We start from the raw sequence: 72,089 nt of genomic DNA, 5'->3' as shown, positions 1-72,089 counted from the left end.
GAGGGGGGAGGAAGGAGGACTTGACCAGAGGTAATAACCTACAAAAAACCTGCTGGAACTTTTTATTTTTGTTAGTAATGTAATTCTAATATTCTTATTGTTTATTTGTCTCCATTCAGTTTAACTATTAGTATTAGCCAAACGTTGTCCTAAGCAGGGCAAAAAATAGGGCAAAATCCCTCGAGACCCCCACCGGAAAGGTGGCAAGTTGACCGAAGCACAAAAGTTCACAAACAAACATTACACATCATTAGTCCACATGAAACAGGTGTTGGACTTCCATCATCATAGAGCCTATATCCCCTGCCGAGCTGAGACTGCAAGAAAGTCTCTCACTGCTGCCACAAAGCCTGATAGGCAATCAAAGGACTGAGGAGCCAAGGACCAACATGCGAAAACTCTCCATGGCGGATTGAGGATTGTAGGGGTATCATCTGTGCTGACGACTCCATTCCTGACAACAGAAGCGACAAAATCGATCCCTGGGGTGGCAGTAGGAGGGGATCTGGCCACATCGATGTCTGAAACAAAAGAAAACAGGGGCAGTATCGAAATCCAGGGTCCCTTGCCAGGCAATGAACCGTATGCGCAGGCTCAGCAGTGTAAAGAGCAAATGAGACACCAATCAAACCTAACTGCTGCACGAGTGAACCCAGTATGCCGACATGGCGGATGCTGGGGGAGCAAACAATGCCAACCCTTTTTGTAAACAGAGCCCCCCGACTGTTATGACAGCAGGGGCCACAAAGCACTCCCACTGACACAAGCAGTGCAGCGATGGCTCCTGAATCGAGAAATGTAGTATTCCCCGATATTGGCAACCCCACATAAACACTGACTGCACTTCACCAAGCCATTAGGAGACCACAACCCACGACCCAGGAATACCCAAGCCAGAGGCGTGTTCCGAAATTACAGAGGGCTGTGTATAAGATATGGTGTGCTTTGAAGAGCGTTGTATGTGGGGGTGGTGGACTCGGGTCAAACCTGTCTCCCTATGTAAGATATACATATATATATATTAGGGGTGTGCACCGGCCACTTTTTGTGTTTTGTGTTTTGGTTTTGGATCTGGATCTTTCTTCCTGTTTTGGATCTGGATTGGTTTTGCCAAAACCACCCTTCCGTGTTTTGGGTTCTGGGTTTTGTGTTTTGGATCTGTATTTTTTTTAAAAAAAACATAAAAACAGCTAAAATCACAGAATTTGTAGGTTTTTCTGCTCCTATGCTATTATTAACCTCAATAACCTTAATTTCCACTCATTTCCAGTCTATTCTGAACACCTCACACCTCACAATAGTGTTTTTATGTCCAAAAGGTTGCACCGAGGTAGCTGGATGACTATGCTAAGCGACACGAGTGGGCGGCACAAACACGTGAGCCATCTAGGCGTGATACTGCAGTGGCAGACAGGATGGCAGTTTGAAAAACTAGGCCCCAAACTGTGCATAATGCAAAGAAAAAAAAGAGGTGCAAGATGGAATTGTCCTTGGGCCCTCCCACCCACCCTTATGTTGTATAAACAGGACATGCACACTTTAACAAACCAATCATTTCAGCGCCAGGGTCTGCCACACAACTGTGGCTGAAATGATTGGTTCGTTTGGGCCCCCACAAAACAAGCTGGCAATTAATCTGTCCCTGCACAAACTGGCTCTACGGAGGCAAGATGTCATCCTCATCCTTCTCATCCACCGATTCCTCACCCTCTTCAGTGTGTACATCCTCATCCTCACAGAGTATTAACTCGTCCCCACTGGAATCCACCACCACAGGTCCCTCTGTACGTTCTGGAGGCTGGTCTCCCTGGAAGAGCTGATAATTCATTTTTATGAACATCATCTTCTCCACATTTTGTGGAAGCAACCACCTACGCCTTTCGCTGACAAGGTTCCCGGCTGCACTAAACACTCTTTCGGAGTACACACTGGAGGGGGGGCAACTCAGGTAAAATAGAGCCAGTTTGTACAGGGGCCTCCAAATTGCCTCTTTTTCCTGCCAGTACAGGTATGGACTGTCTGACATGCCTACTTGGATGCTGTCACCGATGTAATCCTCCACCATTCTGTCAATGGTGACAGTATCATATGCAGTGACAGTAGACATGTCAGAAATTGTTGCCAGGTCCTTCAGTCCGGACCAGATGTCCAAACTTGGTCCTGCCTACCCTGCATCACCGCCAGCGGGTTGCTTAGGATACCTAAGTTTTTTCCTGGCACCCCCAGTTGCGGGAGAAAATGAAGAAGGAGCTGTTGACGTTTCACGTTCCGCTTCAGCTGACAGTGTGTTCACCAGCAGGTCTTTGCACCTCTGCAGGCTTGTGTCGGCCGGAAAGAGAGACACCACATAGGCTTTAAACCTAGGATCAAGCACAGTGGCCAAAATGTAGTGGTCTGATTTCAACAGATTGACCACCCTGGAATCCTGGCAAAGCGAATGAAGGGCTTCATCCACAAGTCCCACATGCCGAGCGGAATCGCTCCGTCTTAGCTCCTCCTTCACTTTCTCCAGCTGCTTCTGCAAAAGCCTGATGAGGGGAATGACCTGACTCAAGCTGGCAGTGTCTGAACTGACTTCACGTGTGGCAAGTTCGAAGGGCTGGAGAACCTTGCACAACACGGAAATCATTCTCCACTGCGCTTGAGTCAGGTGCATACCCCCTCCTTTGCCTATGTCATAGGTGGATGTATAGGCTTGTATGGTCTTTTGCTGCTCCTCCATCCTCTGAAGCATATAGAGGGTTGAGTTCCACCGCGTCACAACCTCTTGCTTCAGGTGATGGCGGGGCAGGTTCAAGAGTGTTTGCTGGCGCTCCAGTCTTCGGCACGCAGTCGCTGAATGGCGAAAGTGGCCAGAAATTTTTCGGGCCACCCAAAGCGTCTCCTGCACGCCCCTGTCGCTTTTCAGAAAATTCTGCACCACCAAGTTTATTGTGTGAGCAAAACATGGGACGTGCTGGAATTTGCCCAGATGTAATGCCCGCACAATATTGGTGGCGTTGTCAGATATCACAAATCCCCAGGAGAGTCTAAGTGGGGTAAGCCACTGGGCGATGATTTCCTCAGTTCCTCTAAGAGGTTGTCGGCGGTATGCCTCTTACTGAAACCGGTGATACACAGCGTAGCCTGCCTTGGAACGAGCTGGCGTTTCTGAGATGCTGCTACTGGTGACGCTGCTGCTGTTGTTGCTGCGTAAGGTGATACATCTAGCCAGTGGGCTGTCACAGTCATATAGTCCTTAGTCTGCCCTGTTCCACTTGTCCACATGTCCGTGGTTAAGTGGACATTGTGTACAACGGCATTTTTCAGGACACTGAGGACACTTTTTCTGATGTTTCTGTACAGTCTCGGTATCGCCTGCCTAGTGAAGTGGAATCTAGACGGGATTTGGAACCGGGGACACACTACCTCCATCAATTGTCTAAATCCTACTGCACTAATGGCGGATACCGGATGCACGTCTAACACCAACATAGCAGTCAAGGCCTCAGTTATACGTTTTGCTTCAGGATGACTGCTGTCGTACTTCATCCTCCTCGCTAAGGACTGTTGGAGGGTCAATTGTTTAGTAAAAGTAGTGGTGTTCCTACTTCCTCTCTGGGATGATGAACGACTCCCAGCAGCAGCAACAGCAGCAGCAGTAGGCGTAGCAATGCAGGATCCTCCGGAGGAATCCCGGATAGGAGAGTCAGTCATGCCAGTGACATGGCCTGCAGGACTTCTTCCGATCCTGACTAAGGAGGAAATTGACGAGGAGGGAGTTGACGGTGTGGTTTGCAGGCGCTTGGATACAACAGGACAACAGGATTTAGGTGTCCCTGGACTGCTTACGGTCTTAGCCAAAGTTTCTGAACTTGACAGTAACTTTTTATGAACGCGCTGCAGGTGCCGTATAAGGGAGGATGTTCCTAGGTGGTTGACGTCCCTACCCCTACTTATTTCACCTTTACATATGGTACATGTGGCAAGACAGTTGTTGTCCGGATTTGTATAGAAATATTGCCAGACCAAAGAGGTAGAATGTTTGGTCTTCTGCCCAGGCATGACCGTGATGGATTTTTTCATCCCACGGACAACAACTGTCTCCCCCGGAGCCTGATTTAAACAAACCACATCACCATCAGAATCCTCCTCGCCAACTTCCTCCTCAGCGCCAGCTACACCAGTATCCTCATCCTGTTGTACTTCAACAGTGACATCTTCAATTTGCATATCTGCAAGTGGACTGTGGGTGCTCCTTTCAGCACTTGCAGGGGGTGTGCAAATGGTGGAAAGAGCCACCTCTTCCCGTCCAGTGCTGGGAAGGTCAGGCATCGCAACCACCGCCACACTTGGACTCTCCTTGGGGATTTGTGATATCTTCTTAGAAAGCACAGTTCTTCCCTGTGCTTTTGCCAGCTTAACTCTTTTGATTTTTTTAGTGGGAGGAGGGCTTCCATCGTCATGTGAAGCTGAACCACTAGTCATGAACATACTAGGGATCGACCTTAGCCGTTCCTTGCCACTCCGTGTCGTAAATGGCATATTGGCAAGTTTACGTTTCTCTTCAGCTGATTTAAATGTTTTTTTCAAGGTCATTTTCCTGAACTTTGTCATTTGGGATTGTATGTGCCCTCTATTATGACATTGGGCATCGGCCTTGGCAGACGACGTTGATGGCATGTTATCGTCTATGTCATGACTAGTGGCAGCAGCTTCAGCACTAGGAGGAAGTGGTTCTTGATCTTTCTCTATTTTATTTTTATCGGAGAAAGTTTGGTCCTCAATTTATGTTATATATCGATTTGATATATACGTGCGGCTAAACACAGAAAATATTTTTTTATTTTTGCTGGAGAGTAGTGCACTTTGTGGGTTACACCACCTTTTAAGAAATGAGTTAGCCGGCTCTTTACTTATGGGACACAGGCGCACGCTTGGCGCTGCTCCTTTGTTGATGCACGTGCCGCTACTGCGCACACAATTCACAAACACAGAAAATATATATTTTTTTGGTTTGGAGTGTACTTTGGGGGTTACAGCACCCTTTAACGGTCAAGCCAGCCGGCCCTTTACTTTTGACACAGGCGCACGCTTGGCACTACTTTGTTGATGCACGTGCGGCTACTGCGCACACAATTCACAAACACAGAAAATATTTTTTTTTTTGGTTTGGACTGGAGTGTACTTTGGGAGTTACAGCACCCTTTAACGGTCAAGCCAGCCGGCCCTTTACTTATGACACAGGCGCACGCTTGGCACTACTTTGTTGATGCACGTGCGGCTACTGCGCACACAATTCACAAACACAGAAAATATTTTTTTTTTTGGTTTGGAGTGTACTTTGGGGATTACAGCACCCTTTAACGGTCAAGCCAGCCGGCCCTTTACTTATGACACAGGCGCACGCTTGGCACTACTTTGTTGATGCACGTGCGGCTACTGCGCACACAATTCACAAACACAGAAAATATATATTTTTTTGGTTTGGAGTGTACTTTGGGGGTTAGAGCACCCTTTAACGGTTAAGCCAGCCGGCCCTTTACTTATGACACAGGCGCACGCTTGGCACTACTTTGTTGATGCACGTGCGGCTACTGCGCACACAATTCACAATCACAGAAAATAATATTTTTTTTGGTTTGGACTGGAGTGTACTTTGGGGGTTACAGCACCCTTTAACGGTCAAGCCAGCCGGCCCTTTACTTATGACACAGGCGCACGCTTGGCACTACTTTGTTGATGCACGTGCGGCTACTGCGCACACAATTCACAAACACAGAAAATAATTATTTTTTTTGTTTGGACTGTAGTGTACTTTGGGAGTTACAGTTCCCTTTAACGGTCAAGCCTGCCGGCCCTTTACTTATGACACAGGCGCACGCTTGGCACTACTTTGTTGATGCACGTGCGGCTACTGCGCACACAATTCACAAACACAGAAAATATATATTTTTTTGGTTTGGAGTGTACTTTGGGGGTTACAGCACCCTTTAACGGTCAAGCCAGGCGGCCCTTTACTTATGACACAGGCGCACGCTTGGCATTACTTTGTTGATGCACGTGCGGCTACTGCGCACACAATTCACATACACAGAAAAAATATTTTGTTATTTGGTTTGGAGTGTACTTTGGGGGTTACAGCACCCTCTAACGGTCAAGCCAGCCGGCCCTTTACTTATGACACAGGCGCACGCTTGGCACTACTTTGTTGATGCACGTGCGGCTACTGCGCACACAATTCACAAACACAGAAAAAATATAATTTTTTTAGCACTTGGGGGGAGCACCCCTGATGGACAGAGCACCCCCTGGACAACACTACAGCACCCCTTTAGGACTGGGACACTGCACAGGACTTTGGAGTGGACACAGCCCCTATGGAGAACTGACTGCACAACACAGTCCAGCCAGCCCCTATGGACTTTGAAGTAGTGGACACAGCCCCTATTAACAGCAGCACAGCACAACACAGCCAGCCCCTATGGACTTTGAAGTAGTGGACACAACCCCTATGGACAACAGCAGCACAGCGCAGCACAGCACAACACTGCTCTGCACTACACTACACTACACTACACAGCCCAGCCAGCCCTAACTCCCACCCTCCCTCTTCACTGTCCACTGCCGAGTGAGAAAATGGTGCCGACGCGGGTACCTTATATAGTATCCAAAACCCACGATACCCGGAAGGCGGGATGATGACGTTTTGCCTCGATTTCAGATCCGAGTCAGGCGGCAAAAGTCGAGCCTGCCTCGGATCGGCCTCGGATCGGGGGGGCTCGGGGGGGTTCGGATTTCAGAAATCCTCAAAGCAGCAGCGACAAGCGTGTGTCTGTCTGTTAAAGGGTGGTGTAACCCTCAAAGTGCGCTCCACAAACAATAAAAAAATTCTTTTTTTTTCTGTCTTTGTGAAATGTGTGGGCTGTAGCCGCACCTGCATCCTTAAAGCAGCAGCGACAAGCGTGCGTCTGTCTGTTAAAGGGTGGTGACACCCTCAAAATGTGCTCCACAAACAATAAAAAAATTCTTTTTTTTTCTGTCTTTGTGAAATGTGTGGGCTTTAGCTGCACCTGCATCCTTAAAGCAGCAGCGACAAGCGTGCGTCTGTCTGTTAAAGGATTACATCGGTGACAGCATCCAAGTAGGCATGTCAGACAGTCCGTACATGTACTGGCAGGAAAAAGAGGCAATTTGGAGGCCCCTGTACAAACTGGCTCTATTTTACCTGAGTTGCCCCCCCTCCAGTGTGTACTCCGAAAGAGTGTTTAGTGCAGCCGGGAACCTTTTCAGCAAAAGGCGTAGGAGGTTGCTTCCACAAAATGTGGAGAAGATGATGTTCATAAAAATGAATTATCAACTTTTCCAGGGAGACCAGCCTCCAGAACCTACAGAGGGACCTGTGGTGGTGGATTCCAGCGGGGACGAATTAATACTCTGTGAGGATGAGGATGTACACAACACTGAAGAGGGTGAGGAATCGGTGAATGAGGAGGATGAGGACGACATCTTGCCTCCGTAGAGCCAGTTTGTGCAGGGCCAGATTAATTGCCAGCTTGTTTTGTGGTGGCCCAAACGAACCAATCATTTCAGCCACAGTCGTGTGGCAGACCCTGGCGCTGAAATGATTGGTTTGTTAAAGTGTGCATGTCCTGTTTATACAACATAAGGGTGGGTGGGAGGGCCCAAGGACAATTCCATCTAGCACCTCTTTTTTTCTTTGCATTAAGTACTGTTTGGGGCCTAGTTTTTCAAACTGCCATCCTGTCTGCCACTGCAGTGTCACTCCTAGATGGGCCACGTGTTTGTGCCGCCCACTCGTGTCGCTTAGCATAGTCATCCATCTACCTCGGTGCAACCTTTTGGACATAAAAACACTATTGTGTGGTGTGAGGTGTTCAGAATAAACTGGAAATGAGTGGAAATTAAGGTTTTTGAGGTTAATAAAAGCATAGGAGCAGAAAAATCAACACATTCTGTGATTTTTGCTGTTTTTATGCTTTTTAAAAAAAAAATACAGATCCAAAACACAAAACCCTGAACCCAAAACACTGAAGGGTGGTTTTGGCAAAACCAATCCAGATCCAAAACACGAAGAAAGATCCAGATCCAAAACCAAAACACAAAACACGAAAAGTGGCCGGTGCACACCCCTAATATGAATGGGGATGAGAATGCAATGTAAGTTGTGTAGCTCCCTAAATTCTATGAACATATATTTGTAAAATAAAAGGGGAGTGTGTATGAGATATGTTTTTTTTTGAAGAGCGTTGCATGTGGGGGTGAACTCGGGTCAAACCTGTACCTGTGTGTAAGATAAATATATATGATTAGGTCTCAATTGGAATAGGAATGAGACTACAATGCAAAAATGTGTAGCTCGCCTAAATCCTATGAACAATATTTGGAATATAAAAATTGTCCATACCAAAATGTTAAATATAAAACAAATGTTCCCAAAGGCCAGATCCTGCGTCTGAGGAGGAACTGCACCACTGAGGGGATATCTGCAATCATGCCAGCAGTTATCGCATGAACGTACCTTATGTATGACCTCACAATGTATTAGACAGAGCTCTCAAATTAAACCGGTATGGAAAAAACACCCTCTCGTGGTTAAGAAGAACCAAACCGCGAGCGCCGGCTATAGGGAAAGTGCCAGAAAACCATACGGAATAAATGCAATACAACTACCGAAAGTATCCGGGAAAATTATACGGACAAAAGAAAATGACCCCAGTCCCTAAGTGGTCCAGCATGCACAAGCATCGGCTACAGGTAAAGAGCATAAAATACTGGGGATCAATACAATTCAGCTACAGAAAGTATAAGGGGAAATCATATGGACAAAAGAAAAATGACGCACCGAAACGTGGTGTTCCTATGCATGCAACGCTTATGACCAAAAAGGTGGTCCAAAAACTTTATAACAGAGAAAGTGAGTAAACAAGTGAAGAATAACAGAAGAGGAGGTGATAGTCTATAATCAAGTATTGGGAACCTATGAGCCTGTGATACCATTCACAAACCGACTCCAACTTGAGCGCATGGTGGGAGGGGGAGCGGTGCACTCTTCAAGTCCCTACGTGATCATAGGGTTCCAAGACACTCCCAAACTCTATTAAACTCGGGGATACCCATGTAATGTAAATTAGTACATTTAGGACATAGAAAGTATATATTAGTGTGATATTAGTAATATTGCGCAAGAACACATTTGTGATAGATTAACTTATGAATACTCCATGATACATATCTTTCTTATCCACGTTTCTCTGCCGCACTTATTTTCTTATCTATGGGCATGACTAAAACATGAATGTTTTGCTGTAATAAATGAGTTTGATGGACGATATGGTCTTATTCAGATTGAAATAATTAATTGCTTGTTTTAATATTAAATCAATATATCTTTATTGTGCGTACTGACTTATAATTTTCGAATGTCAACAATGTGCATGACTATAACATGAATGTTTGCTGTAATAAATGAATGTCATATGACAAAATCTGTAACGCAATAAATCTAAAATTTAAACTGTGCAGAAGAACCTCAGAACAAAGGGCCAAATGCACCACGGTTTCAGACATGTTGGATTATGATAATTTGTGCTACAACGCATTTAATGTGCATAAAATTCACTGCATTTATTTATGAAATAGGTGCTCTAGCAAAAGTATTGATTAATAAAACTGTTTTTTGGACTAGATTAATTAAAACTGGTTTGTTGACAATGACCATCCGACTGTGAATAGCCCAATAAAGGATGTGCAGAGGTGGGCTGGTAGGCTTCTGAGGAAACGGCACATGGCCGAGAAACGAGATACGCCACGGCCTTGTAGTTGTGGATTACGTATGAAATGAACCCTCACAATAATAAAAACGACAAGCGAGCATAAGGCCGCCGTCGCTTGACAGAGTAGCGAGGAAACCTCCCAGCACTGTACATTACATATTCGCCCAGCCCAGGAGCTGAAGCTCACATGAGCGCTGGCGAACTGCTTTTTGACTGTAACCAGATATGAATGCAACTGCCTCCCTACAGTCATTTTTTAATATATTAAACTGTTGGCTTATCGATACATTACTTACCACAGTCATAACCATATACCTAATTAATACCAGAAAGGACCAATTAATAGCGCCCTTACCACTATGCGTAGCATTCAGCCTGTTATTATTGAATGTGAATGCACTACTAATACTTTTTGCTTTGTATAAACGAAAAGGCGGAGGGAGAGGCCACACACATTTTTTTAACTGCTGAGCCGATGTGACGTATGCTGCAGGCACAGCCGAGGCTCTAAAGCCTACCCCCACACCCCCAGACTGCGAAGACTGTAGGGGTGTAAGAGCACCCCCACTGCCACAGCATTCCGGCAATAGTTCCAGTATCCAGGGCGGAAGCGCCAGCGCGACCGTCTGGAACTATATTACAATTGAAGACAAAGGAAAACCCATGCAGAAAGCATGTTTTGTTGTGCTGTGAGGGGTACAGGGCTGGTAATAGCTCACATAAAGATAGCTCACACAGAGATAGCTCACACAGAGATAGCTCAAAGAGATAGCTAACACAGTAATAGCACACATAAAGATAGGTCAAGCAGTTATAGCTCACACAGTGATAGCTTACGCAGAAATAACCCCACGGCAGCAGGCAGACCTTGCTGCGGCTGACTCCCCCCTTGGGACAGGAAAGGTGGCCACTGGCCCCTCCCCCCGCCCGAGGAAATGGCCGCTGGCTCCGTCTCCCGCAGTTATGGAGCGAGCCGGCGCCATTACAGGCACCCGGTTCACTCGCGCATTCCTGTGCTTTGTCCCCCGGCCGTGCAGATCCCCAGTATGGGTCTCAGCCGGAGACAGTAACAGGTGCCGGGTGAAGGCCATGTGCGACCGCAAGAGTGGCGTGCGCGGGGTTGCATGGTAGGCACAGCACTGGCTGCTCCTGCCTCCCCAGAGTATCAAGTGGACCGGCGAGGTCCTGGTGCGGCAACTAGGGGAGCGGAGGGGCGACATGGACAATGGGGGTTATGAAATCCAGATCGGCAGCATCAGCCAGGGACAAAAACGGACGCGCCTGGGGAATACAAACTGTTTTTCTGCAAGGTGTAATGTAGAGGGAATGGATAGGATAAACACATTTCAAAGCAGGAAAGAATAGATCAGAATAAGAAGAAGAAAAGATAACAGATGAAGGTAGGAAAGACAGTTATGAGAAGAAGAAACAACAAAGACCACTTTTGTACAACAGCTGTGTCTTTGGGAAAAGCCGTCTCCTGCCGGCATCTCAGATCCGATGCCTGCGACCAAAGATGCAGGATTGGATCTAAAATTACGACCACCGCTTGCAAGGTCAGTAAATCTGCGTCGGAAGACGCAGACACTGGCCTCAGCACTCCCAGCTAAGGGGGTTACATTCCTCCGTTTTGTGTAAACGCAGGCAGTGCCGCCCCATTCCCACCCCAAACAGCCGCAGAATGTCAGTCGTGTTGCAGCTTGGGGGCCATGCGTATGATGACGGAGGACCAGTTCTGAACATGTGCAACACGGATAATGCGCAGCTCCCCCCCCCATTGGAGATATACGCAAACCATCGGGTCTGCACACATCTCTGAAACAGGCACCTAGTTTTTATCCTTACTCTGAGAGAAGTGGAGCTTTTACCCCAAAGCAAAAAAGTAGTTTGAGGTGGAAATTATTCAAGCAAAAATCTCACTTACCTGCACTCTAGTCATCCACTGATTCAAAGTATCTCATGAACCTCTCATTGGGATGATTATACAATCAATTCTAATCATATAGATGTGAAAATTGTTGGATACTGCTAGCCAGCTGTATAAGTCTGGAAATAATATACAAATGTAATGTCAAATATGTAGGTACAGTATTAGTAAGTTGGGTAGAATTAGAAGCTGTAGCTTTAATAGTACAGGTTGAGTCTCCCATATCCAAAATGCTTGGGACCAGGGGTATTTTAGATAACGGAATATTCCGTATTTTGGAATAATTGCATACCATAATGAAATATCTTGGGAATAGGACCCCAATATACACACAGAATGCATTTATGTGGTATATACACCTTATACACATAGCCTGCAGGTAATTTTATACAATATTTTCAATAATTTTGTGGCTCAAGCAAAGTTTGTGTACATACATGAAATTAATTTATGTTACATATACACCCTATACACACAGCCTGAAGGTAATTTTATACAATATTTTTAATAATCTGTGTCTTAGACAAAGTTTGTGAACATTGAACCATCAAAAATCAAAGGTTTCATTATCTCAGTCATGCCTAAATTATTCTGTATTTTGGAATATTTGGATATGGGAGACTCAACCTGTATTACTATAGACAATTTTCACAATTAGATAAAGTTGTTGGTTCTGAAATTCGATCCAGATTCATCCAAAATTGACTAAACAATTTATATCCCCTGGAGAATCTGGCCAATCACAAAGAACAGAATAAAGAAACCTTTCAGCAAAGTTTAATTAAAACATGTTTAAGGCTGGGTACACATTTAACAATGTGTACCACTACCCACCCAGCCGACCTGTCATGCGACGGGACCCAGCGGGGGTCCCGGCATCAGCAAGTGCATACACACTTGCCGATGTCGGGAGCGACACGGCATTCCGCAGCCTGGCCTTCGCTGATGATGTCGCCATGTCGGACCTGCATGCATGTCTGACAGGCGATGTCGCTGATGATGCCTGGGAGCGTGCATCATCAGCGACATAGAGTGTACACACTAGACGAAGTTGCCAACATATCATCTAGTGTGTACCGGCCATTAGACATCAAAAACAGAGGCATAATAATGCTTGAGTGTGGGGCGGGGACTGTGTCCACCTACCTTTTGTCGGTGTCACCATCTTCCATGTCATTTTTTGGAAGATGGAGAATGCGCAGAAGCGAGAGAAGGTTCTGTCACAGGGGCCTATTCATTAAACCTAAAAATTCTCTGGAGATAATTAGCTTTAGAACTCTCATGGAGTTCTAGCTAATTATAGGTGGAATTCATCATTCCACCTCTCCATAAGTATCTATTCCGAAAAGCTGTCATTTTTGCGATGACAGCTTTTCGGGAAATAGATACTTTTCCCTGCCTACACTACCTTATCGCATCTGGAAACAGTGCTGCGCATGCGCTGTTACATCTGTAAAACCAGCGCATGCGCAGCACTGCCTACAGATGCGTTAAGTTTGTGATCTGTGATATCTCCTGTGCTAAGTGGCTACATGAATACCAAAATAACGTTATTTAAGGAAAATGTCCTTAAAAACGTTATTTTAGTGTTGATGAATAGGCCCCCAAGTGCCAGAGACTTTTTTTTACCTGTATCATCTTTCTGAAAATATTGCACTAAAGATGGTGCCGACAGCAACAGTTTGGGGGGTGGGGAGATACCCACTACAAGCAAATCGCCCTTCTGCAACACACCCTGATAATATATCCAAATAGTATCATTGCATTCTACTATAAAAAAGGCCCATAGCAATCATGAGGAAGAGAAGTCAAACAATGGCAACTCTACTTCATTGAGTTCTGAAAGCAGATTTACTTGAAGCATTATAAAACCAAGGTACCGTCCTATAACAAGATTATTTGTATTTATTAATAGCTTAATATTTATATTAGGCTAATACATATTTAATATAGAAACAATATGGTTAAAGTCCCTCTAAGTACTTTCTGCATAGAGGAGCCCATTATCCAGCTAAAACTCATTATACATCCATCTGTATTAGATTTTAAGCTTTGTGTCTAACACACTAATATTAGGAACTGCGTACAACAGTTAAAGTAGAATAAAGAAAAGTTCTCTATAACCATTAAGTATAATGAAATTGTTTCCATAACATCTCCAAAGAAAAGGCCCTTTTATGTGGCAGAACAGCATTTTTTTATGTGCACAATCTTTTATAAACTGTGAGACTCTATTGAGCTTCGGCAACTGCTTCAGCTTTTGATTAGTTGCCATTATAAGGAGTTATTATCCCACATTTTTAAGTGGGGCAGTCATCATTTCTATGTTCTGCGAGTTGTTGTGACCGTACATGGCTAGGATTTGTACTTTCTTATTTACATGGTTTAGCAAAATTGGAATAATAAGAAAGTGCTGCACTTGGGTACATTTTGAGAGTTCTCAGGAAAAGAAAAACAGTGACTGGCTCCATCCTGCTGGAGGTGTTTATGTGACTCACTGCTGTCAGAGGAAAAGGTGCACTTCAATGGTTTCCATATAGGTGTTTCTACCAGGCTCATATGTTCACTCTTAAAAATATGTTCATGGGCAGAGCTAACAAGGAGCAAGTTTCTGGTATGGCGTGTGATCGTTAAAATATGAACAGTTAATGGAATGCTATTTTTGCTGTTTAGAAAGGTGGATTGATGCCAATGACAGAACCACAAAGTACTTTATAGAACCCCCCCTCGCCTCCCCCCCCCCAAAAAAAAACCCAAGACACAAAACCACACGTTTCAATTTTTTACATTTTCATTTTTAAAACATGGCCATTTTGGGTAGGTTTTCTCTATTGTGACATTTGCAGCACAGGCGGTGTAATGGTTAGCATTACTACCTCACAGCACTGGGATCGTGGGTTCAATTTCCACTACGACCCTAACTGTGTGAGTTTGTATATTCTCCCTGTGTTTGCGTCAGTTTCCTCTGGGTAACCCGATTTCCAAAAATATACTGGTAGATTAAGTGACTCCCAAGTCCAACAACAACTAAAAATAACTCTAGTGTGTAAGTATGTGTGTGTACATGTGGCAAGGAACATAGGGCCTGATTCAGAGCCGGACGCTATTTGCGCTCGCTAGTTCAGAAAAAAGGGGTGGCTATTCAAATGAACCGTTCGCTCTTTGTGGTCTGTTCACGCCTCTAGGTCTGAACGAGCGAACAAAACTTGCAGTCATTTTTTGGAAAACTACGCCCCCTGGCCGCTCGCATCCTACGTCATGTCCGCTATTTATTAGATTAATCGAGTACATCGACCAGCGTATGAACTGCTGGCTATTCTTGTGGTTGGTTTTTCCTACCACAATCTTGCGAGCAGTTCTGACTATAAAATAACCCAGTGACGTGGTCAATGACGCTGCTCTATTAATTATGCACACCCATAAAACGCCCGTTTTGACCTTTAAGCACGCCTGCGTTCGGATCTCCACTCCCCGTTTTCAAGCACCTTCCCCTGTTACCACCCACATACGCCTCCTCCTGTCACTCAAAATAGCAGGCATTCGCTATTTAGCGAACAAACGATTTTCGGCCGCACTGACTGGTTCGCGCATGCGTATTACGATCCGTACGCATGCGCAGTTGTGCAAACATCGCTCGGAACGAACGAGCGGCCGCTTACGAGCGGCTCTGAATCAGGCCCATAGATTGCAAACTCCACTGGGGCAGGGACTGATGTGAATGGACAAATATTCTCTGTAAAAGCGCTGTGGAATATGTGTGTGCTATATAATTAACTGGTAATATATAAATACAATTTATTATAAGCAAACTAATGATAATTTTTGAATCTTCAAAGTCTCCTGGGAAGAACTAACAAAAAAAGCATAATTTGGAGTACTGCATAAAAATCACTGATAATAATGTTTTACTTGTGACCATCCCAAAATTTGCCATAGTAGGCTCAGCACAGGAGTGAGAAAAGGGTTACTATAACAACAGCTGCTTAGCTCCTCCCCCGGAAAAAAGACTAAAGCCGCATCCACACTAGACAATAAGTTGGACAATATGAATGATAACGATATTGTTATCGCTCATCGTGTTCAATATCGTACAGAGTGTATGCAAGACATCATTAACGATGCGCGCTCCCGCGGACCATTAAAAATGTCTTTCATCGCCCATACTTGCATAGCAACCGGACGATATCGTCAGGTTCTGCAAGTACATTGATGAGGTAGGGTGCCGTCACTGAACGATATTGTTAACGATATCGTACAGTGTGTATGCTCAGTGTCGTTAACGACATTGAGCCCGGCAGAGCAGGGGAAACACTTAACAATATCTCTCATGGAGGATATCGTTAAGTGTGTATGCGGCTTTACCTTATCCACCTGGTGCCTGCTCCTAGGAACCTTTTCCCTATGATTTCAAAGGAACGCATTTTGCACCTTCCCATTGTACTTTTTTGGGAAAGCATTTTTTAGAGGCACACTTTGACAAATGTAACAAAAACCTTCAAACACACAAAAGTAACATGTAATAAAGACAGTCTCATTGTTATTATGGTTTGGTCAAAAAAACAAACCCCATACTTTACTAAATAAATGAAGAGGTGTCTTTGACATTTAAAATCTTCATAAGGACATATCAAGTGAGGATTAAAACCACACAATTAGAGCTCAATTACCAGATGAGCTTTAGAACCTGCAAGATACTGTTTTTAAAGGCTTAATGCTGAATGTACCTCTTTAAGACCCGGGTGCTCTCCTGGAACCAGCCAACAGACGCCTCTGTAATCCTCACTTGTCCCACCGTTCGGGTCATTCACCCTGTGCCATGGTGACATGTTTCAACCCTCTCTAGGTTCTTTTTCAAGGCAGAAATAGCAAATGTCCTGTTCTTCAAAAGTCCTTCCTTAAATACAGAAGGATAGCCAAACAAGGCTTCTCCCCATGCATTCTATCTAAACACAAACAGCTGGCTACCCCCACCTCCTGCAAACATAGGCCCTCATTCAGAGCCGTACGCTCTGAATGAGGGCCGCCCTCCATAATTATGGAGCGTCCTCCTGGACGCTCGTATAGCTGTGGGTCACCACCCACAGCCTATACGAGCGTGCAGTTTGATGGCCGCGATGGTCCAGACTGCGAGCCGGAGCCTGCGGTTGAGGTTTTCAACCGCAAGGCCAGGAGTGATTTTGGCTCTATCAGAGCCAAAATCACTCCCACTGACATCACTAGTGATGTCAGTGGGCCGGCTTCTGATGGTAGGCGTTCCCTTGGGAACGCCCCCGTCAGGGAGGCACGCCCCCGGCACGCCCACCAAAGGGGGCGTGCTGTCAATCAACATCGAGAGCACGCCCCCTTTGATCAGACACAACGAGCGAAGGAAAGTCCTTCGCTCGTCGCGTCTGGTGCATGCGCACGACGGAGCTCCCGCCGTCGTGCGCATGCTCAGTGCACAACATCGACCCACTTGCGAGCAGACAGCCGCTTGCGAGTGGGTCTGAATCAGGGCCATAGTCCAATAGAGTCTTTAAATTTCAAATATATTGCGGTGTACATTGCTATGGTTACCAACAAACATCCTGTGAGTAAAGAAGCAAAGCTGCCACACTTTCCGGTACGACGCTGCCCTACTTCCGGTCTAGTGTTCCAAATACAAATCACTCTGGTCACCAAGTGACCATCCTGGATTTTTGTAAAAAAAAAAGAAGTGCAGGGGAGGGGATTCGCAGGGACAGAGCTTTCTCGCAAGCTCTATCGCTGCATGTAATATTTGGTACATCATTTCAATGTTTTCAAATATCGCATTGTGATTTTGGGCAATTTCTCACATCCCAGCTGCCTCTGAGATGCGGATTGTGATAAATATGCCCCATGATGAAATAACTTCAAGTAACAATGCAGCCAACTATTTGTGTATATGTGTAGTGGGGAGTCTGATGCATGATTTACCTACACAACATAATATATCAAGCAGAATATCCATCTCAATCAGATTTAATTTGAAACGGGACCAGATTGGCGATGTCAATCTCCAAAATATAAAACTCGAATAACAAAGATAAAGTAGCAGATGTACTAAGCTCTAGACAGTTATAAATTGGAGAGTGATAATCTACCAACCAATCAGCTGTTATTTTTCAAACACAGCCTGTAACATGACAGTTAGGAGCTTAGTGGCTGGTAGTTTATCAGTTTCCAATATATAATTTCCAGAGCTTAGTACGCATTCGGTATGGGATCCCGGCTGCCGCATGACCCGCAGCTCGATTCCCGGCTGCGGCAGCCCGACAAAACAGTAGAGCCCGGCAGCGGAAGCCCGACAGCACTGGAAATCCCGATCGTCCCTAAGCTAAGTATAAACTAACCTAACCAATCCCCCTAACTCTAACCCTCCTTAGGGGTGCCTAACCCTAATCTCCCCCAAGTTCCTAACCCTAACCTCACCCCTCTCAGTGAATAACCCTAACCCCCCCTTCCCCGCTGCCGAAACCTAAGTCCCCCGGGGAGGGGTGCCTAACCCTAAGTCTCCCCCGGTGGTGCCTAACCCTAACCCTCCCTCCCCCTAGCCTAACCCTAACCCTCCCGGGGACGTGCCTAACCCTAATTCCCCCCGGGTGCCCTAAACCTAACCCTCCACCCTCGCTGCTGTCCGCTCGCGGCGCCCGGCATCCCTTCGATCGGGATGCCGGGCACCTGTCTCCCGGCGTCGGGAAAATGACAGGCGTCTAGATTTTAGACGCCTGTCATTTAACCCTAGGCGGGATAGAGGATTCGGGAAGCTGGCGGATGGGATTGCGGCCGCCGGCTTCTTAAACGTATCCCCTTAGTACATCTGCCCCTTAGTGTGAACAGTGCTAATACTGTACAATGTGTCATATATTGCTAAATTTTATAAAATAATATATATTATATACAGCCTGGTAATAATGAAAATAGAACATTTTATTGCTAAAACAGACACATGAATAACAAATATAATATATAGGGCTCTATTCATTATGCTAATTATCAAACATTGTTATCAATTAACATTTGAACCTGCCACAAGTTGCGGAGCAATTAATCTTTGCTCCGGCGCGGAGACAGCTGATTCGAAAGTCAGTTGTCTCCCCGAAACTTTTCACTGCTCCTTTTGGAGCAGTGTTACTAGTGCGCCGGTGTGACCTACAGGTCACACATGTGCACAAGGGCCCCGGCATCCCGCGGAAGAAGCCGGTCGGGCAGAGGGATCTGAAAGGATCCCTCTTCGTGACCCGGAACTAATTTCGGAGCTTGATTAATTCCTATCTCCATACTAGTTTATGGGGACAGCGGGCCATTCTGGGAGAGAAAGGTAAGCAGGAGATATTTGTGATACTAGTGTATGGGGACAGCGGGCCATTCTGGGAGAGAAAGGTAAGCAGGAGATATTTGTGATATCTCCTGCATTACCTTTTAGATGAATGTCTGAAAACTTAATTTCTACAAAATCAGGTGAGAATGTTAATTTTCACCTGCTTTTGTAGAAATTAAGTGATGATATATAGACCCCATAAAAACAAAAAATTGGATATGGGACACCTAGAGTCCCGGACCACTAATGATGATATTAATGAAAAGTCAATGTAGAGCTTGTCACAATTTGGGCAATATAAGGCAGTCCTAAATGTGCACAATTGAAAAACTGATGAAAATTAATAACCAGCAGGGTAAATGGATCTTACCAGCTTAATGGAGATTGATAATGTCCATGCATTTATTATTATGGTTGATAGCTGACAGTGATTGATGCTGTAGAGAAGATATCTGCTATGTGAAATGGTATGAATGTATAGTCATAGTGGGTCCGAGGTGTCCAATACAAATAGCTTAATCCGTTTCGTTGTGGCAAGGCCCCACAACTTCCTCAAATGCATATGTCTACACACTAATCATGGTGGGCTTATATACCCAAATGATTATCCAAACAAGAAGCAATTGTAACTCATGTGAACATTCAATTAGCCAAGCTGTATAAGAAAATTGAACACTACTACACTGTGTAAAAGGCAATCATATCTACTGATAGTCAAACTTCTGAAATATATCTAGGCATAATTGGCAGATACATATGGTATCTGTATATCAATATTGCTCATTAGGAATACCTGTACTGTGTCAGCCTGGTCCATGTCACATGATCCAGGGTCACTGCCACATAACAACAAAGGAGGTCAGGTGGTCCAGACAGATGATGCAGGTTACACTCATGACTTCAGAGTGATAACAGGTAGTATTGATGCGGACAATCACATTATGTAAACCTATACAATTGGGGAGTGTCTAGCAACAACAATTAATAAGATGCTGAGATGCATAATGTGGGACTTAGATTCATGCACAGCTAATTTTGTCATTGGATGAATTTCTTCCAGACCCCGGCTTGTTTAACCAGCCTTTTCTATTTGTCACCAACCTGTCACACTAGGAACCCAGGCAAGGAGCCACAACCTTCATATTGGGTGCAACAAAGCCCAAACCTCCTTGCAAGAGTCCCTGATGAAAAACACTGGAGCATTATTCTCTGAGGCTCTGTACTGTGTAATGGTGCGTACACACTGGGTGATAAAGTGGACGACTGAACGATAACGATATCGTTATCGTTCAGTCGTCCACTTTATCGTTTATTTTTAACACCAAAAAGATGAACGATGACAACGACGCGCGTTCCCGCGGGTCGTTCGTCATCATCGTTCATCGGGCTGACATGCAGGCCAACCTGACGATCTCGTCAGGTTGCTGCATGTCAGGGAATGGGGGAGAGAGCCCGGCACTGAACGATATCGTTAATGATATCGTTCAGCGGCTGTGCTCAATGTCATGAACGACATTGAGCACAGCCTGCCGGGGACAACACTACACGATATCGCTCAGGGAGCATATCGTGTAGTGTGTACGCACCATAACACCAATCTTAGCTGACAGCAGTGAATCCAAACTATTATGCGAAACATGACACCTGTCTTCAGCACTGTTAGTGTGTCTGTCTGTCCTGTGAGTCTGTCTTTCAGCACTGTCAGTGTGTCTGTCCCTCAGTCCTGCTTTTGATTCTGTCTGTCCTTGTCAGTGAGTCTATGGGGCCTATTCATTAAACCTAAAAATTCTCTAGAGATAATTAGGTTTAGAACTCGCATGGAGTTCTACCTAATTATAGGTGGAATTCATCATTCCACCTCTCCATAAGTATCTATTCCGAAAAGCTGTCATTTTTGCGATGACAGCTTTTCGGGAAATAGATACTTTTCCCTGCCTACACTACCTTATCGCATCTGGAAACAGTGCTGCGCATGCGCTGTTACATCTGTAAAACCAGCGCATGCGCAGCACTGACTACAGATGCGTTAAGTGAGACTCTCTGTGAAGAGAAGATAAGTGGACTGTGACACTGTGGTGATGCAACTGCCAATTTGTAAATCTATAAATTCTATATAATTTATAAATCTAATTCAACACCATTAATGTATATTAGATATATCATATTATTATACACTAATGGTGATGAATGCATTATGTATATACTGTACATGTACAGTCAGGGTTGGACTGGCCCACAGGGGTACAGGGGAAATCCCCGGTGGGCCCCACTGCCTGTGGGCCCACCCTCATCAGATTCCAGACCTCAAATTATAGATTTTTACTCTTTTAGATGGTCAGTTACCAGGAACACTGATCAGCATGGAGGCTTGGTTCCCTTCCATAGAAACTACACCAATATTTGTCTATTGGTTAGCCAAGCATCTGTGGTGGCTGGTCACAAGCCCTCTGGTTGATGCCACACCCTTTAAGCATGGGCCCCTAACACTGCTTCCCCCCGGAGGGCCCTTCATGTCCCAGTCCGACACTGTGTACAGTATGCTCCTGTGGGTGGGTGCTTCTCACATGCTAGGCATGCCCCCAAAGAGGTGCAGCCCTGTCCCTAAAATACTGTGGCTATGCCCCCTCCAAGGAGAGCCCTGGGGATTTGCTGTACCGGGGCACAGGATTTCTCGGCAGTCCTGCCTTTGAGGTTTCCCGTCAGAGGACTGGGAGTCGGGATGACAAGTTGGGGAGGCAGCAGTAACGAGGAAGAAGTACATACGACCCCCTCATCGGCTAGTTCGGGGTATTGACGAGACCTGACCAGAAGCGCAGAGTCTAACTCATTGGTGGTTTTCACCAGTGATCCCTCCAATTGGGATATGGGTTTAGCTGCGCCCAATGAGCAGGTCACAGCCCCCTGATCAGGGACCCAGGAATTAGTAAATGACAGAGAGATAACAAAAGACATCTGAGTGGCTGGAGATTATCAATGGTGAATATCGGTAATCACTGATGTTAGTAATACAGGATTATATTGTAGAGATCGATGTAGAATATCACTGGAGAGTATTGGTAGTGACTGATGTTGAATATCACTGAAGTGACTGATAATGAATATCACTGAAGTGACTGATGTTGAACGTGGAAGAATATTGATAGTGACCGATGTTGAATATCACTGGTAGTGACCGATGTTGAATATTACTGACGTGACTGATGTTGAATATCACTGAAGAATATTGGTAGTGATTGATGTTGAATATCACTGGTAGTGACTGATGTTGAATATCACTGAAGTGACTGGTGCTGAATATTTCTGAAGATTATCGGTAGTGACTGATGCCAGGGCCGCAACTAGGGGGGGGCTGGAGGTGCACGTGCACCGGGTGCCGGAATGCAGGGTGGGGGGAAAAGGGCCGACAGCCCCTGCACACCCCGCACAGTCTTGTAGTGTGCAACTGAGGGGTGACTTGGGGGCTGCAGATTCCATGTGGACTAGCAGTCCGCATGGGCTCTGCTGAAAACGGCCATCCAAAAATGGCCGCCGCCAAGGACCTCCAGTGTCTGTTAGGCCAGCGCAATGCACATAGTGTTCCCGGAAGTGCCGGGAACGCTGGTGCTGCTGGGACAAGATGCAGAAAGCTGCATCTTCTCCCGTGAAACCCCCTGGCAATGAGCATAAACCCCCCTGGCAATGAGCATAAACTCCCCTGGCAATGAGCATGAAACCCCATGGCAATGAGCATGAAACCCAGTGTCAATGAGCAGGTAATTTTAAAGTAATTAGAAGCCTTACTGTTGGGCATAAAATGGTGTCAGCGGCAAATATGTAAGTGGCACTTTGATAATAGGCATTACAGTGTGTGGCATAATGTGTAATGGGCATTATGGTGTGTGGAATAATGTAAGTCACTATACCAGGGACGTCTGGCTAGTGCACTGCCTTATGGAGGAGCAAGGACAAAATCCATTTACGGGAAGGTAGGAGGCGCAAAATTACTGCCTTGCACCGGGTGACAGATATCCTAGTTTCGGCCCTGCTGATGCTGAATATCACTGGAGAGCAACAGTAGTGACTGAAGTAAAATATCACAGAGACTGGCGAAGTGTACTGAGGATACAACAGTGTGGAGATTGGAACAGCGATCCAAAGCTAGCAGCTACTGGAGAAGAGAAGTTGTTCAGGTGACTTCCAGTTTCCTGCAGTCCTGCTTTATACCTTTAGGTAACCGTCCATTGGAGGGGAGAGTCAGCTGAGAGGTGACCAGGCTACCATTGGTGGAGGGTCCAGTCAGGTGAGACCGACAATATGGCTGCACCCATGACCCGCCGCGGGAACTCCGATATGGAGGATTGCACGGAAGTCAACATATAAACATTTTGGCAGGATTCATTCATTATTATTATTGAAGATTAAGATAGAGTGACAATTATCATACCCGATTTACTGTGTTACAATGCTTGTATTCCAGCACTGGATTTGTATTTATTTATTAACAGTTTCTTATGTAGCGCAGCATATTCCATTGTGCTTTACAATTGGAAACATTAATAGAAAAAACAGGGTAATAACAGACAGATATATAGGTAGGAAGGCCCTGCACGCAAGCTTACAATCTATAGATTGAATTGTATTGAAGACATCTGTTACATACTGTTACAAAGTATTTATCAACGAGTTTTATCATACGCAATGAGCTTTAAAACTCGTTGCGTATGATTGCTGCTCCAGCCAATCAGCTCCCAACTGTCATTTTCAAACAAGTGACAGTTAGGAGCTGATTGCCTGGAACACCATTATCATAAGCAATGAGATTTAAAACTCTTTGCGTATTATAAAACTCGTTGATAGATGGGCCCCTTGGGGTGAAACAGAAAAATAAACCAATACATATGGGCAAATTGTCGAAGGGTGAATCATTTGTATGTAAAAAACATTATGCTGAAGAATTAGGAGAATTCATTTAATGAGGACCCACGCCAGCAGAACCCCACTGATTATCATGCAATTGGCTACAGTCTTACTGCCATAAATACACAAACACAGACATATATTTGTGTGTATAAAAATCTAGCACTCATTGTTTTGTATTTTTTTTTTTTTTACAAAGTCATAATATGTCACAAAAATAAGATTCTGATCAAATATGTGACTGTGTAACAATGGCCCACTGTAAGTAAGCTTGAGGCTGTGATACATTTAACACTTGGATAGCTCCCAACACAAACAACTACACTGTTGGCTCTTAACATGCTGTAGTGTTTGAAATTATGAGGAATGCAAAATGCTCAAGTCAAAAGTGCACCAGTTTATCTCTTACTTCAGAAAGCATAGACATCTGGTATCAGTTTAAAATGAGCCCTCTCTTCCCCGTAAGATATAACCACATACAGTATGTACCTTGCTGGTTTAATGATAATCTCAATGATGTCATTATCTAAGATTTACTTTGCTCAGAGCCAACTTCCATTCTACATGATATCCAATAACAATGATGGAAAGTGTGCTGAGTTGCAAAAGGGCAGGTTATTATTTAAAGTGTATTTAAAGAGTAATAGGATACAATGGAGCCTAACTTACCAGCGTAAATCATGCTCGTAGGCTGGGTGCAGCTAAGGAAAATAAAACATGTCCCTTCTATAATTTGACTGGCATTATTCCATCACCAACCCATCTAAGCCATGAATGATACATTCCTACTGATAAGCAACAGATCATGTACATGTTACCATAACAGAAGGACATTTCTTTACTGTGTCTTACCAGCAGACTCTCTAAAATATATGCACAGGTACAAAATGTACTGTGTCAAAAGAAGTGCTAGTAACTCATCCCATTGAATGGGTATTTTTATCTAAAAGTGAATTATTTAGTATGTGGGGCCCATTTATGATCCCTTCTGAGGCAAAAACAAGCTCCACTGTGCTCTACATATATGGGAAGGAGAGGGGTAATGCTACAGAGGGATATAATGGGACTTAGGGGGAGGGGGTAAAGCTATAGGGGGTCTATTTCCACAGGGGTGCATGGGTAACACCATAATCTGTGGCTACTGTGGTGGGCGTATAATGCTACAATGTGGTATTATGCAAAACATTATTAAATACGCTTTAAAATAGTTCTGATTTACCTAATAAATTTATGAAAAATCAACAATTTTAACAGTTAAATGGTTAAAAGAGCATATCCATAAGTGATAGCCTCTGAGAAAAATCTAAATTGCAATTTGGTCAAATTGCCTTTATCTGTAGATTTATTAAAGGCAAACCCACAGGAAAGCACCACTTTCAAACCTAACATGCTACACATTGTCACCACAATTTTACATTTTAAAATTACAGATTGTTGAATTTATTACGTTGCGGTTTCACAATTCACAGGAAAATGCACCAAATATCCTGCTAGAAAAAAAAGAGCTGGATCTTATTGATGGGATGGCTCAAATTGGACAAAATTGGCCTATTAGGACCTAGGAAACCTATAAGAGTCACCAATAATACTTTGCAAAATGAACTGTGGCAATATGGCAGAGATGGGGAACCTTCTGGTAGGCCTACACAGGGCCGTAACTAGGGTAGTGCGACCTGTGCTACCGCACAGGGCACCGCAGGGCAGGGGGCGCTGTTTGGGCCTGTCAATTTTCTGTTTATAATCATTCTCACTTGTATCTTCCTCTTATTTTATCCCCAGCATCTCCTGTCCTCCCCATCTTTTCCCTGGCCCTTCCCCATGAGGCCATGCCCCTTTTTCGGGTGCGTTTTGTCCCCATTTGAAAAATAGGGGCCAATGATCTTTCTGGCACAGGGCACCGAAAAGTCTAGTTACGGCTCTGGGCCTACAGCACCTAAACTGGGGACCACGTGGGAGAATACATATGTGGGGATACCGGCCAGAAACATGATCATTGACACTTTCTTCACAGTGAAATTCAGATTTAGCATGCTTATGTGGTTTTACCCCTTTATTGTACACCTATCTCACATTATCCATTTTCTATATTCAGAGCATTGCCCAGTATAATATGTGTCGTGCACATTATATTTTCTGCTCCACTGAGACACTGGCAAACCAACCTTACAGCATGGCACACTGATACTGTATTTTGTTTTAAATGAAATAAAGCTATTTTAATCCACGTTACATAGATACCAAACAACAAGATTATGCTATAAACCTGTTTTTTGTTTTTAAAAAATGCATAAATTACACCATAAATTGCAAAAAAACCCCAACAAGAACAAACAAATATTTGCAGTACCATTTGTTTAAATTGTGGTATAATGACACACAGCTTCTGATGAAGGCATTAAGCACAATTTTGGGGGACTACCTTCCATTTGGACTTTGTGGACATTACTTCTTCATCCTAACCAGCCATTTTGGACCAATTTCCATGATTCTAGAGGTCTCCATCAACACCTATTATATTTGCACAATTTCATCATTGCTAAAGTTTCACGAAAGTGATAACATTGCATATACTGTATGTTATCCTAATATATCTTAAATGCTGTTGTCCACATTATATTTATGATGCAGTAATTATGCTTGTGCTATTCTGTAGCATATTTACTGTACATATATATATTTGACATTTTTGCCGCTGTTTTTCCTTCCTTTTGCTTTCTAGCTTTTTGAGCCAAGGGTTTGACATCCCCTATTAACAGCAGCTATGTAGCGCCTATCTTTGGATCCCGTTTTGTGTTCTACTGTAGCACTCATAAATGTATTAATTACAGTGGTCACTTGGGCTAGGCTGGTGTCAATGCGGTCTACAGAATTTGCTTTTCTATTTTGAGTGTACTGTGAGAATATCATATATACATGTGCTGGCTGATGGCATGCATATGGGCTGTTTGTGCATTCATGAAATGTCATTGTATTGTGCAGAACTCCTAGATAGCGGCTATATAAAGAGTAGGTACAGCTTGGGCAGCCATGGTTGGTGGAGTATCAGAGGATGCATATGTGGCCTTTTTGTCAGATGCAGATGGTACATACTCATCCTCTACAAAATAGAGAATCACTTCTTAATTTTCTGGTGTCAGCTGTTATTTTCTGATGTTTAATATGATATTGTGGAGCATGGAACTCATAGATGTGTGCGGGTCCTATAAAGAGAAAACATATTTGTAAGCATCACGGTAATGGATAATATCTGTGTTACTTGAGTTTTATGTTGGTTTAGGATGGAAATGAGGTAACTACAAAAACATTATTACATTTTGTTTTTTAGGGAGACTCACCTGCTACTACGCCATCTACAACGGCTGCTGAGTGCATGGCTCCTGGCTTTATGATGAACTTGTGGATGTTAACTTGGGAAACTTGTGTTAATCGTGGCTTATTAATGTACTTACCAGTCTCCGGTGGGTAATCAAATACAATGAATTATGCTGGTTTGAAGTAAAATTTGTTCAACCGTACATGTATGCTTATAGTAAAATAATGTTGGGTATACTCAAAAGACTAAGGGCTAGATTCGGAGATGTACACCATTCCAATAATTATGCATTCAGCGATTATTGGTTAAATGTGCATGCATCATGGGCAAACTGCGTACGCGGCAAGGTATCTTTTTGGTGCTGCTAGCATCAAAAAGTCAGAGACCGTTTGGGGGAGGTATTGGGGCATGGCGGCAAAAATTGCAGATGTGTCCCATACTTTTTTTGGGGTGTCACAGCCTGCGCCAGCAATCCTGTATGCAGATAAAGTGGTTTTGGCGTCTCAGCTCAGACAGCCATTCTGCATGATCATTGGCTCTTCAGATAGCCAATTAATCAAATGGTCTGCGATGGCGGCTGCGTATTTACTTGCTTGGATCTGTGAAGCCGCCTATGGGCATCTCAATACATTTACAGCTGGCTACAGCATTTCCATATTTTCATACAGCAGCTGCATGTGGGATCAGAGCTGCGAATTCATTAGTGTACATCTCTGAATCAGGCCCTAAGGTTGTGAGAGAGTCAGTGTCTTGTGCAGTAAGTTGGCTAAGATCTCAAAGGGAAGTGTCGTCTTCAAATTTTCCTTATAACGTCTCCTGTGCTCATATCTGAAGATCTCTTTCTGCAGTCTTCCACACTGCTCTGTAAAGTATACACAGCATTCGATCAGACCTTCAGGTCTGGGGTCAATAGCCCATTTCATGGTTAACATAAATGTGATTAAGATTACAATGTTACCAAAACTCCTCTACCTTCTTCAGACCCTTCCCATACTGTACCTATTGTTTATAGCTATTTTTTTTTCTAGGAAAGTCCAGGCTGTTATATATAGTGCAGGTGAGTTAAAAATTGTGCCTGTTTGCAGTAGTCTGAAATCACCAAATCAAAAATAGAAATTTGTAGTTATCACAGCTTTACCTTAATCGTGCTGTCGGTTTAGAGGGATTTAGTGGCTTCCACATCACACTGCTGCCCTTTGATGGTGATTTGAATTATACCCTCCAAATCCATTGGTTTGGAGGGCAAAATCACTGCTGATGCATGATGATAATTGGCATCTTCAAACCTGCTCCAATAAAACCCTGCTTGATAAATTTACCCCATGGAAATGGTCTTAGTAGTGAATCTTACCAGTGGTGATAAATTATTAAGTTACTTCACAATGTACAAATAAGCATATGCCGCAGCGAGGTTAGATCCCATAGCAGTGCCAGCATCATGTATATAACACTCTATAGCAGAGTTTCCCAAACTCTGCCATTACATAGGCTTTAAGTATATCCATGCTTAAGCCAGATGGAATTATTTTATACAATGAGAAAATATCCAAAATAACAATACTAAGTAATTATGTATTGGACTGTATACCTTAAGCAGTATGTTGGAATTATTATATACTGTATATTCTGTCATAGGAGAAATATGATATTTTCTCTCAGTGCTGTGTTTGGGTGACATAAAACATTAAAGTGCTTTAATTCAAAGCAAACCAAAAACTTAAAAGTAACAAAATGTCCACTATGTCCAAATCCAATTTCAGAACCAGTATAAAGTGCAATTTGTCTGCAGCTTTCCTTTAAATAACCCAAATCCTTATGAGCTTCGATACATCAATCTAGAAAGAATCAGACAGTGTGACACATAGTAATGAAACACGTAGGGATGATCTTCACTTTAGAATGTCCTGTTCCTGCATACAATAAAGGGATGAGCTTCTTTTGTATCTTTGTGTAACAGCTATACCAGAAGATACAGCAGCCACCCAGAATTGGAGGGAGTGTACATATTACTTGGAATAGGAGACTTTTGTTGGACAATAGTTGTAAATGATGTATATACCATATCTGAACTGTATATGGTGTAGCACTTATCACTACCACTAATATGTATGGAGCATTGCTTTCTCTATAACATTAGTATACTGAGTTACCCTATTTCCATATAGCATGCTACATTTTCCATCAATCCCATTCAATCACTTGAATAAAATGTAAGCATAAACAGTAAATAAAATACATTGAAAAAAAAAAACCCACATTCTTCATTTCTCCTATAATATAATATTTGTCTTTTCCAGAGTAACAGGGCTCTGACTATTCTTCCCTGATAAAGGTCTCCATTGTTTGTCCTTCTGCTTCACTTTGTTGCAAGTCAGCCTCATCTTCCCCTTTCCTCACTTAATGACAGTTATTGTTTCATCATATCTCATCTACTGTACGTTTTGCCCCCATGTCCCTGCTTTCTCTCACCTCCTCATATTTTATACTTGTGACTCCCTCTTATCTGTTCTTCCCACTTGTCCCAACTGTGCTCTGCCTAGCCCCCACTCTTACCTCACATGTTTCCTCCATGTCTTTTTAGTCCACTGCACCTCCATTTTTATTTTCTTTGTAGCTCTAGTTTCCACCTATACTGTATATGCTATTGTTGGTAAAAAAAAAAAGTTTTTGTCTCAACAAGATGTTAGCCTATGTTTACTTCATGCTTCTGAAATTTATAAATGATCCAGATTGATAGTTTCTAATACTCTGGGCCATGGGTTCTATTCCATTCAGGGCACTGTATGTATTCCTGTGTTTGATAAGTATCTGTATATGGTAAATATGATTGAAAAATTAAATATAAGAAAGGATAAACAGAATTGATAATGAACTCACACTGTCTCTCCAGATGACAAAAATGTACAGTGCATCAAGGAAAGTAGTCACAGTGCTTTTTCCACATTTTGTTATGTTACAGCCTTATTCCAAAGTGGAATAAATTACTTTTTGTCCTCAAAATTCTACACACAATACCCCATAATGACAAAATGTAAAGTTTTGTTTGAAATTTTTGCAAATGTAATAAAAAAAAAAAAACTAAGAAATCACATGTACATAAGTATTCAAGGCCTTAGCCATGAAGCTCAAAATTGAGCTCAGGTGCATCCTTTTTCCACTGATCATCCTTGAGATGTTCCTACAGCTTAATTGGAGTACACCTGTGGTAAATTCAGTTGATTGGACATGATTTTGAAAGGCATACACATGTCTATATAAGGTCCCACACTTGACAGTGCATGTCAGAGCACAAAACAAGCATGAAGTCCAAGGAATTGTCTGGAGACCTCCGAGACAGGTTCGGAACCACCAGGACTCTTCCTAGAGTTGGCTGGCTGTCTAAACTGAGCGATCAGGGGAGTAGGGCCCTAGTCAGGGAGGTGACCAAGAATCCGATGGTCACTTTGTCAGAGCTACAGCATTCCTCTGTGGAGAGAGGAGAACCTTCCAGAAGGACCACCATCTCTGCAGCAATCCACCAATCAGGCCTGTATTGTAGAGTGGCCAGACGGAAGCCACTCCTTAATAAAAAGCACATGGCAGCCCGCCTGGAGTTTGCCAAAATGCACCTGAAGGTCTCTCAAACCATGATGAGACAAAGATTGAACTCTTTGGCGTGAATGTCAGGCGTTATATTTGGAGGAAACCAGGCACCGCTCATCACCAGGCCAATACCATCCCAACAGTGAAGCATGGTAGTGGCAGCATCATGCTGTGGGGATGTTTTTCAGCGGCAGGAACTGGGAGACTAGTCAGGATAGAGGGAAAGATTAATGCAGCAATGTACAGAGACATCCTGGATGAAAACCTGCTCCAGAGCGCTCTTGACCTCAGACTGGGGCGACGGTTCATCTTTCAGCAGGACAACGACCATTAGCACACAGCCAAGATATCAAAGGAGTGGCTTCAGGACAACTCTGTGAATGTCATTGAGTGGCCCAGCCAGAGCCCAGACTTGAATCCGATTGAACATCTCTGGAGAGATCTGAAAATGGCTGTGCACCGACGCTTCCCATCCAACATGATGGAGCTTGAGAGGTGCTGCAAAGAGGAATGGGCGAAACTGCCCAAAGATAGGTGTGCCAAGCTTGAGGCATCATATAAATACTTGAGGCTGTAATTGCTGCCAAAGGTGCATCAACAAAGTATTGAGCAAAGGCTGTGAATACTTATGTATATGTGATTTCTTAGTTGTTGTTTTTTATTAAATTTGCAAAAATCTACAAAAAATTTTTACACATTGTTATTATGGGGTATTATGTGTAGAATTTTGAGGACAAAAATTTATTTATTCCATTTTGGAATAAGGCTGTAACTTAACAAAATGTGGAAAAAGTGAAGCGCTGTGAATACTTTCTGGGTGCACTGTATTTCGGGCCCTAATACCATCTTTATGGGAAATATCTGAGCTCAAGGCTTGTACTTAATAATATAAGGATTTTTCCCTATACATTTCTTTAACCAAAACAAGAACACGTGTAGTGTCCTGAATATGAAAGCTGGGAGAGACCACATGAGTTTATAAATAATAATCTACATAGGGGGAATTCAATTCAATGTGATGTTGAATAGCTGCGAGAGGGAGTTCCCGAAGCTATTCAATTCAACGCGGTGTTTGGGCGGGCTAAAGATTTCTTCTCACACCCCCCTGGGGATGCGTGGAGAGATCCAACAAAAGTGTCGGGTGCGCAGCTGTTTTCCTGCTTATTGCAGAGCTGACAGCCGCGCCCGGCACTTTAGTCAGAGAATGGCAGTTCTCGCGCCTATACACCCATGTTATGTCGTGAGAACTGGCATTCTCCGACATAACAGTGCGCTGAATTGAATAGCTCCGGGAGCTCCCTGCCGGCGCAATTCGCTGTGAGTGATCATAACCAGGGATGACTGATGCTCCAGGTGAGATTATCGAATTTTGTTAATCTTAGGAAAGTGGTAGTATGTGGAAATTACATGGTGCATTGATCTTTCTATTTATCTAAAGTCAATTGGTATTTAACCCTGCATCAGGCGCACCTCTGGGACTCCTAGGTTCGGGCCCAGTACACCTGACAGGCGCCTGTTATAAAATCGTCATTAGCACCTAATTAACTCAATTCTAACGTTCTTAAAGTGATCAGTGACCTTCATTAGGATGTACAAAGAGAGAATATATGGAAATCTGATTCACAAAACCACATTTATTAACCTTAAAGCAAGTAAAACAAAAAATACTACATTTTAAGAGCGCAGTGTGCCTAAGAGGCCACCCTGGACAAACCTACATATTTCTGCAAAATACCCACAACCTTTGTAATTTCAATTCATAAAATGAGCAAAATACACAACATTTTGAGAAAATAAAAATAAATACGTACATTCAAAAGTCGGACGAGTTCGGGCACAATGAGCCCGAGAGGCCAGGAAGGTTACTACTGCACTCCACACAGGTGGCGGGAAAACTGACTAGGGGGGTTTCAAACAGCACCTTGAGATAGGAAGGTACTACGAGGGGCAGGCCCCTGCGCTCCCTTGCGTTGGAGAGGTGAGCGAGAACAGCTTTGTGGCGCCTGTCAGGCCAGCTGCGCCTGATGCAGGGTTAATGAATCATTGACAGCTATTGGATGACAGGGGTTTAAATACCCACTATTCAGGAGACTGAACTTATATATCTGAGGAAACTGCATATGCATAGAAATGCATCAGTTTGATTGGATTCTGTATACAATCGATAGGATACATACAACGAACTTTGATTGGATTTCTACACAACTTCATTTATGGTTCCGGAGCTGGACTGGAAGCACACAGTCATTAAGGAACAGTGATATTTACTTCCTAAATATTCAGATTTTATGGACTGTTCTCATTGATTAGGTATATATATAATAAGAGAACGTATGGCTATTCACCACCCGTATGGTTGACAGCAATGTTGAAACTATGATTAAGCAATCAGGCAACCAGAGGAATACATTACGACATAATCTGTCAAAAATTGAACGTGATGCTTTGCGTGATTTAATGGGTTATACAGCGGAGCAACAGTGGTTCAGGACCTTTATACCTATAAATCTGAAATTGACCGACAGTTGTCTGACAGTAATGTGTATAGATTGCTACCTGGTGACCCTTCTGTGAATTTTCGCAATTAATTAATTACAGTGTTAACTGAGGCTGTGTGTGATTGTCGCATCTCTGAAACTTTGAAATGTGCTCTTGTTCCTGCTAATCCAGTGGTGCCGGTGATGTATACATTGCCCAAGATTCACAAGTCAGTTACTAGTCCTTTGGGGCGTCCGATTGTAGCGGCCAGAGGCTCTCTGTTTCAGGGATTATCCACCTATCTGTATGCTATATTACAGCCATGCATTACCGCCACCACTGGTTTTATTCTTGACACTACAGCTTTTTTAAAGAAGTTGGATATGGTGGGTCCTGTATCATTAGATTGCTTACTATGTAGTATAGATATTTATAATCTGTATACTATTATTCCCAATCGGGATGGAATTAGTGCAGAAGAAATTTGATTGTTGATAATGAAAACTATAAGGGTCCCCAGGTGGAGCTGTTTTTGGAATTTATTAGAAATGGTTCTCACCCATAATTTCTTTCTACATAATGGAAAAAATTTTCTTCAGGTATCCAGATGCGCAATGGGGTCAAATGTGGCCCCCTCTTACGCTAATTCCTTTATGCTTGTTGCCGAGAATTAAATCTTTTTCAGTAATCCAGATATAAGAGCCCACATTGTAACAAACTGTCAATATATCGATGATATTTTTATGATTTGCTCAGGATCTCAACAACAATTGATTGATTTCATTCTACAGAATAATGATACCACCAGTCCTATCAAATTCACCTATCTGATTGACGCATACACAGTTAATTTTTTAGATGTTGAAGTAACTTTGACTGAGGGACATCTCAGTACTTCTTTGTATCGAAAGGCAACTGATCGCAATACATTGCTGCATGCCAGCAGCTGTCATCCTAAAACTTGTAAGTATGGACTTCCATACTCACAATTCATACGTGCAATACAGATTTGTAGTGATAGAAAAAAGGCAGAGCATCACATTAATGAGATGGTTAACAAATTTTTACAATGGGGTTATAATTATGAGGGACTCATCAAAGCCAAAAATCGAGCTTTATCTCTTTCAAGGGAGCAGCTGTTCTCTAAGAAGGTAAAGGATGAGTCACAAACCTATATACCCTGGGTGAACCATTATCATACCCTTAGTACTAAAATGAGCAAGGTCACTAAGGATTTATGGTCTATAGTGATTAGAGAATAAACGATTGATGTCTTGCTATTCTAGGGGACGTAATATAAAAGATATGATTATACATACTGATATTACTGAGATTTGTATGAAAGAGAATTCTACCTCCAGTTTTTTGTCTTTAAAACGAGGTTGCTTTAGATGTTTGAACTGCTTGACATGTCGTTACATGAGTACAGGCAGTACTTTTAGACATCCTCTTAGTGGTAAACAAATGAGTATTAAACACAGACTTACTTGTCTTACCAAATTCGTGGTATATCTGATTACTTGTCCCTGTGGACTAAGCTACGTTGGTAAGACTGACAGAACTATAAGAGAACATATGGCTATTCACCGCTTGGCCATTAAATCAGCCTTAGAGAATGGTCACAGCGACCAGCCTGTTGCCAGGCATTTTTTGAAAATGAAGCACGGCCTTTCTACTTTACGTTTTATTCTGATAGACCATATACCTGACTCAATACGGAGGGGTGATCATTCTGGCAAGCTTCTGCGCTGTGAAGCTCAGTGGATCCATAGGTTGAGAACACTATCGCCTAGGGGTTTAAATGAAAGTTTAGGACTTCATTGTTTTGTATAAATAGAGAATGATGGGTTTAGCATTAATGCTATTCTTTACTAATATGATTGATTGATTCAGAATTGATTCGTGATGGATCTGTGATGCTTATTCTTGCAGTATTTGATGATGCATATCGTTTTGGGTCTAATTTTCACTGTATGTTATTATTGTTGCCTAGGTAGCGGGACTCCCTGACATGACGTCATTTGCAGGTGTCTGCAGGGAGGTACGGCATCTGTGGTGCACGAGGTGATGGCGTCGGGTATATAAGGTCAGTCTTGAAACGTTGACATTTTGTAACCAGCTGTGTACTGGTGTTTATTGTTCCTGAGTGCCGCCTGCAATTCTCTCCTATATATATATATATATATATATATATATAATGTATATATATATATATATATATATATATATATATAGTCAGGTGCAGAAATATTGGGACATTGACAACATTTTCATATTTTGGCCTCTATTAACCACCACAATGGCTTTGAAATTAAACAAACAAGATGTTCTTTAACTGCAGACTTTCAGATTTAATTTGAGGGTAATTACATCCAAATCAGGTGAACGGTGTAGGAATTACAATGGTTTCTATATGTGCCTCCCACTTTTTAAGGGGCCAAAAGTAATGGGACTATCAACTCAAAAGCTATTTCATGGACAGGTGTGGGCTATTCCCTCGTTATTTCATTATCAATTAAGCAGGTAAAAGGTCTGGAGTTGATTCTAGGTGTGACATTTGCATTTGGAATCAGTTGCTGTCGACTCTCAATATGAGATCCAAAGAGCTGTTACTATCAGTGAAGCAAGCCATCATTAGGGTGAAAAAAACCCCATCAGAGACATAGCAAAAACATTAGGTGTGGCCAAATCAACTGTTTGGAACATTCTTAAAAAGAAAGAACGCATCGGAGAGCTCAGCAACACCAAAAGACCCGGAAGACCACGGAAAACAACTGTGGTGGATGACAAAAGAAATATTTCCCTGGTGAGGAAAAACCTCTTCATAACAGTTGGCCAAATCAAGAACACTCTCCAGGAGGTAGGTGTATAGGTGTCAAAGTCAACAATCAAGGGAAGACTTCACAAGAGTGAATATAGAGGGTTCACCACAAGATGTAAACCATTGGTGAGCCTCAAAAACAGGAAGACCAGATTAGAGTTTGCCAAACAACATCTAAAAAAGCCATTACAGTTCTGGAACAACATCCTATGGACAGATGAGACAAAGATCAACTTGTACCAGAGTGATGGGAAGAGAAGAGTATGGAGAAGGAAAGGACCTGCTCATGATCCAAAGCATACCACCTCATCAGTGAAGCATGGTGGTGGTAGTGTCATGGCGTGGGCATGTATGGCTGCCAATGGAACTGGTTCCCTTGTTTTTATTGATGATGTGACTGCTGACAAAAGCAGAAGAATGAATTCTGAAGTGTTTCGGGCAATATTATATGCTCATATTCAGTCAAATGCTTCAGAACTCATTGGACGGCGCTTCACAGTGCAGATGGACAATGACCCGAAGCATACTGCAAAAGCAACCAAAGAGTTTTTTAAGGCTAAAAAGTGGAATGTTATGCAATGGCCAAGTCAATCCCCTGGCCTGAATCCAATTGAGCATGCATTTCACTTGATGAAGACAAAACTGAAGGGAAAATGCCCCAAGAACAAGCAGGAACTGAAGACATTTGCAGTAGAGGCCTGGTAGAGCATCACCAGGGATGAACCCAGCGTCTGGTGATGTCTATGCGTTCCAGACTTCAGGCTGTAATTGCCTGCTAAGGATTTGCAACAAAGGATTAAAAAGTGAAAGTTAGATTTAGGATTGTTTAGTTTGTCCCATTACTTTTGGCCCCTTAAAAAGATGGAGGCACATATAGAAACCGTTGTAATTCCTACACCGTTCACCTGATTTGGATGTAATTACCCTCAAATTAAATCTGAAGTCTGCAGTTAAAGAACATCTTGTTTGTTTCATTTCAAAGCCATTGTGGTGGTGAATAGAGGCCAAAATATGAAAATTCTGTCAATGTCCCAATATTTATGCACCTGACTGTATATATACTGTATATGGAAAGGAGAGATTTAATTCTGGTGCTCTGTATAGGTTATGGTGGTTACAACTTTCTGTCGTAATTTCTGAAATATTGAGACTTCTAATCACACTATTCTCCTTTCAATAAGTGGCGGTTCAGTCCAATGGTAAGACCGCTTGGTAGGACGGTCAGGAGCTAAAATATAAAAACAGGACAGGACGAGCGCCTGATAGTGTGGTATTTTAAACAATACTTAGAGTAATGATAAATAAGTAATTGCTCGCACCCTTTATACGCTTGTTAGGTAAGCGTATCTAATATATCTCAATGGATCATCATACGTCCTCCGTATACATCAGCAGTCCCCTAAGACTCCAATACAACAATCCCAATTGTCTTCAACCTTAGTAATCCTGAGAGATGGGCACTCATCACATGCCCATATAAGTTCATCTGGATTCTATGGCGTTGTTCAGTTTTGACAAAGGTCTGATGTGACCGAAACTGCAACCCTACTTATGGCTCTGAGTTAATAAATCTTTGCTGGTTTTAACTTCAAGTATGTGGTGAGTGCCCATCTCTCAAGACTATTTATATTTGGACCATCAAGTCTTTAATGGAGCACCCCCTATGAGTAATATTGGGACAGTGTTTTCTCTCTCCCCCCCCTCTCTCTCTCTCTCCCCCCACACACACAGGACTCAGCCACCCTGGTGGTAGATAATGGATGTACTGATATATGTCCTGAAATCGGAGGGCATGCAGAGAATAAGGCAGGCAGGCTCATCGATTTCAGTGCACCTGGCACCTTTGTCAGGATCTTATGCTAAACTGATGCAAACAGCAACATTCCCTGAATTTAAAGGAATTACAGTTTGAAAAGTAAGTGAGTGCCGAGTTTGTATGATTTTGTTTATGTAAATGGCAGACATACATGGCGATCAGGAGCTATGATCAGAATGCTTTTAATATCTTTACTATACTGAGAACAAACATAAAGCAACACATTGTGCAGCAGATGTAAAGAAATACTGTAAACACAGTGGTGAGACATGGTACTGCAGGCATTAAACAACAATGTGAATCTGGCAGAGCCAGATACCAATATACAACATAAACTACTTAACATCTTCACAGAGAAGTCAGCCAGAGAGAGAGGGGCTTTCACAGGCCATTATCAGAATAAAGGTCAAAAAGACATGTAATTCATTGTTTGAACTATGGAGAAGCAGGTCACATGCTGGATTGGTCCAACCTTACCTGTGATCTCCTCACTACAGATTCTTAATTCATAATCATATGTAAGTGATCTGGTTTTTTTTTATTGATCCCTTTTATGTCATAGAAAAATATATTTGCATAAATCCAAATGTATTTTTTGTATAGCATTTGAAGGGGTTGGGTATGAAATCCCGACGGCTCTATAGCTGCTGGTTCATAGCCCAATGCTGGAAGCCCGAACAATGAAGATGCTGATAGAGGCGGTAAGTAGCCTAACCCTAACCCTCTCCGCCCCCACCTTCCATTAGTGGTGCCTAACCCTAACCTCCCACTAGGGGTGCCTAACCCTAACCCCCCATTCTCACACCCTGAACCTTACTCTCCCTGGGAGTGCCTAACCCTTGCCTCCCCCCAGGGGTGCCTAACCCTAACCACCCCTCTCCATAGCCTAACCCTAACCTTCCATGGGGGTGCCTAAAACTAACCCTCCCACTCATGACTAACACCTTACAGGGCCCCAATTACCTTGGTTCTGGATGCCGGCTGTCAGGATTTTGGCATTGGGATAAAGATAGGCCTTGGGATTTTGACACCTATATTTAGTCCCGGGTTGGGCTTTGACACCGGGTGTTACGGTCTCTAGCTATACCTTTAAGGTAGCCGTTAGAGTCCAGATAGACAGGAAGTAGATGTCAGAACTGGAGTTCCTAAGAAGGCCGGTGGTGGAACAAATGATGCGGGGAGAGATGAGAATCTGGTTGTTGCGGTCTTTAAGAACCGATAATGCGGCTAATGCCAATGGTGCGCCAATGGGCCGATGTTGCAGCTGATGAGCCGATGTTGTGACCGGTGGATCGATGTTGCGGCCAATAGGCCGATGATGCGGCGAATAAGCCGATGCTGGAGACCAACAGGCCTAAGTTGCGGCTGGTGAGCCGATGTTGTGACCAGTGGGTCGATGTTGCGGCCAATGGGCCGATGATATGGCTAATAAGCTGATGATGAAGGCCAAGGGGCCTAAGTTGCCGCTGATGAGCCGATGTTGTGACAAGTGGGTCGATGTTGCGGCCAATGGGCCAATGATGCGGCTAATAAGCCGATGATGAAGGCCAAGAGGCCTAAGTTGCCACTGGTGAGCCGATGTTGTGACTAGTGGGTCGATGTTGTGGCCAATGGGCTGATGATGCGGCTAATAAGCCGATGATGACTGCCACTGGACCAATGGTGTTGAAAAGCGATGGGTGCTGCAGCTTGAGGAGCCGATGACAGCACGAGGATGCAGGAGCTGTGATGATAGCCGATGTCCTGGAGGCGCTGCTGGTACTGCGGCGGCTGAGTGCCGATGATAGAACCGGGTACAGATGGAGGCTGGAATGGCAGCGCTGCAGGAGTTGCCGGAGGAGTCAGTCAGGAAGCTGAGTACTCCCTCAGTGTCAGCCGACAGCAGACAACAGCTGGTGCTGGAGCTAGGAGAGCTGGAGGCAGCACGAGGGCAGCCGGGAGGAAGTGTGTCCTGGAGCGGCCAAGCAGTCGGAGGAGACACGGAGGACTTGTAGCAAGTAAGTAATGCTGACCATTCAGCAGAGCCGAGCGCTGAAATAAATGCTATAGCCGGCGAGGCAGCAAAAGTTCAGTGAGTTTAAATAAAGGAAGGACTCATCAGGTGACATGGGAGGAACCCAGCCCAGGTCTCAGACGTCCGGAACTCCTGGGGGCAGGTCCAGTGGGAATAGGATCAGGAGCAGGAGAATCTTGAGCCATGTACCAATCGTGGACTGGACTTGTAACACCGGGATTCCGACGGCCAGCATCCCGGCCGCCGGTAAATTAACTACATCCCCATTTTAAGCATTGTAACTTTCTAAAATTAAACTTATATTTAATTAGCTTGGTCTCTGTTGTTCTTATCGGATCCATAAGCCTGTGGATTCGGGCAAGTACATGCTACAAATATGAGTTACAGATTATTGTTTCAATAAAAATAATTAGGTTGCACAGGTTGAGTCTCCCATATCCAAATATTCCGAAATACGGAATAGTTTTAGCATTGGTTCAATGTACACAAACTTTGCTTAAGGCACAAAATTATTAAACATATAGTATAAAATAACCTTCAGGCTATGTATATAAGGTGTATATGAAACAAATCAATTTCATGTATGTACACAAAATTTTTTTTAATGCAAATAATTATTAAAAATATTGTATAAAATTACCTTCAGGTTGTATGTATAAGGTGTATATACAATATAAATGCATTCTGTGTTTAGATTTGGATCCCAGTCCCAAGATATTTCATTATGGTATGCAAATATTCCAAAATATGGAATATTCTGATATCCAAAATACCCCTGGTCCCAAGCATTTTGGATAAGGGACGAATCAACCTGTAATTGAAATCGTAAGGAGAATTTAAGGGCTCCTAAATTTACTGTTATTGATGGAAGATATTGGAATATTATGTAACAGACCAAGAGGTTGTTTTGATTAACTTTGTATCAGACCCTCGTCACGCAAGTGAGTGCTGACTTGACTAATTGACTTGACACTGATTTCAGATTGGCATATCTGTGAACAAGCTGGTTGTGACAGCTGGTGTAAGGTACCTGCTGCGATTACACATGCATGTCTGCTGCGAAAATATGCTAATGTATGCAATTGCAAGCCAGCATAGAGACACCCGCTACCGCTTTCACACATCCATAATACCTTGCAATCCTGCATATACATCGGGAACATTCAGTAACATCGGCCCCTCACGCACAATTACAACAGGTCTGACCTTACTCAGAAATTGCTAACCTTGTCGTACTCAAGCTGCATATGCCATCGCAGTGGCTAATTTATGCATGCCCATGCAACGGCACACAGACAGGCACGCCTGTGTTTCTCCGAACACTTCCTGTAACCACCCCCAAACGTTGATGTCCCGCCCCTCGGTCTGCGATGGCTTTCTTCCTACGTGCATGATCGCAGTGCGATCGCAATGCTAACTCATGCACGCACACTGTGATGCATGCGCAGTATGTGCTATCGGTCAATCTGCGTACACTGTTGCAGTTGTGATCCATAATGAATCAGGCACTGTGTATGTTTTAAAATGACCTGATGTTCTGTCAATATTAAGTTATTTGTTAATCTACCTCTATAACAAAAGTTTGATTTTATTTATGTATTTATGTGTTAGTTACATGAGAAATTTATAAAATAAAGTTGTTGCACTTTCAGTTTTGACTGTTACATTATAACATTTAAACACATCAGCAAAAATGCAGCTAGAGACTGTCCCGCCATACTAATAGTGAATACTTTTGTACCAGCTGCTGGGAGCTATGCCATGCTTCTGTGAGTGAGTACTTCTCACATGGTAGACACACCCACAAAGAGGTGCAGCCATACCCAACATGCTGTGGCCACACCCTCTCCAGGACATCACCGATGTTCTGATGTTTGATACATAATTATATTCATGTTCCTATACTGCACCAATGCAAAGACAGGATTTCTAGAAGGAGTGGGGAGACGATTCCATGTGTTAGATTCCAGAGCAAAGCAACAAAAATCATATTGGAATTAGCCAGCAAATGACAGTTTTCTGTGATGTGTCATGTCTATGTATTGAGGGCAAAGGCAGGGCTGGGTAAGTGTGATGGAGCACAGGAGTGATTCAAACAGTGAGTACAGTGTGATAGGGGCACAGGAGAGCCTAGTGCTGTGTGATTGGGGCATAGGAGGGTTGAAACAGTAGGATGGGGCACAGAAGCAGGCGCATATTAACAATAGGGAGAATGGGACTACAGCCCAAGGCCTACCCATACATACATACATACATACATACATGCATAACTGCCGGCTCTAGGGGTGTTCGACCAGTGCAGTCGAACAGGGGCGCCACCCATAGAGGGCGCACCCCTCCCCAACATGCCGAAGTGGCCCGTGGGTGGTCAAATCGGGAGGTTGGGCATAAGCGCGGCATCCATTCAGTCATGGGAGAGGGCTGGGGGAAGCACAGCTAGTGAGGCTCCCCTCCCCAGCCTGACATTGTTTGGAGGCATGCCATTCGGGCACGCCTCCAAATAATGTCACATAGAAGGCGTGGCCATTGGTAATTAGCCCACGCCCCCATTTTCGATCACACGCGATGTAGGGGTGCACTAGAGAGAGCCGGCACAGGGTGCTCTGACCCCTGGAGCCAGCCCTACATAACATGCATGATGATGACCAGCCACACAGTCCCCCATTTAACATAAGTATTAAAATTGTATTTTCCCATTATTAAGGGGGCCTATCCATTACCCAACTTTGTGAGCAATCCGAACAAAACCAGGAGGTGCTCACAAAGTCGGGTAATGGATAACCGGCAAGGACCAGCGATGCGCGTGCACGATTGGTCCTTGCCATCTCCGACTATCTATTGAACATGCCCGTCAACCTGACGACGCTCGTCAGGTTCGGCATGTTCAGAGAAAGGAGGTCGGGTTCCTTCACTGAATGACGTTCAGTGAACGCCGTTCAGTGTGTACACCGCACCTCGGTGACCTAAAGGTCTGAACGCTAGACGTTCAAACTTTCAGGTCGCGTAGTGGATATCCCCCTTTAATCTATCCTTGTGGCTTGTAGTAAACAAGACTAATATTTGGCCAATACAGAAGTGTGCGCTTTGCACATCTGCAGATGCACTTTATTTTTATTTATTTACACCAACATTACTACTGTACCACAGCTCCAACGTCCCAAAATCACCGATATGTAGTGTCACTCTTTTGTGTACCTCTATTGCAATGTATCTCAGTCGGTTTGCATTAACATTCTGATATGGAAACCATTTAAAACTTACTAAAGAATTATTACGTGAATTGAATGAGTTTGGTAAATAGACCACTGTGTTCTTGCATATTGTATACATTCTGTGCTGCTGTGAATTCTTTGAAGCTATGATCCAAAATGTCTACTTCCAAGATGAACTCAGAACAGACGCCAAGTACAGCAACTGTATATCAGAAGTGACATTTCAGAGCAGGATTACACCAATTAATCTTATTTTTTGAAAGTATGAAATGCAGCAGGACTTTTTTGTTGCATCATTCACTTACATACATTTTTCTAAAGAATTCAGTAATTTTACAGGAATGGGTAAAGGTTGTTTTCATACATAAATATGTGCAGGGTATATTATTTGTTGTCGGATGAGCATCATACTGTTCTCATGTTAATGGAGAAATGAGTCTGCCTGTTGCTCAAATCAATGTTAAATTAAAAAAAATGAATGGGTCTTTGTTCAGGAAATTCTTTTTAATCAGATGGCTCCCTAGCTCTGGCAATTTTTGAGTAATTTAAAACTGAGGTCATGTTACATTTATCATAATATCCAAACAAACTCTTCTCCACTAACATTTATGTTTAAAATTGTGGTATGCTTATGGGAAACTAAAGTATGTGTAACTAACATCTGCAGAGACCCTAAAGAATACTGATCAAATGCAGGATTTAGAGGATTGTAAAAATAATATGGTCTGTTTTAGGTCATGTTTCCCTATAGCTGATATCAAATGTCATTTTTTCTTTGTCAGCTTTCAGTGTAAGTGACAAATGAAATTAGAACCATAGATTGTACAGAGCAATTTACTATGTCTTATATTTCTGTTTGTTCTATCAAATAGTTAAGAATACAGTAGATGATCACTCACAATTCAGTCTAAGGAAGTCATTCAGACCCGCTAGCGAGTGCAGGATGCTCGCAAGCGGGTTGATGTTCCCCCACTGCGCATGCGCACGACGGAGGGAGCTCCGTCGTGCGCATGCGTGAGACCCGGCGAGCGACGGGCTCTCCATCGCTCCGGGTCTCGCACCAAAGGGGGCGTGTTGTCGATGTTGATTGACAGCACGCCCCCTTTGGTGGGCGTGCCGGGGGCGTGCCTGCCAGACGGAGGCGTTCCCATGGGAACGCCTACCGTCTGAAGCCGGCCCCACTGACATCACTAGTGATGTCAGTGGGAGTGATTTTGGCTCTGATAGAGCCAAAATCACTCCTGGGCTTGTGGCAGCGAGACCCTACCGCAGGGTCTCCGTCGCAAGCCCGATGGTCGCGATGGTCAAGACCATCGTGACCATCATCATGGACCCTCGCATATGCTGTGGGTGGTCACCCACAGCTATGCGAGCGGCCAGGAGGCCGCTCCATTTTCATGGAGGAGGGCCCTGATTCAGAGCGAGCGCTCTGGTCAGAGCTTTCGGCTCTGAATCAGGCCCTAAGTTAATTTAATGATCATTATGACAATTGACATTGAGGGTGCGAGCGACGGTGTGGAATTTCAGCACAACTAGGTGTAAAGTAGAGAAAGCACTTAATGTAAAAAAGTAAAAATAGCACTTCATGTAATACGGTCAAACTTGCAATAATTTAATAAATTACTGTAATCTTTATCAAGATAATAGCAAATCCAAGCAAATCCTGTTTGTTGTTGATTGAAAACCAAAGGGCCCAATGCATTCAGTAGATTCACCAGCCTCTTTTGTAGCAATGCAGTATTAACTGTTGTAAGAGGAGCGTTCTGTACTTCGTTACATTGCGGGCACTGCCAAAGTGGTGTCGCTGCCACGACCTCTGACCCGGATCCTTATTGCGCTACTGTACATGCGCCGTACTTCCATGCACCTTCTTATTCTGTCCTCCGTGGTGAGAGAACCTGCCGGCAGGGCCGTAACTAGGGTAGTGAGGCCTGTGCTATGGCACAGGGCACCGCAGGGCAGGGGGCGCTGTTAGGGCCTGTCATTTTTCTGTTTATTAACATTCTCACTTGTAGTTTCCTCCTATTTCATCCCCAGCATCTCCTGGCCTCCTCTATCTCTTCCCTGGCCCTTCCCCATGAGGCCATTCCCCTTTTTTTGGTGCGTTATGTCACTATTTGAAAAATGGGAGGCTGCCAATGCTCTTTCTGGCACAGGGCACCAAAAAGTCTAGTTATGGCTCTGCCTGCCAGTACACCTGTGTCACACACAAGAGACTGTGCTGAGTAACGGGGACTGTGCTATATACAAAGAAGATGGTAGTTACACCCATGTATAGGTGGGTGCTACTTTATCCACGCACACCACCAGCATTAACCCTGAAGCCCCTGGCTGCATTTGTCTTGCTATATGTGCATGCCTGCATTTACCCAGTGTTACCCTGCATTCTGTTATCTGCCGAGGTGAGGCAGCCATTTTGGGTCATCAGTTCCAAAGATTATTAATTTTACCCACAAAGAATCAAAGTACAGCAGCCATTTTAAATGCATTACACGGGATTGCACTAGGCAAAATAGGCAATGCCTGGAATAGATGATACATAATAGGGCAGCTGAAAGACTCTTGCAAAATCATCAGAACCGTGCATTGTTCAACCTACACATGAAGGTAGCAGGCAAGGCAGCCATCTTGGCATAGAAATATAACATACAAAAGTAAAATTAAAAGCGATTAACAGGATACCCACTGCATAATTAGTTCCACGAGTTGTTCATCCTGCCCTTAAAAGTATAATTATGATTACTACCTCTAACTCAGGTGTTATATAATCTGGGTTAGTACAGTTGATTACTAATTCATTATTTAAATTGAGAGGATGTCCAATGCTTTCCAGTTCCTGGTAATGAAAGCACTGTTAATGTACAAATGCATTATGCAATTATCATCATTTATCATATGTAATTGGTGATTAATTATATATCGATATTCAGTTGTTCATCATATTACTTTTGCAGTATCTGACACTGTTAACACCTGGACTACTTAAGTGCTGTTTTGGATACCAATTGGATATTGCTTACTTTGGATGCAGAATCCAGTTCAAACTCCAGTTTAAACTCTTCAACCGCACCTATAAAGCCCTCAGATAATCTTACCTATATTAATAACCTCACGTCTATCACAATCCTTCTGATCTCTACCACTCTGCCAACAGCTGACATCTCACCTCTCTATTTATTGTACCCTGAAAGACCTGACTCCAAGACTTCTTCTATGCTATTCCAACCAATGGAACACCAATGCTCAATCAGGCTACCTGCCAGTCTCCAAGGCTTCTAATGATCCCTAATAACTCATCCAAACCTACCAGTTCTCCTCCTAACCCATCTCCCACGTCACCCCTACACACACTCCCTCACCTGCCTTTCCCCTTTAGGTTGTAAACAAGACCCTTGTCCACTTGTTTTCCTGCCTACCCCTACTGTATCTTGTCCAGATAGACCCCTGTCAAGAATCTCCTATCAGATCTCTTTGTCTCCTCCTACTGTATCTGTAGCTCTCTCACCTGAGATTGTTTTAGGCACTTCTCAAAGCATTTACCTATACATCATATATATATTATATGATTTTTTCAGGCATAATGGCCAAGGTTTATTACTGATCTGGCTTGGCCATGAATCCAATAATTTTTTGGGAAGTGGAATTATGGCCAAGCTAGGTCCATAATACCATGCTGACAGTAGAAGCCAATTTTGTCTCTAACTGTAAAATCTGTGATAGCTGGATGCACCATACTATACAATTTTCTTACTAATTAAAACATAGTACACAAGAGCCGTTTATTCGATAATATAATGAATAAATAGTATATAGAAGTCAGAATAGTATACGAGCGCTCAAGCTGTCATAACACCAGTAGGGGGGGTGGGACCTATCTATGGAGTTCCTAAGTAGGAGGTCAGCATAACAACTTCATATTTTGGGGGTTGTTTCAGTGTTGCGACGATGGTTGTTTTTAGCTAGAGGTATTCATATTGGTTTTCATCTCCAGTCCTTCTGAGATTTTCTCTTCCAGCACACAAATACTCACTTTTGGGTTTTCTTTTTTTCATGGTGTGGATTGGAGTTTAGCTGGGTGCATTTTGCAGAGGTTACCATTACAATTTGATGCTTGTTGCCTGACTCGGTGCATCAGGACACATTGTTGATTTATCTATGTTCATCTTTCCTTCTCCATTGTATAATATTTACTTTCAATTTTAGTTAGCCATTATTGCCTGTTTTTGACTATGTTATCCCATGACCATCCATTGCGCCTAAAAGTGCTACAATCTTTAAATAACATTCATAAGTATTTTCCGTTGACAGATCTGGAGTTGTTTGCAGTTTAGTTATGTTATATCAAGGGGTATTCCATTTGGGAGCAAAAAGTCAGTGCTAGACTTTTCGCTCCACATCGGAGGTTTTCCTTGGATAAAGTATTGGGCGTGCACCCGCTTTATCCCCGTATTCAATTACAAATCAATAAAAACGGGAGCCGGCGGAAAGGTAAGTATCGGCAAAAAACGTGAATTTGCGGGAAATATTCCAGGGACCCCCCTAAAGATGTCTAGACATGGGGGATAACTATGTGTAACCCCAATTTTACCTGCTGAAGGAAGTTGGGGTTCCTAATAGCTGCGGCAGCTGCATATTTGCAGCAAGAAAAAGAAGGGGTGAAGAATAGCACTTAGATTTTTTTTTTTTGTAAAATTAACTATCCCTATCAAATTTGGGGTACATGAAAATGGGGGTAAGCACTTTTTTAAGTCTCTAAAATGATTTAAAAAAATTCAGCAAAAATGCACCTGCCTCTACTCCCGCAATGAAGAAAACACCTTCCGCATACTTGGGAGCCCCTTTGAATTTAATTTGGCTATTTTAGAAGTGTGTTCCCTATTTTTTTTTTTTTTACCCCCAAAATTGAAGTAAAATTTTTGGGTGTCCAGATTTTTTTAACTTTTTTTGGCACAGTTTATTTTCAAATGACATTCCCAGGGGTGCAGGCTATTTTTTTTAAGCCTGCACCCCTAAACCCCAATTCTGCACTTTTTTTTTGCCACCTGTTTCAGTGGTGAAAAGTTATCCCCGTTTTTTTGCAAACCTGCGAAAAGTCTTTGAAATTTAATACGGGGATAATTGAAATAGCCGAAAATTACATCATCGCCGATAAATTATCGCCGATTTCGACATTTCGCTCAAAATTGAATATGGCTCTTAGTGGTAGTTCCACTGTTCTAGTATGCTGCATGGTTTTAGCATACTTCAGTGGTAATATTGAGCACAAAGCTATGGTGAATTTTTGCGACCCGTTTGGCAATTATTTAGAAGTTTTAGCAAGCTGTTCATTTACGGATGGGTTACTTGTATATTTGCTTATCCTTGATAGAAGTTGCAGGATAATGGTATCGGATGCATGTTTGTAAGAATATGTTTAGGTTTTTCCTTTTCTTTTTCTTTGCATAGGCTTTTCCTTAGATTTTACTATGTTACTGTGACTTTAAGTGGCAGGTCAGTGCTTGCAGATGGTTTTGTCGTTTCACTAAGATAGGCACTGGTCGTTAGCGCCAAAAGAAGTGAAAGAGGTAATCTAGCACAGGATTGTTTACAGTGATGTAATGTTACCGGTAGCTAGCTAGTCTGCTTGTATGTCCGGTTTTGTATGTGTTTGGTCTTTCCAGGGCTGCTTTGTCCACAGCTTTGTACAATATATCACATTGTCATGCATCAGTCTGTTATACCTTTGCGTTAAGGCTCAGAGGAGTTGGGCCGTGAAGGGATTTGTTTGGAATGTGCTTGGTGAACTTTCCCATTTAGCTGTGTGTCTAGTTTGCTAGTGTCTGTCATAACTGCTGGGGGGGGATTAGTTTGTCAATTGCTGAATACAGTATGCACTTACATTACTTCTATTAGAGGCAGTGACTTGTGCAGTGGCTGAGGGTTCTTCCAAGCTTCCATCGTAAGTTTGGTTGTTATTAAATAAGCAGTCTCTTAAAGTCTCATTAAGGCATGATTTGCTTATTAGATAGAAGCACTTCCTAAACCTAATGCCTTATTATACCTGCCACTTGGAGAGAAATTAAGTTCTTTCCAAATTTTGACATCACAGAGATTTTTGTGGTTTTCACTTTCATATGCATCACTCAAAACATGTTTCCCTATCCCCTGGGTAGGTTAATTGTATAATTGTATTTTATTATATTAATTTATTAATTGATATCTGGATCTTTCATTTCAAATTTGCAAAAGAAGTCATGTTGGGTGTGGTGTGTGGGGCACTTTTACACTTTCTAAGCTAGTAGGCACCTGTTGGCTGGTGGGGCTTCACATGTGCTAAGGCCTCTTGAGGTTGTGTTGGCTCGCTGAAAGGTGGATTGGTTGGAGCCGTCTTATGAAACACCTAGGGGATGTAAGGGCGAGATTGGGTACATTTAGGGGTCACCAGATCAACACTTAAAGGGCATTGGGCTGATTATGGCTGTTTTCTACTTATACTCTCTGGTATTGGTATGGTTAGATGTCATGCCGCATGGATTATGGATGGATTGTTGACGGGGTGCAGTTTAAAGTTTGGGTATGGGGCTAATGTCAATGTGATTCTATATAGAAGCATTGTGAGGAGGCGGAGAACAATCAGATATCCTCATTTACGGTCCAAAACTGTTTTTGCACAAGGTGCATCTGGTGATGGGATGGTCGTAGGGCTTATGTGGATGTAGGACTTTTGTGGCAGGCTGTGATATGGACGATAATGATATCGTTCAATGATATATCATTCTTATCGTGTGTATGCAGTGAACGACCAACGGATGCGTACTCCCACGAGTCTTTAACAATGTCTTTTGTCACCCGTACATGCAGGCCAATCTGACGATATCGTCATGAATTGCCTGTTCAGAGATGTGGCAGGATGACTTCACTGAAAGATATCTTTAAAGATACCTTTCATTGTGTACACCCAATATCATATGTCCTGCACTACAGAAAGTTCAAGGGAAATCTTTCACCAATATCGTTCATACAGCACATCGTCTAGTGTGTATGAGCCTTAAGAGTGGTTGGTTGGCATTTACCCATTTGAGAACAGCTGTATTGTCTCTACCTCAGGGGAGGACCTGTTCTCCATCTCAGGAGGGTGCCAGTGCTATGCCAGTTACTGGGGAGTAGTATCGCCCAATCCTTGTTGAGCTGGGGTGGACCCACTCCATTTATTGAAATATCTTTATATGGCTTTTTCCGAGGTTCACACTGTTTTTTCACCCTTCATAGCTACAATTCTAATTCAATAATTTGACCTCTTTAATTGGCAATCTAGTTGGCCATGTTTTTATTTCTAGTTAGTTTGAAGAAGTTAAAGTATGGAATAATAAAACTACTTGGTGACTTAGATTAGCCAAATACTCGGCAATACAGTTGTTTGTGTGCTTATTACTAGTTAATTTGATAAGATAGAGTGTGGAATAATAAAACCACTGGGTGATTTAGGTAGGAGAATGAGGAAAAGAGTAAATAAGAGAGTGCATGGAGGAAATGTTATTAGGGAAAAATGTGATACAGAGCATTAGGGAGAGATTAAAAGGGAAATGTAAAAACACTGGTATAATACAAATAGAGATATCTTAAAAAGAAAATGATTTCATATATTCCTGGAGAGAAGAAACTAAAATGAATAAATAATAAAGTAAGCCCTCAGGAGACAGCAGAAAAATACCCTGAAGAATGCCAGCCACAACATGTCAAGCGTCCATAAAGGAAGTCAAGACCACCAGTATAACTCTACATTACAGTTTTCACCAGGACTAGGAGGATACCATATAAGCGGAACTACAACCAGGACTGCCATCAGGGGAGGACTGCGGGGACTCCAGTCCCGGGCCCAGAGAGAGAGGGAGCCCGGGTAGCGGAGGTGTGAAATTGTGAAATGCAGTGATGTGTGGTACCGCACATCACTGCTGGAATGCACCGGGGGCAGCCAAATAAGTAAAGTGACTTAGTGGCATTTAATACATGGAGCCAGCCAATTACAGCAGCTCGTGGAATGGCAGCCAGCCAATCAGCAGTGGCCGCTGCTGATTGGCTGCAGTTCCGTGAGCCAATCACAGCTCGTGGAACAGCAACCAGCCAATCAGCAGCGGCCGCTGCTGATTGGCTGGCTGCCGTTCCGCGAGCTGTGATTGGCTTGCGACCGGCTCCATGTATTAAATGCCACTAAGACTCTTCTCCTCTTCTCTGGCAGCTGCAGGTGCATTCCACCAGTGACAGGCGGTACCTCACATAACTCTGTGCTGAGGGAGCTCCCAGAGTCACGGAGATGGCCTAGTGTCCAGGTAAGTTTGGGCTCTGTTGTAGGGAGGGAGGGCCTAATTTATGTATTATATACAGCATATTATATATATATATATATATATATATATATATATACATACACACAGTATATATACAGTATATATATATATATATATATATATATATATATATGTGGGTTCTGGAGGACCGGCACTCTGCTGTACTAGTGGCAATGTTCCCCAGTGCCATCTGTGACAAGTAGCATAGGGAGAGAAAAATCGGCGGTACTTGGGGTCTGAAAATAAGGGTTTAATGTACACCAAATACACCAACGTTTCGGGGTCGCACGCCCCTTTGTCAAGGTAAACAGCACATGAATAAGAAAGAAGAAAAGAGCTTACCTTATACCCGGAGAAGCCCGCCAAGAGTGTGAAGTCAGGACGCCGCCCGGGACCCCACGTGACGCTGCCGGAGTCCCGCACTGAAGACGTCATCGCAACTAGCCTCACAGGTAACCATGGAAACCCGGACGCTAGCGCTATGACGCGGCTCGCCGCCCTGTGAGAGAAAAGTTAAAATAGTAATGTGGAGAAACATAATCGAAGAGCTGTAGTGCACAAAACATTAATGAATAGACATACTGTACAATAGCACCTAGATAGGGAAACAAACAATATATAAGAGTGCGCAAATTCTTCAATCTACAATTATATCGTAGAACACAGTTATATAAGGTAATATGCCTGGTATTAAGGATGATACTGGAAACTATACATGGAACCCATCGGGGACAGAAATGAATAGAACAAACATTGAGAACATTGTAAGAGGAAAAACATACTTAATTAAACACATTCCAATTAATACTCTCATTAAATCCGGCCGGACTGATGGTTTGTAATTTGAACATCCATCTAGCTTCCATTTGTAGGAGGCGAAGCGCCCGGTTGCCCCCCCCCTAATGGTTTTTGGTACATGATCAATTGCCATATGGCGAAGATCGCCAAGGGCATGATTTTTCTCAGAAAAGTGTCTAGCCACCGGCTGGTCAGATAACCTACCGGCAATGGCTGCCTTAATAGCAGAACGGTGAAGAGCCATTCGCTCTCGCATCGTCCTGGTGGTTTTTCCAATGTAATAGAGGCCGCAAGGGCACAGTATTACATAGACAATAAAGGAAGATGTACACGTCAGCACATGTTTAATCTGATACGTTCGATCCAAATGAGGATGGGAAAAATTACTGCTCGTGATCATGTATTGGCACGTAGTGCATTTAAGACATTTTCTAACAGCCCAGCTTTTTAACTAGAAACCCCCTTTCAGGTAATTGTCTGGCTGAGCCGAAATTGGTGATATCATTATGTACAACCATGTCCTTAATGTTACGGCCCCTGGTGAAGCAAGCTAGAGGTCTCTTGCCCTTGAGAGACGGAAGATCTCTATCTGTGGTGATGATGGGTCACATAGCCCGTGTGGCACGTTGAATGACTGCGCTAGACGTAGTGTACTGGCTTTTCCACGGGATAATTGTTTCAGTATTTCTCTCTTTAGGAACAAATAAAGAACTTCTCGAAGAGTTCAAAACCTCTTGTTTCTGTTTGAATAGTAAAGCTGGGTCATATCCCCTGCATAGAAACTTTTTGACAATCGAATCCAAACTTGCTTCAACTTCAGTTGGTTCACTGGTGATCCTAGCCACCCTCATCATTTGTGATTTCGGAAGGCCCTCCTTGAGGGCAGGAGGATGGTGGCTACTCGCGTGTAGTAGGGTGTTTTTGTGTGTGGGTTTGGAGTATACGTTGGTACTGATGCGGCCCTTAGCTATGGTCACTTGGACATCCAGGAAATTCAGAGAATGGGAACTATATTGAGAGGTGATCCTAATCGGTGAGTTTCTTGAGTTGATGTTCAGCATCAGAGCCAATAGTTCCTTTTCTCCTCCTGACCACAACATGAAGAGGTCATCTATGTACCTGGCAAATAATAGTATATGCCTAGATACTGCATTGTCACCATAAAACATCAATTGTTCTTCCCTAAACATGAAAATGTTTGCATATGAGGGTGCGATGTTACTTCCCATGGCGCAGCCGGTACGTTGTAAAAAGTAGCGCCCGTCAAAAAGGAAATAATTCCTGGTAAGAGTCAATTCAAGTAACCTCAGGAATAAAGCATGGTTGATGTTGGGAACTTCCTCTGCACGCAAAAACATTTTCATGGCCTCTAATCCGTCCTGGTGAGGGATAGACGTGTAGAGACTATATATATCCATAATGCAAATTAGAGTGTCCTCAGGGACTAAGCCCACTCCATCCAACAGTTGGAGAAAACTGGATGTGTCCTTGATGTACGTGGGTTGTGTCAACAGAAAAGGCTGGATGATGCTGTCTAAGAATTGAGAAATGGGCTGATACAATGAATCTCTAGCCGATATAATCGGGCGTCCAGGAGGTTTCTCTATCCGTTTGTGAATTTTCGGCACTGTAAACAGTATAGGAGTAACAGGATATTCAGTGATTAACGACTTTACCAATTGATCAGGCAGTAAACCTGCACTATAGGCCCCCCAAAGTACCTCATCCAGTTCTTTCTTGAAGTCTGAAGTGGGATCACTATCAAGAGGTTGGTAAGTATCCACAACGGCCAACTGTTGGTTGATTTCCTCCCTTTACTCGGACAGGTCCTGGACAACAATCCCGCCCCCCTTGAAACCCTAGGGGGTTTCTAGTTAAAAAGCCGGGCTGTTACAAATGTCTTAAATGCACTACGTGCCAATACATGATCACGGGCAGTAATTTTTCCCATCCTCATTTGGATCGAACGTATCAGATTAAACATGTGCTGACGTGTACATCTTCCTTTATTGTCTATGTAATACTGTGCCCTTGTGGCCTCTATTACATTGGAAAAACCACCAGGACGATGCGAGAGCGAATGGCTCTTCACCGTTCTGCTATCAAGGCAGCCATTGCCGATAGGTTATCTGACCAGCCGGTGGCTAGACACTTTTCTGAGAAAAATCATGCCCTTGGCGATCTTCGCCATATGGCAATTGATCATGTACCAAAAATCAATAGGGGGGGCGACCGGGCGCTTCGCCTCCTACAAATGGAAGCTAGATGGATGTTCAAACTACAAACCATCAGTCCGGCCGGATTTAATGAGAGGATTAATTGGAATGTATTTAATTAAGTATGTTTTTCCTCTTACAATGTTCTCAATGTCTGTTCTATTCATTTCTGTCCCCGATGGGTTCCATGTATAGTTTCCAGTATCATCCTTAATACCAGGCATATTACCTTATATAACTGTGTTCTACGATATAATTGTAGATTGAAGGATTTGCGCACTCTTATATATTGTTTGTTTCTCTATCTAGGTGCTATTGTACAGTATGTCTATTCATTAATGTTTTGTGCACTACAGCTCTTCGATTATGTTTCTCCACATTACTATTTTAACTTTTCTCTCACAGGGCGGCAAGCCGCATCATAGCGCTAGCGTCCGGGTTTCCATGGTTACCTGTGAGGCTAGTCGCGATGACGTCTTCAGTGCGGGACTCCGGCAGCGTCACGTGGGGTCCCGGGCAGCGTCCTGACTTCACACTCTTGGCGGGCTTCTCCGGGTATAAGGTAAGCTCTTTTCTTCTTTCTTATTCATGTGCTGTTTACCTTGACAAAGGGGCGTGTGACCCCGAAACGTTGGTGTAATGGGTGTACATTAAACCCTTATTTTCAGACCCCAAGTACCGCCGATTTTTCTCTGCCTATGCTACTTGTCACGGATGGCACTGGGGCACATTACCACTAGTACAGCAGAGTGCCGGTCCTCCAGAACCCACATACCTATTGGGATTGGATTTATTTCCGGACCCACTTGGGACAAGGCACCCCTCAACTTTACTGCAGCTTTACCTTAAAGGCAGCGAGCATTATTTTCACTTGTTTTTATTGTATATGGGAGAAATATGACAAGCGACACTGCATCGTCAATGGAGGACACCCCCGTATGTAGAGGCATTTCCATCCAGAAAGGGGAATTATACAGTTTTACGGATGACGATACGGAACGCCTCCGCTTTAAAGAGCACCTTACTGATAAACAACAAGGTGTTGAGGATATTTATTTCCATTTGTTGAAATTAAAGAAAAAGGAAATAGATTTTTTGCTTCATGGAATCACACTGTCGGATTACCACAGAGAGAAAATGATCCCTCTGGGTTTTAGGGTTCGAAATACTCCCACAATCGGTAGATACAATCCCGACTTCTGCAAAAAGTGGATTGGGATTTTAAATAAGTGTAGTCTGGACTTAATCCTCCTTGTTATTGAGGAGGTAGGTCGTGAATTGGGGTCCACCAGGGCCAAGATTCTGAATTATGAATCTGAATTTAAAACAGCACTACAAAAAGATTTGTCCCAAGACTGGCTGTTGAAGTTACAGACACAGTGCGAGAATTATCGAAGAGATTTAATGAAATTTAAGAGAAATAAATATCAGATAGTAAAGGGAGACTACGACGACAACCGTGTCTACCGTTGGCTCATGGGTGGGGACACGAGAGTACAACCACGAAGATCGTTCAGACCAAGGGCAAATTGGCGTCAACGCAAGGAGAGATTTAACCCCAATACCGCTTCATCCAACAGTGATAGTGAAGTGTACTTGGTCGACTCGGAAGACCCACAAGAAGGCACGACCAGTCACTCTGAGGCTTCTCAGGCCAGACAAAAGGCTTAAAAAAACAAGGGGCGCCCACCCGTAGGGGGGGTCAGCACAAGAGGCTCAGCCGGCCTTACCACCAAAAAGAAAACCTAGTATTTAACCTCTCGTCTTGCCAACTAATGGCCTTAGAGACACAGGTATTGAATAAGGGCCTTTCTTTTACCCTACCAGCCATTATGATGAATTCTCTTGGAAAATGGCATTACATCGTTTTTCACGAAAATTACGCCTTCAGGAACATTTCGGCACAAAGCCTATTAGTAATTCTAACGATGTACATGCCGGCTTTATAAGGGATAGATCTAGGTCCACATTTGATCCTCAATCCTCAAATGCCTCTATTAGAACGTTCACCCGTCTATTAGATGATGCTGTTGTTAGATATGCTGCGGCTTCCAACATTAAACATTACAACCTCTCTAGAGCAGAACAGGACACTCTGAGAGACCTTGGGAACTATCGGGATATCATTATCCACCCCGCCGACAAGGGGGGCGGGATTGTTGTCCAGGACCTGTCCGAGTATAGGGAGGAAATCAACCAACAGTTGGCCGTTGTGGATACTTACCAACCTCTTGATAGTGATCCCACTTCAGACTTCAAGAAAGAACTGGATGAGGTACTTTGGGGGGCCTATAGTGCAGGTTTACTGTCTGATCAATTGGTAAAGTCGTTAATCACTGAATATCATGTTACTCCTATACTGTTTACAGTGCCGAAAATTCACAAACGGATAGAGAAACCTCCTGGATGCCCGATTATATCGGCTAGAGATTCATTGTATCAGCCCATTTCTCAATTCTTAGACAGCATCATCCAGCCTTTTCTGTTGACACAACCCACGTACATCAAGGACACGTCCAGTTTTCTCCAACTGTTGGACGGAGTGGGCTTAGTCCCTGAGGATACTCTAATTTGCATTATGGATATATGTAGTCTCTACACTTCTATCCCTCACCAGGACGGATTAGAGGCCATGAAAATGTTTTTGCGTGCAGAGGAAGTTCCCAACATCAACCATGCTTTATTCCTGAGGTTACTTGAATTGACTCTTACCAGGAATTATTTCCTTTTTGACGGGCGCTACTTTTTACAACGTACCGGCTGCGCCATGGGAAGTAATGTCGCACCCTCATATGCAAACATTTTCATGCTTAGGGAAGAACAATTGATGTTTTATGGTGACAATGCAGTATCCAGGCATATACTATTATTTGCCAGGTACATAGATGACCTCTTCATGTTGTTGTCAGGAGGAGAAAAGGAACTATTGGCTCTGATGCTGAACATCAACTCAAGAAACTCACCGATTAGGATCACCTTTCAATATAGTTCCCATTCTCTGAATTTCCTGGATGTCCAAGTGACCATAGCTAAGGGCCGCATCAGTACCAACGTATACTCCAAACCCACAGACAAAAACACCCTACTACACGCGAGTAACCACCATCCTCCTGCCCTCAAGGAGGGCCTTCCGAAATCACAAATGATGAGGGTGGCTAGGATCACCAGTGAACCAACTGAAGTTGAAGCAAGGGTAACCAAAGCTTTGTTCATTGGTTACCCTGCTGAGAACAGAGACAAGATGATGGATTGTAACATGGAACATATTACGCCGGTGAAATGTATTATACGCATGTTTTTAGTACTTTACTGATGGCCTGCATTTTGTCAAATAGATGTTCTTTTTACTTAACCTAACCAGCTGCTTTAAATAAAGCAATAGCTATTCAAAATACAAGGAGATGGATGATCATATCATGACTAAGCTAAGGACCTTTTGGAGCCTTGCCACTGCAGACAAACCTGGAGTTAATCACTCATAAAATAATGCTTGCGCGCTTTAAAAGTTATTTTTCCCCGTGCAGCTGGTCAAACTAGATTCATCAGTGTAGTCCAGGAATCCAGCTGATAATTGCATAAGGCTTATTAACAACGCAGATAGTCAGTAACAATGATATCTGTATCACTAGTATAAGGTCATTTGTGAAGCACATTAGTTTAGTGCTACTGCACATCTCAATTTGCACAAGTGCCCTTAGATTTTTGTCAAGGAGCAGTGGATTAAAGAACAAGGAGGAAGAGTTGGGTAGAGTGACAGTGTTTCTCATTACGCACACCTACTTTTGAAATAGCATTTCAGGGAGACTGTGAAAGCAACACCTATGAGCGTGCCGTGTAGAGTTGCCAGATAATCCCTTTAATAAAGGGACATATATGCATTACAAGATGGTTACAGGATGCCGGCGTTCGGGATCCCGGCGTTCAAAATCCTGATGTCGGCATCTCCACAGGGTTAGCATACCAACACCTGTCGGTAGGTATCATAATCCTTCCCATCTCTATACTCTAACCCTCCCTCCCCGGCACCTGTACCTAACCTCTACCCCTAGTGCCTAAACCTAACCTCGCCATCCCCACACCCTAAACCCAGGGGGCAAGAACGGGGTGGAACTGAGTTCAGTCAACTCTAATGGTAGGTGGAACTAGTTCCCCCTCCGCCACGTCCTGAATAGAAGTCCTACAGACAGAGTACTACTGTCTGGTGGCAGCCGCCTCCCCATCCTCGGTTTCCAGCTCCATGTTCCTCCTCCGCCCGAAGCCTGCTCCTCCCTGTCACTCACTTTGTGGCCCTGCATCCCTGCAGCTCCTTTTGCGGCACAGAGTATGTGCCGTCATGCCTTCAATGCTACTGCATAGTGCACTGAGGAGCCATGAAGAGAGCAAGGACCAGGGCAGGCACAAGGTGAGCTCCTGCTAGAGGGACATGGGGGCATAAGCTGCTGGTGGGAGAGGAAACACAGGGGCAGGAAGCTGCTGCTTGAGGGACCCGGGGGGTATAAGCTGCTGTTGGGAGAGGAGACACAGGGGCAGGGAGCTGCTGAAAGGACACAAGGGGGTAAGCTGGAGAGACACAGGGGGCGGTGTTGGAGTAAAGACACGGGAATGGGGTGAGATGCAGGGGGGGCTGATGCTTGCAAAACACAGGAAGATGGTGCTGAGGAGACGGTGGGACAGAGAACGTTTTGTTTCTTTTTAAGTGACTTTTTAAGAATATATATAATTTATATGTGTCCTCTATTAAAGGGATGAGGTAGTGTGTAAAATCTACTTGTTGATGAAAACACATTGATACTTTTCAGGGCTTGGTTGTGTACTTTGTTTTACAAGGGGTTCTATATAAGTGGCCAAGAGAAACCTTATTTGAAAATGCATGTAGCCATAGGGATCATTGTGCCTTAACATCAATGCAGGAAATGGCACTGATTATACAATTTGGATGAATATATCTCTGATTTTTTTTTTTTTTTACATGTATATAACAGCTACATAATGACGGTAAGGGTAAGGAGCAATGAGGGAGATACTGTAGCTAAACTCTTCAGGGAGTCGGGTTGATTGCTATTATTTCAGTGAGTCTCCCTGACAAGCAGCGAGAGTTGACAGGTACAGTATGCTGAGCCAGGTTCAGCGCCCCCTTAGCAGTTCTGGTGGTGCCATCTCATGACCACCCGTGTCGATCTTGGCCTCTGGAGACATCCCTGAGCTCCACTCCTATTCATTATACTATAAATGGCCTAGTAACCATGCGGAAACACTAGTTTCCGCATATTTTAATTACCAGGTCATTCATCATCAGGGGTCCGATAGGACCACCTGATATTCAGCAAAACTCCGAAAACTGCTCACGAGAACAAGCGCCATCTTCAGATGGTGCTTGCTCTCATAGCCTCGCTCCTTCCTAAGGGAAGGAGTTCCGGGGCTGCAAAGAGGGATCCTTCAGCCGCCTTCTCATGGACTTCCCTGCGGCTCTGCACATGCATGACCTCGGGTCACGCATGCGTAGGCGGGCCGATGGGGAAGAGATAAGTAACGCAGTTACTTCAGCTCTTCTCCAAAAAGCAGCTGTTCCCGCACTGGAGCTATGATGAATTGCTCCGGTTTAAACTATCCCTCGCTGCGAGTTGGTTACTTAAGTATCCCTCGCAGCGAGATCAATACTTAATCATCGTGAATAGGCCCCTGAATCCCACCAACTGAGTTCCACTGCTTGCTCACTGGTTCTACTCAGCCCATCAGTGGCGAGGGCAATGTGTTTTTGTCCGAGCTGGTAGAGGACTCATTGCCAGAACAACTTATCTCCTTGAGACCTGCTTCCTGGTTCCTAGCTCAGTGTACCCTTGCAAATGTTTCAGTTCAGTTCTCGGCTGTGCAATATACTCTGCAGACGCTGTAATCAGTTCCCAGCTGTATACTATACTCCGCAGACGCTGTAATCAGTTCCCAGCTGTGTACTATACTCCGCAGACGCTGTACTCAGTTCCCAGCTGTGTACTATACTCCGCAGATGCTGTAATCAGTTCCCAGCTGTGTACTATACTCCGCAGACGCTGTAATCAGTTCCCAGCTGTGTACTATACTCCGCAGATGCTGTAATCAGTTCCCAGCTGTGTACTATACTCCGCAGATGCTGTAATCAGTTCCCAGCTGTATACTATACTCCGCAGATGCTGTAATCAGTTCCCTACTGTGCGTTATACTCCGCAGATGCTGTAACCAGTTCCCAGCTGTGTACTATACTCCGCAGATGCTATAATCAGTTCCCAGCTGTGTACTATACTCCGCAGATGCTGTAATCAATTCCCAGCTGTATACTATACTCAGCAGACGCTGTAATCAGTTCCCAGCTGTGTACTATACTCCACAGATGCTGTAATCAGTTCCCAGCTGTGTACTATACTCCGCAGATGCTGTAATCAGTTCCCAGCTGTGTACTATACTCCGCAGATGCTGTAATCAGTTCCCAGCTGTATACTATACTCCGCAGACACTGTAATCAGTTCCCAGCTGTGTACTATACTCCGCAGATACTGTAACCAGTTCCCAGCTGTGTACTATACTCCGCAGATACTGTAACCAGTTCCCAGCTGTGTACTATACTCCGCAGATACTGTAATCAGTTCCCAGCTGTGTACTATACTCTGCAGATGCTGTAATCAGTTCCCAGCTGTGTACTATACTCTGCCAGTGGCGTCACTAGGGGGGTGCGGGGTTGCGGCCCGCATCGGGTGTCACCCTTCAAGAAGGTGACACCAAAAAGAGCAACACACACACATGCGGGCCGCACGCCATCCACAGACCCGTCCGTTGCCCGCACACCCCCTGCTGACCCCAAATAGACTGGCCCTGCAGCCGCCGCTGCGGGTGAGTTAAGTCTCTCACTGCGGCGCGGCCGGCGTTCAGAGCCACACACAGGCACAGAGCATCTCTCTTTGCCTGTGTGTGGCTCTGGACGCTGGCCGCTGGCCGCGGTGACGTCATCAGGCACGCGGCACGCCGGCTGAAGGGGAAATATACCTTTCCATTCTGGGAAGGAGAAGAAGGAGGTGTGTGCCCGCCGCCCGGACAAGCCAGCCTGGACTTCGTAAAGGAAGGTAAGTAGTACTGTACAGGGGTGGGGGCACAGCATAAGCAGCGTTACTAGGGCTTAATATTGGCACTACTGGGGATAGTGTATAGAGGGCACAGTATAAGGGTACTACTGGGGGCACAGCATAAGGGGCATTACTGTCTGGGGACACTGCATAAGGGGAGCTCCTGGGGGTATTATATAAGGGGTGCTACTGGGGGTACTATATAAGGGGCATTGCATAAGGGGCGCTACTGGGGTACTGTATAAGGGGCACTGCATAAGGGACGCTACTGGGGCCACTGTGTAAGGGCACTAGTGGGGGCACAGTATATGGGGGTCTAATACAGGAGGCATTGCATGATGGGCTATAATACATATTGCATATTGGGCACAGCTGCAGGGTACATTGCATAAAGCGGCACTACTTAAGGGGGAACTGCTTAAATGGGCAGAGCTACAGGGGGCATTGCATAAGGGGCACTACTACTGGGGGCATTGTTTAAGGGGCACTACTATGGGCATTGTGTATAAGGGTCACTAATGTGGGCATTATGTAAAAAGGGCACTACTGTGGGCATTGTGTAAAAGGGGCACTACTGTGTGTCGTAACATAAATAAGGGACACTAATTTATGGTGCAATGTGAATAAGGGGCACTATGTGCGGTGTAATGTGAATAAGATTGTGCTACTGTGCGTTGTAATTTGAATTGGGGATAGTATTGTATGAACATGCCATTTTCTTTCGAGATCACGCCCCTTTTTTGCACCATGTGCCTTAGGCGCTTGCTGTCCTTTTATTGATAAATTGCTGAGGATGGGGCGGTCGTTCCACCACGTCTCTAGGACCACTTTAAACACTGCTACCCAGAATACTGAGCGTGGCATCATTACGCCCGCCGGATGCGCCCGGCATCCTGGGAGGAGCACAGTGTGAATGCTGGACAGGTAAGGGGGAAAAGTTTACGACGCTGCACATCTTGGTCTCAATTTTTTTTTTTTGGGTGGAGGCAGGGGGTGTCACCATGCATTACAGCACCAGGTGACACCAACCCTAGTGACGCCTCTGTACTCTGCAGACGCTGTAATCAGTTCCCAGCTGTATACTATACTCTGCAGATGCTGTAATCAGTTCCCAGCTGTGTACTATACTCCGCAGATATTGTAATCAGTTCCCAGCTGTATGCTATACTTTGCAGACGCTGTAATCAGTTCCCAGCTGTGTACTATACTCCGCAGACGCTGTAATCAGTTCCCAGCTGTGTACTATACTCCGCAGACACTGTAATCAGTTCCCAGCTGTGTACTATACTCCGCAGATGCTGTAATCAGTTCCCAGCTGTGTACTATACCCCGCAGACACTGTAATCAGTTCCCAGCTGTGTACTATACCCCACAGATGCTGTAATCAGTTCCCAGCTGTGTACTATACTCCGCAGATGCTGTAATCAGTTCCCAGCTGTGTACTATACTCCGCAGACGCTGTAATCAGTTCCCAGCTGTGTACTATGCTCCGCAGATGCTGTAATCAGTTCCCAGCTGTGTACTATACTCCGCAGATGCTGTAATCAGTTCCCAGCTGTGTACTATACTCCGCAGACGCTGTAATCAGTTCCCAGCTGTGTACTATACCCCGCAGACACTGTAATCAATTCCCAGCTGTGTACTATACCCCGCAGACGCTGTAATCAGTTCCCAGCTGTGTACTATACTCTGCCAGTGGCGTCACTAGGGGGGTGCGGGGGGTGCGGCCCGCATCGGGTGTCACCCTTCAAGAGGGTGACACCAAAAAGAGCAACACACACACATGCGGGCCGCACGCCATCCACAGACCCGTCCGTTGCCCGCACACCCCCTGCTGACCCCAAATAGACTGGCCCTGCAGCCGCCGCTGCGGGTGAGTTAAGTCTCTCACTGCGGCGCGGCCGGCGTTCAGAGCCACACACAGGCACAGAGCATCTCTCTTTGCCTGTGTGTGGCTCTGGACGCTGGCCGCTGGCCGCGGTGACGTCATCAGGCACGCGGCACGCCGGCTGAAGGGGAAATATACCTTTCCATTCTGGGAAGGAGAAGAAGGAGGTGTGTGCCCGCCGCCCGGACAAGCCAGCCTGGACTTCGTAAAGGAAGGTAAGTAGTACTGTACAGGGGTGGGGGCACAGCATAAGCAGCGTTACTGGGGCTTAATATTGGCACTACTGGGGATAGTGTATAGGGGGCACAGTATAAGGGTACTACTGGGGGCACAGCATAAGGGGCATTACTGTCTGGGGACACTGCATAAGGGGAGCTCCTGGGGGTATTATATAAGGGGTGCTACTGGGGGTACTATATAAGGGGCATTGCATAAGGGGCGCTACTGGGGTACTGTATAAGGGGCACTGCATAAGGGACGCTACTGGGGCCACTGTGTAAGGGCACTAGTGGGGGCACAGTATATGGGGGTCTAATACAGGAGGCATTGCATGATGGGCTATAATACATATTGCATATTGGGCACAGCTGCAGGGTACATTGCATAAAGCGGCACTACTTAAGGGGGAACTGCTTAAATGGGCAGAGCTACAGGGGGCATTGCATAAGGGGCACTACTACTGGGGGCATTGTTTAAGGGGCACTACTATGGGCATTGTGTATAAGGGTCACTAATGTGGGCATTATGTAAAAAGGGCACTACTGTGGGCATTGTGTAAAAGGGGCACTACTGTGTGTCGTAACATAAATAAGGGACACTAATTTATGGTGCAATGTGAATAAGGGGCACTATGTGCGGTGTAATGTGAATAAGATTGTGCTACTGTGCGTTGTAATTTGAATTGGGGATAGTATTGTATGAACATGCCATTTTCTTTCGAGATCACGCCCCTTTTTTGCACCATGTGCCTTAGGCGCTTGCTGTCCTTTTATTGATAAATTGCTGAGGATGGGGCGGTCGTTCCACCACGTCTCTAGGACCACTTTAAACACTGCTACCCAGAATACTGAGCGTGGCATCATTACGCCCGCCGGATGCGCCCGGCATCCTGGGAGGAGCACAGTGTGAATGCTGGACAGGTAAGGGGGAAAAGTTTGCGACGCTGCACATCTTGGTCTCAATTTTTTTTTTTTGGGTGGAGGGGGGGGTGTCACCATGCATTACAGCACCAGGTGACACCAACCCTAGTGACGCCTCTGTACTCTGCAGACGCTGTAATCAGTTCCCAGCTGTATACTATACTCTGCAGATGCTGTAATCAGTTCCCAGCTGTGTACTATACTCCGCAGATATTGTAATCAGTTCCCAGCTGTATGCTATACTTTGCAGACGCTGTAATCAGTTCCCAGCTGTGTACTATACTCCGCAGATGCTGTAATCAGTTCCCAGCTGTGTACTATACTCCGCAGACACTGTAATCAGTTCCCAGCTGTGTACTATACTCCGCAGACGCTGTAATCAGTTCCCAGCTGTGTACTATACCCCGCAGACACTGTAATCAGTTCCCAGCTGTGTACTATACCCCGCAGACGCTGTAATCAGTTCCCAGCTGTGTACTATACTCCGCAGATGCTGTAATCAGTTCCCAGCTGTGTACTATACTCCGCAGACGCTGTAATCAGTTCCCAGCTGTGTACTATGCTCCGCAGATGCTGTAATCAGTTCCCAGCTGTGTACTATACTCCGCAGATGCTGTAATCAGTTCCCAGCTGTGTACTATACTCCGCAGACGCTGTAATCAGTTCCCAGCTGTGTACTATACCCCGCAGACACTGTAATCAATTCCCAGCTGTGTACTATACCCCGCAGACGCTGTAATCAGTTCCCAGCTGTGTACTATTGTGATACCCCCGAATTCGGGGAGAGTTCAAATGTAATTTGTTTAGACACAAAGAAGAAATACAGGTGCACAACTCCAAATTAACTGATTATATATAAATAAATACATTTTGCAGTAAATACAGTAGAAGTTTTTGGCATAATCTTGGCCAAGGTTATGGGCCTGCCCACCATATCCGGGTAACCTCTTGTCGGGCAGGTCCCTAACATACTAAGAGGGGTATTCAATATGAAACGTTAACTTCACTGTCGAAGTTAACGTTTCATATCGGAGTTTTTACCTGCGTTAAAGTATCGGGTGCGCTCCCGCTTATACCCGTATTCAATATAAAGTTAACGAAAACGGTAAACTCCGAAGTTGGATTTGCGTAAAGTTACGAATTTTTCCTTAAAAAAATTGTAAGACCCCCCTAAAGTAGTAAAAACATGGGGGATCACTATGGGTACCCCCGTTTTAGCCTTTAATTGAAATTCGGGGATTTAAATAGCCGCAGCAGGTGTTTTTTTTCCGACATTGAAGAAGTGATGCAGAAGAGCACTTAGGTTATTTTTTTCATTTTTTTAAGTGGTCCCATCAAATTTGGGGTACATGGAAATGGGTACTAGCATATTTTTATGTCCCTAAAGTAAGTTTTTAAAAATTCTGCATTTGTGCACCTGCCGCTATAATTCTATTCTAGAAAACATCTGCCGCATACTTGCAGAATAGCCCTGAACCTATTTCCCTATTGTTAAACAATTTTTTCCCATTTTTTTTTTCACCCCAATTTTTAAATTAAGTTTTTGGGGTGTCCCTATTTTTTTTTAAAACTTTTTTTGACACAGTTCTTTTTTAAATGTCAGTCCCAGGGGTGCAGGCTATTTTTTTTTAAGCCTGCACCCCTAAACCCCAATTCTGCACTTTTTTTCGACACCTATTCAATGGTGAAATCTTATCCCCGTTTTTTATCAAAGACTTTTCAAAACTGCGATAAGTCTTTGAAATTGAATACGGTGTAAAACTAAAACCTGCGATAATGACGTCATACCTCCGATATTAACGCAAAACGATGTTATCGCACCCATATTGAATACCCCTGTAAGGCTCAAATCCAGAGTGCAGGACACCCCCAAACTAGCTCAGCTAAACCACCCCAAGGCACCGCTCTAAGAAAAGTGAAGTGTTAAGAGCAGCCATTGGCCGCATATAAAGAATAAAAATAAAAAAGTGAAATACATATATATAAAGGAAACAGACAGTGAGGTATTAAAATGTGTTAAAGGAAAATGTGTTATACTGCGGTGCCCTGAAGCAGACCAGCAAAGCAGTCTAGGGGGACCCACACCCCAAAAATGAACCAAAGCTGCACTACACAGTCCCTTTTGAGGGGGCCAACTCGGACAGAAGGAGGCGGAGATTTCCAGACTGAGTGACAGCCTTCTCATCCTAAGGGACTGCAGGAGAAGGTCTGTAATGATACGCAATATAGACTCACATTAACACTTGCCAACTCAGTGGAGGAAAATACCAACTACAGTCTAGCAGTATAGTATGCTAAACAGCTTTCCCCGTTATCATCACCATACCGTATGTAGTCAGCACAGCTAGACCATTATGGACCTCATAAAGAGACTAACACCTGCTGGCATCTAACGTTACTTCGCCGCTAGTGAGTGCTAGCAGACATAGTACCCCCCCGCCTCCCATTAACCCCTCTGAGCGTGCACCACCTGTAAAGAGATACCTGGCCAGCAACGTGTGAACTATTTTTAGTTAATGTAGATTACAGTACTGAGATAGATGGTAGGGTAATTAGTTAGGATTTGATTAATTGTGTTAAATTGTTTTGTGTGCCATAATTTAACTTCTTTAAGCCCACAGACGCACAGTCTGGAGGCGGAGTTGTTCCTGCATAATAAAATCCGTAGTTATTCGGTGTCTGTTATATGCAGTGAAATGTGATAACATGTGTTTATATATACACTGAATGTTTACTAAAGTATAAGTACCTTTGTTCCAGTCTTATACTCTTAGAAAGTAATTGTTAATAAAGAGCCATGTTAATGACCAATTGACTGATTACATTGCATATAATCACAAGAAATCGTTAGAGGGACCAACAGTAACCCGTGTCTTTCTGTGTAGCCCTTAAAAGAAGTACTAGTAATTATCGTTGAGGGTGTTATATAAATTGGCGTCACAAACAGGATTCGAACCTGTGCGGGGAAACCCCATCGGATTTCAAAGTGGTGAGCTCCATTTACCCAGAAGAGTTGCTACTCTGGCTTGTTCACACAACTGATCCACTATCAAACGGTCAACTCTGGAGGGGTTGGCAGTAAGCCTTGGGATAGGAGTATTGTTTGTGCTGGAAACCGTCTTCCCTGGGTAATATTTCACAAGAACAGATTCGGTCCTTTTCCGCTCTTTTTTTCCAGAGCTCTGCATTGCTCATAACATTCTGTTGTTCCTGCATAATAAAATCCGTAGTTATTCAGTGTCTGTTATATGCAGTGAAATGTGATAACATATGTTTATATATACACTGAATGTTTACTAAAGTATAAGTACCTTTGTTCCAGTCTTATGCTCTTACAAAGTAATTGTTAATAAAGAGCCACGTTAATGACCAATTGACTGATTACATTGCATATAATCACAAGAAATCATATACCTTCCATCAGAGGGACCAACAGTAACCAGTGTCTTTCTGTGTAGCCCTTAAAAGAAGCACTAGTCCTTATCATTGAGGGTGTTACACTATACCCCGCAGTTCCCAGCTGTGTACTATACTCTGCAGATGCTGTAATCAGTTCTTCCAGATGGAGGAGGAGTTCACTTGCAGGTATACTTCAAGGCTTCACTGATCTCTGAGTGTTGTACATTGGTACCAAGCCACAAATGGAGGCATCACCATGCAATAGATCATTAAGCCGTGGACACACTTGGCCCATGTCTTCATAAGGATACGGGTCATAGTTGTCCATTATGGGATAGATTGTGTGACCCAAATTCTGAGAAAAGCGTGACCTATAATTATTGGAAGAGTGTGTGGTAAAGTTGTTACGTAAGTCACCCATCATCAATCCATTAGAAAAACATGTGTCCTGATGTGTCAATTTGTTACCATGTAGTGGCTTATCACCTCTTAGTGGTCTTTGATTAGTGTAGTTCAGTAAACTGCTAAGCAACTCCTTATAACTTTGGGCTATACTGTCATAAGTGTGCTCATCTACACTGCACTGCATGCTCTGTGTTTTCTCTGGAATCTTCTTGCCAGCGTTGTTTAATGGACAGTACCGGCTTGATATTTTCTCACAGACACCATTTAATGGTTTCAATCTTTTTTCAGAGATGGATTCATACATTAGTTCCTCTCTAGTTTTGCTAATTCTGTCATGTGTCCTATCGCACTGTTGTAACTGTATTCAAAGGGTGAAAATGTTTGGTTCACATTGTTGTATATTTGGAAACTACTGGTAGGTGTAAGTGGACAGCCCACTGAAGAATAGCTGGAGCCAAGAGTAGGATTTCTCTGGGAATTAGAAAAAATGGCATTTAACTTGACCTGATTGCAATAAGTGTTGTGAGAATTGCTCTCTGTCTGGCCATTCACCCATGACGACATGTTGGAATTACCACTAGTTATAGAGGGCATATGGCTGGAAGACAAATTAATCTGAATTTTGGACATCTTGTCTCATGTGGTTCAGCTTCTGTAGGTGATGAACAAATGCGCTTCTCTCTCCACACACAGGGCCTGATTCAGAGCCGAACGCTATTTGCGCTCGCTCGTTCAGAAAAAGGGGCCGGATATTTAAATAGAGCGCTCGCTCTTTGCGGTCTGTTGACGCCTCTATGTCTGAGCAAGTGAACGAAATATGCGCTCGCTATTTTGTAAAAACGCCCCCTGGCCGTTCGCATCATACATCATCTCCGCTATTTATTAGATTAATCGAGTGCATCGAAAGGCGTAAGAACTGCTCGCAGTGCTTGTGGTAGGATTTTCCTACCGCAATCATGCGAACAGTTCAGGCTAAGAGACAACCAAGTGACGTGGCCGATGACGCTGCTTTGTTAATTATGCACACCCTTAAAACGTCCGTTTTGACCATTTGGCTCGCCTGCGTTCGGATCTCCACTCCCCGTTTTCAAGCACCTTCCCCTGTTACCACCCACAAATGCCTCATCCTGTCACTCAAATTAGCAGGCACCCGCAATTTTGCGAACCCACGATTTCCGACCGCAATGACTGGTTGGCAAATGCGTATTACGACCCATATGCATGCGCAGATGTGCGAACATCGCTCGGAGCGAACGAGCGGCCGCTTACGAGCGGCTCTGAATCAGGCCCACTGTTTTCATCCCATAATCCATCTTGTGATCATATTCAGAGGCAAATGTTGAATTCTTTGGGAAAGGTCTAGCTGTCATCAGTTGTGTGACCTTCACAGCAGTGTCATTTTGATTTGGTATAAAATCTTCACATTTTTTAAAGTTTTGTTTTGCTTGGAATAATCTAGCATAGGCTTCAGCATCAAAAGCAGGAAATTCAGATGATGCTTTAGAGCAGCATTTACTGTGCTTGGGTTTACCATGATTTATTATATCATATCTTCCAAATTCAGTATCAAAATTATATTTATTTAATGGTGAAACCAATGAATCCCTCTTCTGAAAACAATCTTTGGATGTTTCAGGCAATGCAGCTGATATTGAAAAGCCATTCTTGGGAAGAGAGTACTCCTGAATGCTGATTTTGGGGTTTAGATTACAGGTTCCACGATTATCAGTACGACAGGAAGAGAGCCAATGTCCACCTGGTTCCAGATCATGGTATAAATCCTCTAACGTCTATGTTTCTGTGCTGGGCACAGACTCTGTGCCATAGACATTCTGCTGCAAAATTGCCAGGTCCTCAGATTGTTTAATATCTTGCAGTAGTTCCTGGTGATCAGACAGTCTATTCATATCCACAGGCCACACAGATTTCAAAGTGGGAGAGCAAATTCCTTGACTAAAATAAGGCTGTGTTTTTTCTGTTTCATCAAGAATATTAGATACTAGTCCATAGAGATCAGCCTCACTTCTGTATTCATTATTTTCAGCTTGAACCTTGGACTTGAGCTGTGTAGAAGTTGCTTGCTTTATCTCATCAGGGTATGTTGACCAAGGTGTGTAGAAATGAGAAGAATCAGTATAGTTTGTAGAATAATTACATGAATTGGTAGGAATTGAAGACTCATAACTGTGGTGCATGTCAAATGGTTCCTCACTCTGAACTTTGTAAGGGCTGTAAGTGGGGCAAGGTTTGAACAATGTACTGCTGGTAAACTCATCCATAAGCTTGCTTCCAGCATCCAAGTCACTACAGCACCGACTATTTGCTCTGTAGGCAGCTGTATGCTCCATGCCATTCGCTGCTCTCCGTCCTCAGCCGGCGGACCCAACTCTTTGGCTCACCTACAAACAACTCAACTAGGAGCCCTCGAACAATGCTGGGTCTCCCGGTTAGCTAAGTGGGGCAAGGTTTGAATAATGTACTGCTGGTAAACTCATCCATAAGCTTGCTTCCAGCATCCATGTCACTCCAGCACCGACTATTTGCTCTTTAGGCAGCTGTATGCTCCATGGCATTCGCTGCTCTCCGTCCTCAGCCGGCGGACTCAACTCTTTGGCTCACCTACAAACAACTCAACTAGGAGCCCTCGAACAATGCTGGGTCTCCCGGTTAGCCAATTTCACGATCAACATCCAATATAGAAGTGGAAAATCAAACGTCAATGCGGATGCTTTATCTCAAATCCCTCACCAATGAGAGCAGTTGGAAACAGAAGATCTGGAAGAGTCGGTAGAGATGCCTCTATTTTCACCAAGGCTAAGTTTGGCTCCACAGAATGTCACCCAGCCCAGAGGGGTCGATAGTTATAAGGACGACACAGAGACCCCATGGATGAAATGGCAAGAAGACGATCTTAGCATCCAGCAACTCAAGGGACGGATACAAGATCACAGTCAGTTGACTATCAAAGAAAGGCAAACAGCCCCAATGAAATTCTTGAAGTTGGGGAAGCAACGGGAGCGATTGCCTGTACAGGGTCGTCTCCTGGTTCGACATAGCATTGGCCCTAAGACTCATTTCAAACTGACACAGATTGTTGTACCCAGTAACGCCGCAATTTCTATGCTGAAGGACTACCATGATGACTCGGGTCAATTCGGCTGCAAGAAAATGGAGAGTATCCGAAAACGGTTTTATTGGGTCAACATGCGGCAAGACATCGAGAATTGGTGTAGTGAATGCATTCCGTGCACCCTGAAGAAGAGCGCTCCGGGCTCACAGAAGGCCCCTTTGCATTCAATTATATCCTCTCGTCCACTGGAGATCGTTACATTGGATCATGAGAAATTGGAACGAAGTCGGACAGGCTGCCAGTACGCGTTAACCATAGTAGATCATTACACTAAGTACGCCGTTATCCTACCTGTACGAGACATTACTGCAAAAACTACTGCCGAAATCTTTTGGAGGGCATTTGTACGGCCGTACGGATACCCGGAGAAGATCTTGACGGATCAAGTGTCAGCCTTTGAATCCAACTTGTTTCAAGAACTGTGTACATTATATGGCTGTGAGAAAGTAAAAACTACCACCTATCACCCGGAAGGGAACGGAATGTGTGAGAGAATGAATCGAACTCTCATAAATCTTCTCCGAGCTATCCCTTTACCACAGC

General features: G+C 43.9%; 1 pseudogene; it reads right to left on the bottom strand.

Moving 5' to 3' along the window:
• Positions 1-57,993: 57,993 nt before the first annotated feature.
• LOC148478378 (meiosis-specific coiled-coil domain-containing protein MEIOC-like) lies at positions 57,994-70,764 on the bottom strand (annotated as a pseudogene).
• Positions 70,765-72,089: the final 1,325 nt, after the last annotated feature.

The sequence above is a fragment of the Taudactylus pleione genome, unplaced genomic scaffold (genome assembly GCF_031769625.1).
Source record: "Taudactylus pleione unplaced genomic scaffold, aTauple2 ptg000659l, whole genome shotgun sequence".
In the NCBI taxonomy this organism is placed as follows: Eukaryota; Metazoa; Chordata; class Amphibia; order Anura; family Myobatrachidae; genus Taudactylus; species Taudactylus pleione.
Note: the sequence above shows the minus strand (reverse complement) of the source record. Positions and strands in the feature narration are given on the sequence as shown.